The following is a 72089-nucleotide window of genomic DNA, read 5'->3' as shown; positions in this document are numbered from 1 at the left end:
CTCCATCATAATTTACTTTAAATAGTTAATGGCATTACGTATGTGTCACAATCTGTAAGCCCCTCAGTTTTAAATTAAGCAATCCCATGCAATGGGATTGTTTTTATGGTAGGTATATAGATGTTCGGCGTAGGGTCGTGTGCATTGCTTAAAAAATTACCTAAATATATCTTTTTTTAATTTAGATTTATTTTTTTTATTTTTTTATAATTTTTTTATAATTTTTTTATATTTTTATTTTTAAAATAAAATCAGGTTGGAGACTAGGAAGCATAAAAATCTGAATGGTTGAGATGAGCAAAAAATCATCCTGCCTTGTCCAATTGCCATTGCCATTGTCATTGCGATTCCTGTTCATATTACTTTACCTCATTTTTTACTAATAGTTTTAATTTAAAATTGTAAATTATATATAATAGTACAATATACATATATGATATTTTATTACATATGATTTTAATACATATGCTAAAATACATAAAATATTTAGAGAGAAATATAATAATCTCAAAAAAAAAAAAAAAAACAACAACAACAGCAACAAGGTCAAGTAAATCTACTACTTATATCTAGACTTATTCATGAGCCAAATAACCCGTCCAACCTGATAGGCTTGATCCAATTTGACACAGGCTTGAACAATATATATATATTATCTCATTCTAGGTTAATGTAACACCCCAAATCGATTAGTTGGATGATCGACCATGCCAAAATGCTACTTGAATAGACTTTAGACTTGGCGTACTTATTGCCTGAGTTTTAAATATTTTATCACTTCGTGTGATATTCACAACGCTTTAGACCAAAATGAATACTACTCTTATAAATATTTTCTCATTCATGTGCACAATATTAATTACATACACATCATAGTTGAAACAAGTCTTTCAAAATTTACAATTCATGAGCTAAGCTTATAGATCGCCTCAATATATACATGTTAAATCCCAAAAGTTGCTAGGCTCACACTAGAAACAACAGATTCTCGCTTAGTCCCTCCCCCAAAGTTCAAAATAGCTTTTGTTACCTGAAAAAAATAAATCAAGAAACATGGTAAGTTCAAGATGAACTCAGTGAGTACGCATGATGTTTAATCACCCATACATACAGCTTGCGTGGAATATAATTCACACATAAAGCCAACTAATATGTTAAATAGTTTACATATGAATATTAGCAACACGCATACAATACACTTCACTCAAATAGACAGTTCACCTTCACTCTCTGCGAACATATGTGTTACGGTAAGTTTAGGTGGATTTACCCACTACAAATTTATACTAAGCAACACGCATACAATACACTTTGCTCAAATAGACAGTTCGTTTTCACTCTCTGCGAACGTATGTGTTATGGTAAGTCTAGATGGATTTACCCAATGCAGAATTATATTGGGTGTAAAACCTTTATGAAAATATACTTGGTTACCATACACCAGACACATGCTTGTGAATTCACACTTGTGGCTTCATGTTTATGAACTCATACCTGCAAATCATGTCTATGGATTCATACCAGAGCTCGTATATACGTTCTCATACCTGAGCTCGTATATACCTGAGCATCTGTCTACCATCCTGGAGACGAACCTATTGAGCGTAACCACCCTCCCTGCTAGACACTGAATATCCTTGCTAGTTCTCAGGGGAGGTATATCCAAAATAGCTCAAATTTTTTCTGAGTTCGTTTCTATCCTTTTTTTCTAAAACCAGAAAGCTTAAGAATTTGCCTACTTTTACATCGAAAACACATTTCTTTGGGCTCAATTTCATGCTATGAGCTTGTAAAACGGAAAAAGCCTCTGACAAATCTTGAACATGCATTTTAGATTAGAGCTCTTTACCAACATGGCATTAACGTAAACCTTACTGTGCGCAATTTGCTTTCTGAAAATTTTGTTAAATAATCTCTAGTAAGTTGCACTTGCGTTTTTCAAACCAAAAGGTATAACCCGATAGCAAAAAAAAAAAAACATTCTTCTATGATAAAGGTTATTTTATCTTGATATTTTGGGGCTATAGATATTTGGTTATAACCTAAAAATCATCCATAAAACTAATAAATTTATGCCCCGAGGACGCATTCACCAACTTATCAATCGAGGGTAAAAGAAAATTGTCATTGGGGCAAGATTTGTTAAGGCTGGTGAAGTCAATACACATTTTCCATTTTCCACTAGCTTTCTTCACCATCATTACATTCGAAACGCAATCAGGATACGCCACCTCTCTGATGAACTTCGCTGAAAGCAGTTTCCCTACTTCTATTTTATGGCCTCTACAACTTGAAGAGTAAATTTTTTTTCTACTTAACTGGTTTAACCTCGGGAAACACATTTAACTTATGAACAACCATTTGAGGATCCACCTTAGGCATATTCGCAGTCGACCACGCAAAAACATTGGAATTCACTCTTAAACACTGAATCAAGTCTTCTTTTTCCTCTAACATCCAAACTATCCAAATCCAAAACTTGACCATCCACTCTTGTCTGTCGTGAAAACTGCCTATGCAGCACTTGCTCGTGTGTTTTCTTGACTGATAACATCTGACACTGTCTAGTTGTTCATTGATCAAATTTATAAAGCCTATCCTTGTTCTTGTAGGAAACTTAATCTTCATACATAATGGTGCAACCATCATCTAAGCCATTCTCATTATGGGACGCCCAAAAATGGTATTATAGTCCATTGGATGGTCTACCACAAAGAACTGTACATATTCTGTCGTGGTGTGCTCGTCTTCCCCCAATGTAATGGGTAAAGTAATGCATCCTTTTAACTCGATAGAATCGTTCGCAAAACTATATAATGGACTTCCCCTCTTTAAAGCTTACTCTTTCAACCCCATTTTCTGGTAAGCATCCCAAGTTAATAGCTCCACAACATTGCCATTATCAACCAATATTCTCTTCACCTCAAATTTGTTATAATTGCTACATAACCATTAGGTCATTTCCTTCTTCATCACACATCATGCCCTTATCTCCATCATTAAATTCCACCTTCTATTTTTCTTGTTGACACAACCCTTTTCGGCGAGCTGACTGACATTACGCTTCTAAAGTAAGCCTTTCTCTTTATGTTAGAGGTCGCCTAGTCTTCATCTGTAACAATTATCACATGTATTGTTCCTATAACATTTTGCTTGTCATTGTCCTCACCTCGCAAACTTTGAACTAACGGAGTAGTATCTTGAGTTATAAAATCTTTTAGCTCGTCATTCCTAATCGCTTCTTCAATATAATCCTTTAAAGAATGCAATCCTCGATCTTATGTCCCCCGTCGTTGTGAAAGTTACACTTATCCCTCGAGTTTGACCTCGATACATTACGTCGTATGGGTGGAGGACTTGGCAAGATGCCTAAACTTTTAACCTAGCAAAGGATATAGGAACGAGTAACATTTAATGGAGTATAAGTTTCAAATCTTCCATGAGGGGCACACCTTCTTGTGTGTTTAGGTTAAGATATTTGAAATGCTCTCGACGATTCATTTTGTGAATAACTCCTTTGTTGCCCCTCGCTTTGTACGTGTAAATTCTGAAAAAGTGGACCCTAACGATTATGAATCCCTTCCCGGTTTCTAAATTATCTGTCATCTCTTTGGAATGTACTACGGGTCGCTCTATTAATTTCCTCCACTTTAATAAACTTATGGGCCCTCTTATAAAAATCTGCCAAAATTTGTGGCTTATTATTAGTAAACGAGTATTGTACGTGATCATTTTGAATACCCATGATAAAAACATCAATAACCCACTAATCCTCTAAATTCTTGGTATTTAACGTTGCTGCAAGAAAACGTTTAACATAATCCTGTAAGGACTCTCCATCCTTTTGCTTTACTGACATTAAACCCATAGGAGTGCTCATTATTGTTCTATGAGCCTGGAATTTTCCCAAGAACATCTAACTCAATTGTGAAAAACTCTGGCCCAATGGGAGAGACATACATATCTTTTGCACTTTCGTTAAGGGTTGTTGAGATGGCCTTGCACTTCACGGCATTAGAGGCCCTTAGCACATTCATATAATCAATATACTATATGAGATGCGCTTGGGATCACTTCTTCCTTCGAACATTTCCTTTGGAACTTTGAACTTGGTTGGAAATCCCACAGTAGCTACCTCAGGAGCCAGTGGATTGTTAGAACAAAAAAACCAATCCATATCATGGGCGTCAGGATGTAAAGCCCGCAGATCTTTATGCAGAGCATCCATTTCATTCTGCAATGGCTTTGCATGTGCCCCTACATTCTCCTTCTAGGCGAGCATGACGTTGTCTTGAAGATCATAATTGTCAAACTGCATCTTCTTCTTCAATTCTTCATTTTGTCTTAACAATTCTTGCTGAAATGTTTACCACTATTCAAACCTAGTACTTTGTAAAGCCATTTGTTCCTTCACCAACCTTATTTGCTTCTACAGAAGACATAACTATTGTGGTGATGCTTCCTGACTAAAAGGAGCATTGAGATCGAAAGAGTTGGAGGTACATGCATGGGCCGAGTTACCCAAATTTTTTGGTTGATTAGCAAACCAACCAACAAAAAGATTCATCTCACTAGGTTGATTGCCAGCGCCAGAACCTTCTGCTTGTCTTGTCAAATATTTCATAGGGAAATTCTCATTGGGATGAGCCATTTTGGTTTTTTAGCAATTTGAAAATCGAAAGTTCGTCCACGCTTACCGCACTAAATTGTTGAGTGTTCTCTCTCTCCTCTTTAGATGGTAAAGTTATGTATTTATATATGATTATTGTTTATTGATGTGATATCCTAGATAGGTTCTATGCATGCTAACACATACCATACTCTAGGTTTAACACGTGTTTATACGATGGGGGTTCACCTATGTAGTGGCGTGTGAACCCACATCGCGCGATCTTATGTGCGATGCGAACCCTTAGTGTCATGCGAGCTCGATATATGAATCGTGTAAAATCCAATCTGAACTCAATCAGGTTATGGGTCTTTTATAATGAGTATTATAACAGTAGTAATTGATGGTGTGCAATTATTGATTTAGTATATTTTTGGGCCATTCCTAGCCTTGAAATAACAACAATATGAAATTCACTTAACAAGTCTAGTCCATTATTTTCTTCTTAGTAGTACTTGAATTGGTTTTTCCTTTTAAATTCCAAGTTCTATTGCTCTGCAGATCTTGGATTCACATGGAGAATATTTAATATTCACCGTAGAAAATTGGTTAAATTATGATTTCTTCCATGTACTAACCTGATTATGGAGATTTAGTTTATATTTTTAATTTTACATAATGTAATCATCCTATTATTATAATTAATGTTATAACTTAGTGCAAATAACTTACTTTGTTAAAAATTTCATTAGTTGGGTGATGCGAATATTTAAAAGAGAAATCCAAAATTATCTATCATTTAAAAAGTAAAATTATCATTATTTAAATAACTATTTTTACTAATTTATCATTATCTTGTGATTTTAACTATCTTTTCTTAAAAAAACCCAAAATTATATAAATAATTTTTTAATGGTATTAGTTATTTGGACTAAGATGTCATATTAAGATCAATTATCATTTTCTCTCTATTATGTTTAAATTTGAGATTTAATCTTTATATTTTAATTTACTATTTTATTTTAATATATCATTAGTTAATTTCAATGGTTAGTTATTTTGTTTAAAACAATTATGTGGATTTTCTTAAAGCATCATCTCAACAAACATACATACATAAAAATCCATGTTAACGTAATGAGTTCAAATTTTATATGTATAAACCTGATATAAAAATAAATAAAATTTTAATTGAAATGCTTGAAAAGATTTAAATATATCTCATTATGTCTATCTAAATTTTAATTGAAATGCTTGAAAAGATTTAAATAAATCTCATTAAGTCTATGCGTCTTTAATAAATTTACGCCACGTAATATATATATTTTATTTTAAAGGAAATCTTATAAGCTTTTATTAAAATTGTAATTATTTTTTCACCAAATTTTTTTAATTTTATATTAATTATATAAGAATTGAAATTGATAAAAATAAAAAATTATAATAATAAAATAGAAATAAATTAAATTAAATCAATTCATTATATATAATTAAATTAAAAATATAAATAATCTAATAAATCAAATTTTGACAAGATAGTTTTAAATTAATCTACAACATTAAATATTTTTTAATAATTCAAAAATTAAATCAATTGAAAAGATTTTTTCTGATATGATGAGTTTATTACATTCGAAATAAAAATAATATAATGAGTTTATTAAATTTAAAATAAAAATATGTATAATTTATAAAACATCAAAATTATGAAGGTTGCCTGATTTGAATTGATCTGGATCTGAGAAAATCCAAATCTAAAAAAATGAGTTCAATAAAAACATAAGCTCGAAAATAGTCTCGAACTCATCCAAATTTGAAATAATTCAAATCTAAAGACAACCCGATTCAGATCGACGAAGAATATATATATATATATATATATATATATATATATATATATTTACTCTTGATACTAAGTAAAACATACAACTCTTTTGAACAAAAACTGATCTCAATAATAAGTGTTTTAACTTTTAAATATTTACTAGTATTTTCTTCCACTTATGAAAGTTGACAAACTAGTGAGTTTGAGCGGGTTTGAATTTGATTCTCTTCAGATTTAAATTATTTCAGGTTTGACTTATCTCAGGATGGAATCAACTCAATTTAGATATTCTTTGGCAAAATTTTTCTTGAAATCAAAATTTTGTGTACTTAAAATTTTATATTCGAATTAGTTTAGGTCAAATAAGCTTAGATAGATTTAAATGATTTTGAAATTTTATAAGTTATAAACTCATTATACCCAAAAAGCAATCTTTTCCATTGATATGAATTTTTGTATTAATAAAAAAATTAATTTTAGTTTAATGTTGTAGATTTAATTTAAGAAATCTTATTAAAATTTAATATATTATATTATTTATATTTTTTCTATAAATTAATATATATGATCAATTGGCTTAAAATTTTTATTTCTTATCAATTTTAATTCTTTTACAATTAATATAAAATTGAAAAGATCATTTTTAATTTTAATTAATGTTTATAGGATATAAAATGAAAAATAAAAAAAGGTATACGAGGGACACGGAGGGGGCAAGCGCCTGGGGCAGAGGATTTATATTCCATATAAAAGATATAAAAAAAGGAGAGGCAGAAACACATTGTAAAAGTAGTGATATTTTAGTCATTATTCAATTGAATTGGTGTCTAATTTATTTATAATATCAACTCAGTTAAGGTATTAGTCAATAGTATAGATCTTTATCTACCTTAGTGTTTTAATTGAAATAGCTAGTAGTGTTAACTATTTGGAATAACTAATGATATTATAAAAAAAGGTAAATATATTTCAATGTTCAAAATAGTACCTAAGATTTTTTTCTGTTTAATTGGGTACCTAAGCTTGTCCTCAAGGTTCAATTTGGTACCTAAATTTTGCTTTTAGTTTAAAATTAGTACTTGAACTTGGCTTGATAGGTCAAATTGGTTCAAATAAGTCTTTCTTTTAGAATCAAATAAGTCATTTATTGTACATACTAATTTGGACTAAAAACCAAATTCATGTACTAATTCAAACTAAGAAATCAAGTTCAGATGCCTAATTTGACTAAAATAAATTTTAGGTACTAAATTAAACTTTAAAGTCAAGTTCAAGTACCTAATTGAACAAAAAAAATCTGAAGTACTAATTTAAACCTGATAGTCAAGTTCAAGTATCAAAATGTATATTATCAACTAATATGGTTGTTGTAGGGGTTTAGAGGTTAAGATTGAGTAATTAACATGGAGAAACCATGTTTGTTCTTTTAACCATTTCCACTATCCATTTATTTTTTCAGGGTGTGGAACAATGGGTGCTGGAGGCAGAATGTCGGTTCCAACGAGTCCAAAAAAACCCGAATTCAACTCACTGAAGCGAGTTCCATACTCAAAGCCACCCTTCACTCTGAGTGAAATCAAGAAAGCCATCCCACCACACTGTTTCCAGCGCTCCGTTTTACGCTCATTCTCATATCTCCTTTACGACTTTATATTGGCCTCTCTTTTCTACCATGTGGCCACCAATTACTTCCCTAACCTTCCTCAGCTTCTCTCCAACGTGGCTTGGCCTCTTTATTGGGCCATGCAAGGTTGCATTTTGACCGGCGTTTGGGTCATAGCCCATGAATGTGGCCACCATGCTTTCAGTGATTATCAATGGCTTGACGACACCGTGGGCCTTATCCTCCACTCTTCTCTCTTAGTTCCATATTTCTCTTGGAAATATAGCCACCGTCGTCACCATTCTAACACCGGTTCCCTCGAAAGGGATGAAGTGTTCGTTCCCAAGAAAAAATCTGGTTTAAGATGGTGGGCCAAACACTTCAACAATCCACCGGGTCGGTTTCTGTCAATCACCATTCAACTTACCCTTGGTTGGCCGCTTTACTTAGCTTTCAACGTTGCCGGCCGGCCTTACGACAGGTTCGCTTGCCACTATGACCCTTACGGCCCCATATTTTCCGACCGGGAACGACTCCAAATCTATATCTCTGACGCCGGCGTCCTCGCTGTTGCCTATGCGCTCTACCGTCTCGTGTTGGCCAAAGGGGTAGGTTGGGTTATTAGCGTTTATGGGGTGCCATTATTGGTGGTTAACGCCTTCTTAGTAATGATCACGTATTTGCAACACACTCACCCATCTTTGCCGCACTATGATTCCTCGGAGTGGGACTGGATGAGAGGAGCTTTATCAACTGTGGACAGAGATTATGGGATTTTAAACAAGGTTTTCCATAACATAACCGACACTCATGTGGCTCATCATTTGTTTTCGACAATGCCTCACTATCATGCAATGGTGGCCACCAAGGCGATAAAGCCAATATTGGGGGAATACTATCAGTTCGATGGGATGCCTGTCTATAAGGCGATATGGAGGGAGGCGAAGGAGTGTCTCTACGTTGAACCAGATGAGGGTGACAAGGATAAAGGTGTGTTTTGGTTTAGAAACAAGCTTTAAATATTTGCATTTTACCTTAGGCATGTTCTAGTCGTTGATGTTTTAAGGATATTTTAGCCGACATACTTGGTTTTCCTTTTTGGGACTTTTTAGCTTTGTATTTGCAGACAATAATCTTGTTCACTATTAAATAATGGTAGAAATAAATACACAGCATGGATTGGCAATAATTAATTTACTTTCAAGCTTGACACCTAATAAGTTTTTGAAGTTTGTTTTATAAAAAAAATGGTTTTTCAGTTTGAGTTATTGCCATAATATATGAATATTGATGTTGATTTTATACAACTGTTTATATATATAAATTTTGATTTTATTTAGATTATAATAAATTAATAACATAGCACCATTTTCAGTTTGCTTTTGTGTATATAAAATGTTACGTTTACTAAGAATAATTAGATTTATTTTCTTTTTAAAATGTGTACAATTTAATCCAAACTATAATAATATATAATTGAGTTAAAATTGAATATATATATAATTATATCAAATTAAAGTTGATGTAACATATTACACATTTAATTAAAATTCATATGTAAATTTTGAGGTTTATTCCAAACTAATTTTTATAATCAAGATTGTTAGGATCAATAATCACTAAGAGAGGGTTACTTGGTGTTTAAAAAATTAAAGCAAAAATGGCAAACAATAGACTCAAAAATTTATAGTGGTTCAACTCCAATGGTCTACCTCCACTATATTAACTTACCACAATTAATGATTTTTAAATTCACTAAATCTGAACCTTTCAAAGATAAAGTTTAACCTTTACAATCTATATTTTTCAAAAGTCAACTTAAGTTTTCTACCTAAAACCTTAAGTAAATCCTCATAAAATGGGAAATAAAGTTTGAAAGGATTATCACTCCTAGAAAGTTGATATATAAAAATTAAGCACTCACACACACAAAAAAGAAAAAAAAAGAATGAAAAAAATGATAACCTCACAAGTGTATACAAGAGAAAATGAGAATAACAATGAGAAAGGATTGGATTTTTGCTCTTGATCTTTGTAAGCTTGTTTCTTCACTTTTTTGAGTGTTTTAGTGATCCATTTATACCGATTAATAGTCGTTTGAGGTTGATGGAAATGAATTTGAGCTGTTGGAGTCTTTTAATTTTAACAATAAATGCTTCTACAGAGCTTTAGGTACCAGTACCCAAGTCATAAGGGTCCAATTCCTTCGGTCAAAATGTGACCATTGGGGCCACCTCAACTGGGAAGGGTGCGGTACCTCTTCATTTTGGTGCGATACCTCTTCGTGGAGGAGTTGTACCTACGTAATGGTGCGTCTTAATGGAACAGCCTGGATGTGGTCCCTTTCAAGAAGGGTACAGTACCTATGCATCCATTTTGCTCACAGTTTCTTAGGTAACGCACCTTTTTTCAAAAGGGTTTGGTACCCTTAAGTCACTTTGCTTATTGACTTTTGGGCATTGTACCTTTTTGGTCATTGTACCGCACCTGACGTAGTGCATCTTGAATATATTGATTTTCATTTTAAAAATAAATTGAAAATAATTTCTTAAAAAATCTATTTTTACCATTTATAGATAATTTGTTATTTCACAAAATTAGAAAATCAAACTTAACAATTTCTCACTTTTGATATAACAAAACTTTAAAAAAATTGCATTTGAGAGCTCCCTTAAATAAAAAATTATTTTCAAGTTGAAAACACTCTTTAACTACAAATTTACCAAATTTTAATTTAAAAAATTCTTTTGAAAGCTTTAAAAGAGACAAGTATTTATATTTAGAAAATTTGAAGGATTTGAAAATTAAGTTTGTCCAACATATTTTAATTTTGAAAATGAGTGTTCAATTTGAAAACCAAAGAGAGAGGCAAAGCATAACTCATAAGGCATTAAACAAGACATTGTGTATGGCATAAAAGAACAAGCAGAGAAAACTAAACATCATTCAAAGGATAGATGAGAAAATTATCCAAATTAAAGTCATAAGCAACAACCATAAAACACCATCCTTGTAACACCCCGGACCCGATCACCAAGTCAAGGCACCGGGATGCCATATTTATTGCCGAAACAGCTACAAATAATTACGGATCAATTTATCATTACAGCCAAATTGTTAGGATCATTATACATTTATAACAAAATTCAGACTTATATCCGATCTCTATACTAGCTTAAGAAAGCTCTTTTGATAGTTTGCAATCAATCAATGACTAAATTGTAAGGTTTCTAAAATTTTAGAACAACATCGCAATGTCGGGTTCCATGTTTAGCGTCGCTACTCTTTGACTTGGTCTCGTCGCGACGTGCACTCAACTTTTTATTTTATTATTATCTTTTATTATTCAATAGAGGCCTAGCGTAAACTTAACATAACACATAGAATATATGAAAACAATACAGTAAAGCACCGAAGTGCAATTCACAGTATTGCATCGAAGTGCACAGTCAAAATAAAGAGCGCGCTAAGTTTTTCCTTATGCTATCTATATCCTAATAGTTCTCATATTGTCTACATTGGGCAATTATGATAGAAATCACTTCATTTTCACCTTTTAGAACATAATTTAGATAATTTAAATTTATTTCAAATTAGTCCTTATTGTAACAACTCAATAAACAAAATTATCGACTTTCTTTAACACCGAAACATAATTCACTATCTTATAAGAAAATTCATATTCACTAATAAAATTTTACCATAGCTTCCCACATTTGCATATTTCACAAGTTAGTCTCTTTTTTTTCATAATTATTTCATTTCACTAAAACAATTCACATAATAAATATAATTTAATAATTATTTATATCATTCACTATTCTTTGTAATTCAATCTCACTTTCACTTTTCATATATATACTATTTCATCACACTTCCTTACACATTCTATTTATCCATATAATATTTCATAATTTAACTATAATTTTACATATTTTTCAATTTAATCCTTATCTTTCCACAAATTAAGAACCATTGTAATTTGAATAATAATAATAATAATAATAATAATAATAATAATAATAATAATAATAATAATAATAATGTATTTTTGCATTCTCTACTACATTATTCACTTATCACATATTTTCTTGTAAACTTTCATAACTTTTCAATTTAGTCTTTTTTGTCATAAAAGTTCAATATTCATTAATTATTCACTTTCATACCACTTAGAATTAAATTCAATATCATAAACACTTCCCTAAAATTCTCCATTAATACTTTATTACACATCAAATTTTAGTCACTTTGCTAATTAGTCTTCTTTGCATAAATTTCACTTTACTTACTTTACAATCTTTTCTATTTAGTCCCTACTAGCATATATTTTCATTAGTCACCATCCTCTTAATTAGTATTCACTTCACTTCTATATATCATTACACTTGAATATGTCATTTCAAAATCTTAATACACTTTGTCACTTTTGTATATTTTACAAATTTGTCCCTTTTAATATGAAATTTATTTATTTATTTTATTGCATAATCACTTCAATCAAATAATTTATTATAATATCTTATTTCACATGAAAATTTCACTTTTTATGCACTTCACTTCTCTTATTTCAATTTTAAAATTTACAAATTTTATAATTTAGTCGTTGTCATCATAAAAATTTCATATTTTCTCACAATTTCACTTTTACAATATTTTATACATATTTCATCATCTCATAACACATTTATTAAAATTTTATCATATTTTCCTTATTCACATATTAAATTGTTTCACACTTTATTTTACTAATTTACCATAAAACTTCACCAAATCTACATATTAATCCTTAAATAACAAGAGAATTCATGAGTACTTACCTTTTCCAAGCTTAAATCACTTGCTATTGCTTTTTCCTCATCACTTGATTCATTTTCTCAATCTTTTCTTCAACATCATATCAAAACATAAGACATTTCATACACTTTAACATCTTTTCTATACTTTTCTATCAAGATTAAACTTGAAAACAATATGAAACATTAACATTCATACCTTGTTCTCTTGGAATCAAACTTTAGCTTGCTTTCCTCTCTCTTCCAACTTCTCTTTTCTTGAATCAAAATTGATATTCTTACTCTCCATAGTCTCTTTTATCATTTTTCTCTCTTGGTGATTATGGAAATTCCTTTGATTTCTAGGTGAAAATAATGGATTTTGATGAAAGGACTAAATGGGAAAGAAAACAAAACTTTCTTTCATCTCTCTTTCATGGACGCTAGAAGCTTTGGTGAAAGATGTTATTCATCTTTCTTTCTTTGAATACTAATTTTAATTAAATAAAATATTAATAAATATCTTATAATAAAATAATAAAATATTCAACCAATCATGTTTCAACACTTTTCATCCTTAATTATTACACCATATAATTATCTAATTTGGGTAGTGCCCATTTTACCCTTCATGTTTCTTCAAAATTCCATCCTTAAATCCTTAATTTGGTAAAATTGTGATTTAGTCCCTTGTGTTTCTTCACTTATTTGATTTGGTCCCTTACACCAATTTCATGTCATAAGAAATTGGGTATTTTCACATTTGGTCCTTTAATTTTCTTATATTTATGCTTCAACCCCTTAAATTTTGAATAATTATACTTAAACCTTAACATTTTTACATCTTTACGATTTAGTTCTTACTTTCATTTAGTATACCACAACATACTTCTCAATTAAACTTTCTTTGATACTCCTTAAATTTCTCTATTATCACTTTCATTTCTTTATTTTACTTTACAAGAAAATCAATGGCACTCAATTCTCACTTAATATTACTTTTGTAGCATAACAATTTCAGAGGTGTTACAATTCTAGTTATAAAGCAACCGAAATAAGCAAAAAGCATGTCAAACAAAACACAAAAAAAAATCCATAACAAAAGTGTGATAGATAGTGAAAAAAGAAGTAAGAGTTTAAACAACCTAATCATTCATAGGAGGAGGAGGGAAACGAGTCATAAAGATTGTCGTGTTCTCCTCAAGAGTGGACATCTATCCTTCAAATGAAATAGCAAAAAAATCAAAGAGGGCATCCAAATGAGCACAAATGTTATTGGAAGTAGCCTAAAGAGACTCTAAAATCATGGATGTTCTAGGAGAAGTAGAAGCAACTTGGTGAGGGGTATCATTGTCGGTAGCCTCGTCATCCTCTTTTGCTTCTTAATCTTGTAGAGCAAGAACGTGTTGTCCTCATTGAAAAGTATTAACTTGGGAGCGTCGTATGATCCATTGACTATAAAAAAGAAAATAACCACAATTTTGATGAGATGCGATATTAGTATAATTTGACACAAGATGTCCTGGATTAATGTCAAAATTGATACCTAGCATATGAAAATTGATGGATAGGAGAGTACCATACTTGAGGGAAAAGGTGGCGTGCAAAGTTTCTTGATAACTCTTATCATAAGAACAAAAATTATGGGCATTAAGTTCAACCTATGTTTGGATTTGATGTAATGGATGATCCAATAATTTGTAAGACAGATTGTGGCATGTTTATGGGTGGGGTCGATTTGCCAAAAGTTTATTAACTAAATAAAATGGTCATGAAGCTCAAGGGAACCAATTAACACTATCCTCATAAGGTCGAATAGATTGAAGGAAATCACCATTGATCTTTTTAACATCAATATTAGGAGTATCTAAATGGGTGGAAATGGTTTCAATATCGATCTCCATCTCAATACCCATAAGATAAGACGTAATAGATAGGACTCTACAATATTGGGATCATGAACGAGTTTGGCAGTAGAAAGCATAGACAAGATGTCATGGTAAAGGTCATTATAATACAAGACCTTTGTCTATCCCTACTTGTCAAAAGTGTTAAGATAGAAAAAATTGAGGTCATTTTTCAAAATATTATAGTCGATCGGACAAGATGTAAGGACTTTTCTAGTGGCAAAGTAGTGATTATAATGAGAAAGTTCGATGTAGGTGAGAAAACTGTAATAGTTCATTTTTCAGTGGAACTAAAAATGGCAGTTTCGAAACTCTGTATTCTAATGATTGAGTCAGTAGATATTATTTAATAATATTTACGAATTTATTATAGTGTTTTATTGAATTTTGATCTGATAATTTTTGTTAATTGACCAATTAGTCAAGGTACAAGTGGTGCGTACGAAAGGTAATGGTTTTGAAAATTGAGGTATTGAAACCTCATTTCTATAAATCAAACTTCTAAATATTTTTACTAAATGTTTACAAAGTTATTGTATAAGTGAATTAGATTTTAGATAAGTAATTTTGTCGGTTTAGTGATTAATTAAAGAAAAGGACTAAATCGTAAAAACCATAAAAGTTAATCGTTATAGATTTTTATTTGATAAAAGGCATAAACGGTAAACATTTAAGGAATTTCATGGTAATTAAGCCTTAATGTATTTAGGTGGACGATTTAAGCATAAGACGACATTAATTTTATTAGAAAAATTATGATTAAAATATTAGTAATGGAAATAAACATGAAATAAAAACAAGAGGCAGTGAAAAGAAAGACAATGTGTCACCCTCTTCAAGCTTCCAAAATCGTTTCTTCCATTTTTAAGCTAAGAAAGTTTTGGCTAAGTGTTTTTCTCGCATGTGATTATTATCTAGTCCGTTTTTAATAAATTTTATGTTTTTGAGGCATTGTAGCTTAATCTAGTTAACCCGCACCTCTATTTTCAAAACTGTTAAAGATTTGAAATGTTGTCATTGATGAATCTCGATTTTTTTTATATTAAATGGTAGAATTTGAAGTGAGAAATGAAATAGGACTAATTTGTAAAGTGGAATTTGTTAATTTGATAAAATAATGAATTTAACATGAAATTCTTATAAAATTATTAATTATGGGCTGTAATTTAATGAGGTTAAATTTGACTAACATGTTTTGGGTTTAGTTGTGATAAATGTGTAAGTTTTAATTTTAGGGACTAAATTGAATAAAAGATAAAAGTTTAAGGTAATAATGTAGAATGCTATTAAAGGTCAAATGCACGTATTTAGATATTTTAAAGTGTTTAAAATGGATAATTGAGTGAAATTATTATATAGATCAAGAAACGGATCAATCGGTCAATAAATGTGGAAAAAGAAAAATTTGCCTAAAATTTCTTGGTGTCGTATTCGTTGCTTATTTTGATTAGGTAAGTTTCATATGAGATTTAATTTGTTAATGATTGTTTATTATTGTGTTATTTAATTGATTGATAGTTTAATTGTTATAATACAATAATTATTGGCATCTAAATAACTATAGTGCAAAGTCCAATATATGTGGCTAATACGAATGGTTAAATGATATGGAATGGTTATGAAATATTAATTGGTTTAAATTAGAATTATATGGTTATTTGATATGTGTACGAAAATATTCAAAAGAATGGAAAAGATTGGATACGTGATACAAGACCTGTGTGAACTCAGTGAATAGGTAGGATACAAATTACATGTCATTAGGATTTATCAGGAACTATGTGCCGGTGATTACAGTTATCAGGTACTTTTTAACGGAGTTATAGCTATCAGACACTATGTACCGATGTTACAATTATCAGGTACTATGTATCAGTGATGGATACCATACCAATGGCTAGAATCTAGCATTTGTTGCAGATTCTCAACAGCTTGTGTGAGCAACATCTAATGATGGTTAACGTCCTTATTGTTAGCTTCTGTGAGCATTATTATCTCGTGTATCTAATTTTTATTCACTATATTTCTTTGGACGGTGAAAATAAGCATGATATGAAATGAAATTGTTTCAATAATGTGAATACTGAATCTGAAATGGATACATGAGAATGGAATGACATAAATTTTGTACTTGCTGAACATTTTTTATATAGATTAAATGGTATCGATGGAAATGTTATTTGATTCGTGTGTGATAATCTCACATGTTGTTGTTAAATTGTGATAACATGGAACTGTATAGTATCTAATTCATCTAATTAAATGTGATTTGAGGCGAGTTATATTGTTTTAAGTTATGTATGATAAATAAAAAAATGATTTGAGTTATAATTAGTCAAATGTGTTTTGGATAGTATTAAAGATAAATGGTTATATTATAAACTGTGTCATATAATGTATTAACCTTTGGAAGTGTTAAGTGATGTACTTGTGGATGTTATAGGATGTCAAATAATATCCGTACTTGTTACATTAGGTTTTCAAAATATAATTGTAAATTTATTGAGGTAGGTTAAATGAATTTCATACGAGCTTACTAAGTATTCACAATACTTATCTTGTTTACTTTTCTGTCTTTAAATAGATTATTTTGCAGAATGCGTTAGTTGGATCAACTTGAAGCTCACACTATCCAGTCTCTGATTCGGTAATTTTTATTTATTCTAGATTCAGTTATGTGGCATGTATATATGGTTTTATTTTCATTTAAGTTATTTTGAATGTTCATGATATTGGTCTAATGATGTTGATGATGTTGGATGATTTGGTATTATTATGATAAATGAAGTGGCAAATGAATAGCCAACTTGAAATGTGATTTACTCAAGCTAATGGATATGCATATGTGAATGAGATTGAAACTTATGTATCGGTTTATTTTGATGTGGATATAAGTGTAATGTTTGGAAGGGATGACCTTATTTTGGTTGATTTGCAACACGAGTTGCATATATGTTTTGGTCAATATGGTTTATTTTACTTGATAGTTTTGACACTTAGAAAGGATGAATTTTGTTGATGAAATCTTGGCATTTGAAATGATGAACATGTGTGAATGTTAACTATGAATATTGAGGCATAAATGATGATGAATGGTAGGATATGAATTGAGGCGCCAATTGTGGCATTAGTTAGGCACTTAGGATGAATGATATAAGTATTGTTTTAATAGGTTGAGAAATGGTATATTGTATAGTTGTGGTATATTTGGATGTTTGGTGTGGTAACTTTCCTTGTAGAGTACCATTTAGGCAGACATGGTCTAACACATGATCATGTGCCAAGCACGGGCATATGACACGACTGTATGGTCTATATGTTTTGGGTAACAAATGATGCACACGGTAAGAGCCTCTCACACGGCCCGACAGCACGATTGTGAATATTTACAAAGTTTTACAATTAGGTCCAATACGACCACAGTTAGTTATACGACTTGTCGACACAACTGTGTGATTTTGCATACATGGTCTTAGTTTCCATAAACCGTTGGGATACACAACTTTTTGTTTTAATCCCACACAGTTTCAACCTTTCACACGGCCGTGTGACCCCTCTTTTTGCTTTTTACCTATTTTTTTTATAAAAGTTTCAAATTAGTCTTGACTTGTTTCCGAGTTGGTTTAAGAGATTCGTAAGCTCATTTGGGACTCGAATATGTTTATAAATAATATTTTTCTTGGATTATATCATGTTTATTATTGAATGAAATGTTTAAATTTGAATTTATTTGTGATATGCTTGGTTAATTGTGGTAGTATCCTATAGCTTGGGTCCAATGATCGAACCATGTGAGGGGTGTTACATTTAGTGGTATTAGAGCTACGATTTAGTTAATTCTAGGACTGAACGTAACGTGTGTTGAGTCTAGAAACACATGTCACGTTAATTCGGGATAGTGTAATGCAATATGATCCGATCTGACTCTTTTTTCTTATAGATTTTCTATGTCAGTCGAATCTAATTGTGTCGTATCAGATAAGGTAAATGCTAATGTTTCTACTTCCAATTAGGGAGCTAGTCATAATGTGTCATTCCACAAAGGTTAGATAATGAAACAAGAGTTGTTTTCTTTTAAAAGTTGACATAATAATTATTAGAGTTATGCGAGTTAATTTTGTGGCTCTACAACCCCTACCCTTGATGATGCCTTCAACGACACTCTCTTGTCCTCAAAATCCTGTAACTATTCACAGACTTCAAATTAATAAGATTCAGAAACATGGAACTGAATGATTCAAGGATAAAAATGATGATGCACCTATCAGAACAAAATATTATTAGAAAATACTCAATGAGTTTTGATGAAATAGTATGTTCTTCTGAAGACAGCCTGAAGCACTATGTCACTTTGGAAGATAAAGCTTATTGGAGATGAATAACTTTGGCAGTAGTTGTCTCTGAAGATCGAGTAAATTGTAATTTCTTCCAATCGGAATTCAAAAAGAAATACACAAGCAAATTGTACCTGGATAAGAAGTATAGAGAATTTCTAGAGCTAAAACAAAGAATTATGTCTATAGTAGAGAATGAATGAGAATTTATCGGACTCAGTAAATATACTAGAGATATTGTATTAGAAGATGTTGGAATGTATAGTTGTTTCGAATGAAATTTAAACGAAAACATACAGATGTCAGTGAGAGCTTTGAAATTGAAAGAGTTTGTAATTTTATCTAAACGATAACAAAAAATAGAAGATGTTAGTGAAAAGGAACATACAAAGTTGAGACTCTGAGATTCTAATAAATAGAGTACGATTATATCGTTTCTGATTTCTCCATTGAAGAAATCAAAAGATGTTTATAGTTTTCTCACTTCTTTGTTAAGTTTTTCGGAAAAGATAAGCCAAAATTGAGTAACTTGAGATCCTCGACTAAATCAATAGCCAGTGTTGGTAGAATAAACATATCGATTGTATTCACAGTGAAAAATTCATTGAAGTGAGTGTTGATTAAATAATGAGGCTAGTATTTATATGCTTCTTAGGAACACTGAAAATGAGATTGTCTGAACTGGATAGACCGAAATGAGAAACAAAGTATGAAATCTGTGACCACTCCTCAGAAAAGTAGACAAATGAGAATATAATGGTAGCGTGAGGGATAGTAAAGTGAAGATTAAATTTACGACTGTCAGATCATAAATTTAAATTATTTTCAGGACTTTTGTTATTCGAGTTCATAGGGAGGTTGTTGTTCTTGATGTCATTACAGATGTTTTTCCTTAAAATCTGATATTATTCCTAATATAGATTGGTTAACTTGATACGAAATGGTAGAATTTGTAAACATAAGTGGATTGTATTGTGAACAAGTGAGTAAATTGGTTAATGATCGGGATCACAAATCTAAATATTCCACCAATATCATGGTAATGTTATGTGCTCAAATATTGATTAGAGAAGGTCTTCCGTTTTAGATATCAGAATACAAAGAATGAAGATGAAACAAGTTTGTTGGTTAATAGATTCTTTAGTGTGTTTGCAGAAGATTTGGCAAAGTTGTCGCCTAAAAAGAAAATTTGAATTTGTTATTGAATTAGCACTGTAAATTACTTTAATATCTATTTCACCGTATGGAATGGCACTGGCAACATTGAAAAAATTGAAGATGTAGTTGTAAGAACCATTACATCGAGAGTTTATTCAATTGAATGTAAAATATGGATATTTGTTGTTGCACTAACGATATTTTAAGTTACTCAAAAAATGAATTTGAACATACTCAGTATCTTAAGATGATGTTATAGACTTTACGAGAAAAGTATAATATGCGAAAATATTTATCAGGTGTGAAATCGAACTTCTAGAGATAATATTCTTGAAACATGAAATGTCGGATAAAAGTATTCGTGTTAATCCAAACCAAAGGTTAATGGATTTGATTTGGAAATCTCCAAAAAATGTATAAAAGAGCACAATTTTTGAGAATGGGTAAGTGTTGTAGATGGTTAGAACTTATTGTGAATTCTTGTTTGACTTGGAGTTAAGATAATTCTATTCTCAACAGACTGGATAACTAAATCAGTATATCTTCAAAGAATTCAGGAATTTCACAAAGACAATTTGAAGTTTCCTAGTTAAATGAAGAGTTGTAATTCTGAGTTCAGTATTGATGACAATGAAAAAATACATCTTCGTAACTATTTGAGTATGCCAAAAGATTCAGAACAAAAATGAGATAACTTTCATGAATCTCATAATAGTACCTATTTGTATTATCAGGGCAGTATTAGAGTATACAATTTTATAAAATAGTTGTATTGGTATAATAAGAAGAGAAATTCAAGAATATATTACTAGAAGTCTGTTATGTTAGCACGTTAAAGCTGAGCATTGAGTTACTGTAACAGCCCGATTTAGACCCTAGTTGGAACAGTGATTTCAGAACCACAAATCTGAGGTCGTAAGATTATTTTAATATTACTTTATGTGTTTACAGCATATTATAATGCATGGGTGAAATTTTCGTGAATTAATTTTACAGATTGGTTGTCTAATTTGATAAAAAGGACTTAATAGCATAAAATGCAAAAGTTGCTTTCTATTTGTTAAAATACTAATTTGCTATGGCTTATTAATTGATAAGTCCTTAAAATGATATTTGGCCACTATATAGGCAAGTGCAAGGTAATGGACCACCATTAAAAGGTTTTGTTATTAAACTAAAAAGGTTAATTTGGTAATTGGCTTAGTAATATTAATTATAATAAAACAAAGCCACATTAGTGTTTATCTTTTCTTCATTATTTTCAACCTAAAATAAGTAAGAAAAGGAGAATATTGAAGCTAGAGAAGAGGACGGCTGCATGTAGTGGAAAAACCATGAAATTGTTTGTTTAGAAGCTAAAATTTTGAAGTGACAAGGTAACTCTTTTAAACTCTCTATTACCTATAGCTTTTTATTGATAAATTCTGGTTAAATTGTTGATTTAATTTTGACCGAATGTGTGAGGGAAGGAACAAATTGAAATTATGGTTTCATTTTGTTGCTGAAAGGTTGAACATTTGTTGTTGTTCAAATGGAATTTAAGGTTTTCCTTTATGTTATCCAAATATTGTGTATTAATGCCATCCATTTCAAAGTATCTTATTGCTGTCCATATTGAGATCTTAGTCCAATATGACTATGTGAACTTCTAAGATTGTCTGAAATTACGAAATGTTCCTTGCATCTACCACATTGCTTCCAAATTATTTGCTGCAAATTGCCGATTGAATTGTTCCCAAAATAGTTGCTACCCACTACTTATACCAACTGCCATTTGATCTAATTTCAATCACCAATTAGCCCCCAAACAGCTGATTAAACAATCTGCAATGTGTTTTAAATAAGCTACTTCATTGAACTACTTGATTGCTTTCCAATTCACTGCTAATCGAACAAGTATTTGTTGCCCATTGCACCGACCATTGCTTTAAAAAGGCTGTTGGATAGAAAAAAAAAATTCCTCCACCTGACCAGCCTTGATATAGTGGCTACTAATTACCATTCCTTCCTAACCTATTTCTTAATTATTTGTTGTTATTATCTATTTCAAGTTGATGTCGTAATTTCATTGAATTTGTTGCCATAAATGCTTAAACTTCTTGTTGGATATTTATTTTACTGGGAATAGATGAATTTTTTTTTGTAGATTAAAACGCATTAATTGTCATGAAAATGATAACTTAAATCTAATTTTAATAAATTCATTTTTTTTCTTTATATTGAAGTGAAGGTGTCTAACAAATAGTTGAAACTGAAGTTCATTGTGAATTGATGGGTTTTAAGCAATGAATGTTTAGAATTATGGTTTGTGATCGCTAATTTCTTATTTTATACTTTTGCTATATCACTTGCTTAGGTAATAAAAGACCAGTATAATGCTACAGAATTTATGTCGTAAGTGTTAGTTAATGAGTTAGTTATATGGTGATAAATAGCCGTAAGTTTATATCATTTAGGCGGTTTGTGGACTATTAATTAATGTTAATTAATATTGTCTAAATTGATGTCGATTAAGCTATTGAAAAGTGTAATTAGTAATTAATATGTACTGCATCAATAAGTTAACTGTTAATTATTACTAAGTTGGTTTTAGTGGATTAATTAGGTCATTGTAATGCGAGATTTGAATATCGCTTGAATTGATATTAAGTACTTAATTATACTGCCATATTTTTGTATATTAATGTTGTTTATTAAAGAGTATCTTAATGCCATCCAAATATATATATATATATATATATCTTTCGGACTTTAAGTTTAATGAACTAATATAAATTCCTACCGTATTCATGTTGTCCAAATTGGAATGAATTGGATAATGGTTGTGTTTGTGTTGACCATTTGTGAGGAATAAATATGTTTTTACTAATTGTAATTAAATGATTTGATATTTGAGTTAGTTAATATATTGATTTATTATTATGCTTTGATTGTGAAACAAATAGATCAATTATAAATGTTATATGATGAATGGAATTTTTGTGAATATATTTGTGTATGGCCGACTGTGTATTAAGCAAAGGAGCTATATTTCCAATTCGATCCGATCGAGATTCAATGTCCGAAAGTCCCGTATAAACCCTAGGAATAGATAGGATACATATGTCATGACATGTGATTTTTTATTTGTGTTTTCGTGTAAGACCACGTTTGGGACGTTAGCATCGATTTGTGTTTACGTGTAAGACCTTGTCTAGGACAGTGGCATTGATATATGATTACATGTAAGACCACGTCTGGGACGTTGGCATTGTACGAGTTTTTCAATTATTCGCGTATCCTTTATAATTCCGAACGGTTCAACGGGCAATGTGAAGTAAAGACCAAATGTGAAATCGAGTTAAAAGGTTCAGGTATGTATTCATACTATGATATGAAATTAAGGTAAACTGTATACTTGAATTGATGTACTTGTGATTATAAGTGATTCGGCCTAATGATATAGTTGTGATATTTAAGAGTGATATTTATATATGTTTATGAGTATCGGTGCATTTAGCTATATGATGTTAAATGCTAATTTATATTTGAAAACATATAAACTTGTGAGTGTGATATATGTATATTTCATTAAGGTTTGGATTGATTTGGTTAATTGACTTAGTGTTAATGTTCGTATGATTATTGTTTGCTTATGACTTACTAATTTGCAAAAGCTTATTGTGTGTATATTTGCTCTTCGTTTTATAGATTTTGGAAGTTGGTTACGAGCTCGGGGATCGTCAGAGAAGACTATCACACTATCGACTCATTTCGGTATTTTGTTAAGTTTGAATTCGATCTTATGGCATGTATAGCATAGCTTAAATGCTTGATTTTGGGTTATGTAATATTGAGCCATGCGAAAATGGCTTATTTCTTTTGGTTAATCTTAGTTTTTATCCCTTTCAATATAATGGATTTATTTGGTGCTTGAGTAATTAGATTCGGTCATGGTATATTTATGTGTGACTTGTTTAATATGTATTTCATACGTATGTGATATATATTCGGTGTATGCTTAGTGATAAGGTTCTAATATATGAATTAAGTATTATACATGTCATATAAGTGTGATGTGTTTCGGTAAAAGATATGTAATGAATATGATTCAGTTGTGGTTTATTATGGATTCATTTATAATGTATAATTTGATTTATGGACAGGCTTGAAAGTGGTAAATGATGCGTAGTTATATTCGGCTAGTGATGGGTAAAACAAATACATTTACTTATGATATGTTTAATTGTGGTTTGTTATTTAAATGTTGAATGATTAGTTTCGAAATGTGTTAAATATGTGGTAGCAAATTCGGCCTTAGTAAATGGTTCATTTTGATAAGCATGTGAGTTGGGTGTAATATTGTTTACCTATTTATGATCGAATATGATAAATTTTATTATTGAAAATGCATATGAATTGGTAAGGAACAAGATACTATTCGATTATTTGTAATGTTTGCTAATGTTTTATACATGGTTTTTAAGTAGGATAAATGATACGTTTTGTCCGGACTTAATGAGTGGATTTGCAAAAGTACATAGATTGTTATGCTTGATAACTAATTAATGAAATGGACGTCTATAAAGATAGATATATGTATGTGGTATATGTAAAATAAAATAGGTTTGATGATTAATTAGAAGTCTGAAAGCCATGAACTTTGGTCATAAGGTTCGGTTATTGAGATTTTATGATATATGTATTATGATCGATGTAAATTAATTGGGTCAAATAAGTGATTAAATTATTAATATTGATATGTTTAAATTTTTAAAGCATGACTTGTTTATATGCCTTAAGTAGTAAGCATGATTGGGTTTTAGTTGGTTAAGCGAACTATATGTATAATAATTTTATTTGAATGTATATTGATTTATAAGTTGTGTGATATTGATATTAAATATAAAATGCATGTGTATTGATGTGATTGAATTACGAAAAAAATGTAGTAAATGTCTGTTTTCATCTGTGCTATGTCCAGTAATGCCTTGTAACCTTAATCCAGCGACAGATATGGGTTAGGGGTGTTACATTTGATTGGTATCAGAGCTATGGTTTAGTCGGTTCTAGTACTACTATAGCGTATGTGAGTCTAGCTATACATGCCATGTTTAACCTGCGATAGTGTGATATCTCCTGACTTTGACGAAAATTGTTTTGATGAGACAGATATGCTTTCCAACCAAGCTAATTCTAATAGTACAGAATTAAATATGCAAATGTAGTAAATGTCTGTTCTAATATGTGCTATTTTCAGTAATACCTTGTAACCTTAATCCAGCGAAGGATATAGGTTAGGGGTGTTACAGTTACGTCGAGTTTGTTATAGCCTATGATGATTTTGGAATGGAAATTGGGTCAATTCATTGTGGACTTTGTATCAAGTTTATCTCCATCATCGAAAAAGAAAGACGCAATCTGGGTTATTATTGGCAGACTCACTATGTCTCCATATTTCATTTGAGTATTAAATGGTGTTATATAAAATTTTATACAATTGTAATTGCAACACTCAAATATACTGGAACTATTTGGTTATTAAATGGTGTTATATTAAATGGTGTTATATAAAATTTTATACAATTGTATATAAAATTTTATACAATTGTAATTGCAAAACTAGTTGAGACAAATTTGATTAGAGAGACATAAGGTAATTTCTGCATTATCTGAAACAATTTGGAAATCGCCTTAGATCGTTAGAAATTGTAAATTGATCTAAAAAGAAAGGACATCCAATCTCAGAATGATGACATTCTGTTCCTAAAAGTCTTGCCTAGAGAAAAAGATTCTATAGTTTAATGAAAATGTTAATTTGGGAAGTAAAAGACCTACGGAATAAACGTGTACCATTGGGAAAAGTTTTGTTGCATTGCCAAGCTATGTAGTAACTGGAAGAATTGATGAAATCTCAGTATTCAAATCTAATGGGGAAAGTTGTAACAACCCGTTTTTTAGTGGTACCAGAAATGACAGTTTTGAAACTCTATATTCCGGTGATCAAGTCACTAAATATGATTTAATAATATTTATCAGTTTATTAGTGTTTTATTGGATTTTGATCTGATAATTTTTGTTAATTGGTTATTAGTTGACCTGCCGACAAATGTAGTAGTTAATTCAGGTCAATTCCGCACTGAAGGAGATTATTTTCTAAGAAATTTATGATTTTGATCTACGTTTTTAGTATTAAGGCCTTAGGATAGAAAGTTGATAAAAATAAGTGTTTTTAACACATTTTATAGGTGTTGTGACCCAATATGCCACACGGGCCTTAGGTTGTGCTAATTGGTTTAATTGAGTGTGTAAGATGGAGATATAAAGGCCCAGTTGACGTGGAAGCAAAGGCCGAGTGATGCACAAGCTTCTCGGAATGTCAAAGTACCAAAAGAATGACATAATGTAGTAATTGAGTGTCAGGTCATGCCACGCAAGGGGTGTGGCGCAACACAAGGCCGACATACCGCTTAAGTATTTCGTGGTTATTTTTTATCCGCACAATCAGACTTATACGAAGATCTAGGACATGCCAAAGACCCAATTTCGGCTGTTAACACCTCTATGAATAAGACATTAGGGGTTGAATGTAATCAAGTCATCCTAGACGCCTTAAAAAATCCTCGTAGTTTAGAATTAGCTTTAGTTTATTTTTCTTTTTAGCTTTTTAAATAATTTTTCCCTTTCTTGAATCAGTTTTAATTCAAGTATTTGCTTATTTAAATAAATATTCAATTTATATTTTCCTTTGCATTTGTTTTATTTCGTTGTTCTAATCAAGAGATTTGCTACTCTACTTTCCATTCAATACTCAATCCACAATTATTCACATATATTTTCTTCTCCGAATTGATCGCGTTTCTTACATGGTTTATTCAATAAAAGTTGATGTTATGAATAACATGAGTGACTAAATCCCTTAGGGGAGATTAATGAGTGGACGGGGATGTGATTAATAAATGATTTGGGACTTTTTGAGATGGATTAGTTGGTATAAATTATGTGTTCCTAAATTGTTAGGCTTGACAACCCTAATAAGTTACCATAGGCTAAACGAGGTCGGGAGATAAGTCGAACAAAGTAAATCATAATTTGTCTTGGTTAAGAAAGTGAGGTCAAAAGATAATCGAGTATCAACCAATCGATTAAGTTAATTAGATATGGGAGGTAATACTTGTTTAATTGATGATTAATCCACTCTAAACCCCTAATCCGAAGTTAGTTGAAAACCATGAAGCTAGTTAATCTTCTTGATTGGTCTTCCGATTTAGTTCATTTGTTCATTTTTCCTTCTTTATTTACTTTTGTTATTTATTTATTTTTATTCCTCTAAATTTTTTTGTGATCCATCGTAATATATGAAATAATTACTACTACTTAGACTTATTATTGTAAAAAGTATTTTCATTATTTATTCCATCCTCTCTTGGGCACGATCCTTAGAATACTTTTAAGGTATTTCGTTGTACTATATATTACAATTTGACTCGTGCACTTGTGGACACAATCGTTCTTAATTATGATATTTTGGTGTTATATTTATTCTATAAACGATAGGCGGTCATTAGTTAAGGTACAAGTGGTGTGTACCAAAAGTTAGTGGTTTTAGAAATTGAGATATCAGGACCTCATTTCTATAAATTGAGGTCGTAAATATTGTTATCAAATATTTGTGGAGTTGTTGTATAAGTGAATTAGATTTTGGATAAGTAGTTTTGTCAATTTAGTGATTAATTAAGGAAAAAGGAACTAAATTGTAAAAACCATAAAAGGTAATCGCTATGGATTTTTTTCATAAAAGGCATAAATGGTAAACATTTAAAGGCTTTCATGGAAATTAAGCCTTAATGCATTAAGGTGGATGGTGTAAGCATATGATGACATTAATTTTAATAGAAAAAATATGATTAAAATATTGGTAATGAAAATAAACATGAAATAAAAACAAAAGGTAATGAAAAGAAAAAGAATGTGTCATCCTCTTCAAGCTCCCAAAATTGTTTCCTCTATTTTTAAGCTAAGAAAGCTTCAACTAAGTGTTCTTCTTGCATGTGAGTATTATCTATCCCCGTTTTTACTGAATTTTATGTTTTTGAGATCGCTATAACTTAATCTAGTTAACATGTACCTCCGTTTTCAAAACTATTAAAGTTTCGACATGTTTCCATTGATGAATCTTGCTTTTTTTATATTAAATGGTAGAATTTGAAGCTTAGAAATGAAATAGGACTAATTTGTAAAGTAGAATTTGTTAATTTTGAGTTTAGGGACTAAAATGATAAAATAATGAATTTACCAAAATTCTTTTAAAATTTCATTAATTATGGACTTTAATTGAATAAGGGTAAATTCGACTTACATGTTTTGGGCTTAATTGTGATAAATGTGTAAGTTTGATTTTAGGGACTAAATTGAATAAAAGGTAAAAATTTGGGGTAATAATGTAAAATGTGATTAAAGGGTCAAATACATGTATTTATATATTTTAAGGTATTTAAAATGGTTAATTGAGTTAAATTATTATATAGATCAAGAAATGAATGAACCGATCGATAAATGTGGAAAAAGAAAAATTGCCTAAAATCCTTAGTGTCTTATTCATTGTCGATTTTGATTAGGTAAGTTTCAGTATGAGATTTAATTTGTTAATGATTTTTATTATTGTGTTATTTAATTTTTTGATGGTTTAATTGTTATAATACAATAATTATTGGCATCGAAAGAACTATAGTGCAAAGTCCGATATATGTGATAATTAAAATATTTTTAAGCTTAGCCTTAGCCTTAGTGTATTCAAATCTTGAATCGATCCTTGAAATAAGTTTTCTCTTCCAAGCGGTAAGCTGGTTATAGCAATCGAGGATCCCTCAAACCGCCAACTCTTCCTCTCGTAGTCGATCCCGGTATCACCTTTAAATCGACCTTTGTCGAATTTCCAACCACGTGGCACGGACCTGTAATTTAAGACTTCGATAGCCTTGCGGTTTGAAAAGTCCAACTCGAATAAACGGCCTCAACCGTGTGGGTCGTTTAAATTTGATCACTATCTCCCTTGATGGAATCCAACTAACTTTTTCCGATTGAACACGCCAATTTGTTCGCGTGATTTAGAATACAACATCACCGACTTAACTTCCCAGCTGTACGCCAAATGATTCCAACCTAACACACGCATTTCAAATTGAAATCGAATCAACTTTAAGGGACAAATTTGTACTATCCCATATACCGAAGAGATAGTGAATACCGAATTGCAAAGTATTTAGTGTGGGTTCATATCTCACAATTACTTTGTCGAAGCGATAACCGAACTAAGGCTAAAAAGGGTTTAGTTAATCATGGAAAGAATAATGCTTGAAAATAAATGATTCAAATGGAATTGTGGAAAGTCGGAAGGGAAAGGGAAAGGGCCTTGGAAGGTAATTAAACCAAACAATTGAAAGTAAAGAAAAAAAGAGAGAATGAAACAGCAGAATAGAAAAGTGATGCTGAAAGGGAAATAAATTAAGGAATTTGATTGATTCCAAAAGCCAAGTGTGTGTTTAATTGGATGTAGCTAGTAGGTATTTATACACACTTCTAGTGCTAAAATTTAGCTAGATTTTTCCTAAATATTATCACTAAATAAACCAAAAATTTAAAAATCAAATTTAAACTAGAGATTAAATTCAAACTAATTACAAAATTTTAACAATATAAAAAATCTCCAATCTTTATCCAACTACTTTTAAAAAAACATCTTCAACCCTTCAATCTTTATCTAGTCATCTTTGAATCTTCAATCTTTCAATCAAGCCCCCCTCTTTACTTTTTGTTCCAATCTAGCCCCTCTTTGTAAGAGTTTGAATTCAGCACACCAACTTCATTTCTAATAAGAAAAACCCAAATTTAATATCATTTTATCCGATAATTAGCCAAAAATAAATATATTAAAAATACAAATTTATCTTGCTATCAAATTCCCCTACTTAGCCGATGCTTGTCCTTTAGCATGATATCTACTAAAATAACTCATGAATCCTTTTCAAAATCAAAACCCTCTTTCCTAGTCAAGCATACTTCAAACAATTAGGTGAATAAAAAATAAACAATTGTTAAACTCAATCAATAAGCATTTTATAAAATATCCAACAGTTTGTAAAATTCAACTATTTCACTAAATTTAGGCTTAATCAAACATGTGAAATGATAATACCTAATATATACTTTTATTTATATATTTATTTTATTTTATTTTATTTTTTTCAAACATAGTCAGGTCTTTTGACGCGAAATGAGATTACAACCCAAGCACCATATCCCGGCTACTCAATTTGGTCACATTTTTGAATCTTCACTCTTAACCAAGCTATTAGCAAATTTATTTATTTATTTAAACGAATACTTTCATTAGGCAAGTTCAAAAGAGTCAACAATTTTCATAAAACATTGACTAAGCCATAACATTTTCAATTCTACAAAATATTCATTGATCAAGCAAGCAATATTAATTCATGATTCACCCATTTATTTAAATAAACTAAACATAAGAATTAGATGTTTATTTCTGAAATGAATTAAGAAATTATTCTTAGCAAAACACATACAAAGAAGAAAATATGGAATGATCCCCCATACTTAGCCCACATCTCCCACAATGTGCAAAATGAATAATAAAAGTTAAGGCAAAGTGTACTCCCTGTATATATACTGCTTTGTAGTATGTTGAGGATGCTTGTGATGTTCGTTTCCATTGTTTTGAGGTAGTTTTAATGCAATGAATTCGTTCATCTACAGTAGAAGGTGATTTCTGATCTTGTTCTCTAATAGTCGGATCGCGTCTTCGTCATAAGACTTTATTGCTTTTAGCGATTCGTGTACCTGAAATATAACGAGAGAAAATGGATTAAACAATATTTTATTTAATTATTTAATTAAACTAGAATTCAAAATTAAATTAAATAAATAAAGATAAATATGGGTTGCCTTCTATAAAGTGCTTTTGTTTAATCTTGTTAGCTCGACGACCTGAGTGTTATTTGTTTGGTTCCTCGAGAATTAATTCGTCTACTATGTACACTTGAAAGTTCTCGTAGAAAGATCTCAACCTTTTCTCATTGTCCTTAAAGAATTTCCTGGATTCCTCCACTATTGGGGGATTGAGGCATTTTTGAGCTTTTCCGTTTGAGTTTGCCTTTTCTTCTATTGGAATCCTTAAATATACTGATAACGGTTTGAGTTCCAGTTCTGGAGCCTGCAAAATAGAAGGGAAGAGTTTAGTTTTAGAATGCAACACTTCAAAATATTTATCTCGATTTCTAGGAACTTGTGGAGTCTCCAGTAGAATAACAGTTTCACGAATAGGTTCTCTAAATGTCATTATCTCATCAATTTATCCATCGTATTGAGGTTTAAACTCTTGCAAAGTACACTTTGTAACATATCCTCTTCATGATACTCAAAATGAAATTTCATTAGTGGTTCAAAAATATCAACACTAGAAATATTCGACATTGTGTTAGGTAGGCCCATCGCCTCATAAACATTAAATTTTACCACCTCACAGTCGAATTCCATAGTGAGGGTTCCACTTCGAACATCAATCTTTGTGCATGCGGTACTTAGGAATGGTCTCCCAAGTAGAATATCAGAAGCATTTCTTGAGTGGTCGTCCTCCATATCGGTGATGTAAAAGTATACAAGAAAAATTAGTTCATTTACCTTAATGAGGACATCTTCCAACACCCCTTCTGGATATATGCATGATTTGTCTGCCAGTTGAATAATCACCCCTGTTTCTTTCAAAGGACCTGTGTTTAGCAATTTAAAAATAGATAAATGCATTACATTAATAGATGCTCCTAAATCACACATGGATATCTTTATGCCAATATTACCTATTTTGCAAGATATAGAAAACATACATTGGTCCTTACACTTATGCGGGATTTTCCTTTGTAACACTACAGAAATGTTTTCTCCCACATTCACCCATTCGTTCCCTTGGAGTTTCTTTTTGTTGGTGCACAGTTCTTTTAAAAATTTTGCATGGCGTGGAACCTGTTTAATTGCATCAAGTAAAGGAATATTGATTTCTACCTTCCGAAATGTCTCAAGGATTTCTTTTTCCTCTTGTTCCTTTATAACTTGAGCAAGCCTTCTAGGAAAAGGGGGAGGTACAACAAATGGTTTCTGTGGTGTCGACTCAGTGAAAGCTACTGGTTCTGCTTCTTGTTCAACATCGTGGTCACGATTCGTGCTAGGCATTGGTTCTGACAGTATTCCATCTTTTACGATCATAGAACTTGCATCTTGACGTGGGTTTGGGTTAGTTTGAGATGGTAGTTTTCCATGGTTCTCCAAACGACTAACAGTGAGTGCTAGTTTGCTTATTTGTTGATCTATTTCTTGGAGATGTGCTTCAGTCTTTTGTTGGAATTTTTCGGTACTAACAGTTAACCTCTTTATTACGGTTTCACGAGGTGATTTTGGAGGTTGATATTGTTGAGGTAGAGGATGTCTTGGTTGATATGGTTGATTTTATTGAGGGTTCAATCCATAGTTTAGATTTGGGTGGTCCCTCCACCTTGCATTGTACGTGCTTGAATATGGATCGCAATGCCTTTGAGGTGGCTCTGGGAAGTTCCCAATGGCATACTTGTGCACTTGTGTCCTCAAGTAAAATCGGGCACGAGTCGATAGGATGATTAGGCTTAGTACAAATCCCACATAACTGAATTGGTTTCATCTATTCTGTAAGCATATTTTTAACCATATTAGTAAGTTCATAAATTTTATTTACTATGAAAGGAGTACTTAGCTAATGAGCCCTTATCGTAGGTTCCATATGTGGTCGATACTGTTGAGAATTTGTAGTCATGGTCGAAATTAATTCCCTAGCTCTTTAAGGAGTCATGTTCACAAGAGCCCCTATACTAGCGACATCAATCATCTTCATTTCCATTTAGAGTAACCCATCGTAAAAGTACTGTAAGAGTGACTGTTCAGTCAGGCAATGTTGTGGGAAACTTGTGCACTACTTCTTGTATCACACCCAATATTCATAGAGTGATTTTGCTTCTTTTTGTTGTATTCTGACTATACTCCTCCTTAATTCAGCAACTTGAGCTGCTGGGAAAAACCTATCAAGAAATAATTAGGATATATTAGTCCAAAGTATTAACAGATCCTGGAGGTAAATAGAACAACCATTCTCTAGTAGAGTCGGCTAATGAAAAAGGAAAAGCTCGTAGTTTTATTTGATCCTCAGTTACTCCTTTTGGTTTCATGCTTAGACAAACCATGTGGAACTCTTTCAGATGAGTATGGGGTTCTCATTTTTCAAACCACGAAAAGTAGGCAATAAATGTATTAATACCAACTTTAACTCAAATGGTGTTTCACTCGCCGAATAAGTTATGCATAGCGGTTGTTGTTCATTTTGTAATGGCCCAAATTTAAGGTTATCGAAACAGTGGTTTTAGGAACACAAATCCGATGAGGAAAATTTATTTTTATTATATTTATATGGCCTACAATTTCACGGAAATATTTTATGAAAATTTCGTTCAAAACTTTTGACGTTTGGGCACTCAATTTAGTCAAAAGGACTAAATTATAAAAAGTGCAAAAGTTAAGTTCTATATGTTAGAGGTGTCCAATTGTTATGAAATTTTAAATTGGAGGTATTTATATGGTAATTAGACCATTGGTTAAGTTGGTGGAAAAAAATGGGCATGGTTAGGCATGTTTCCAAAGTTTTTCATTAAGGGCATTTTAGTCATTTAGTTATTAAAATGAATTAAAAACAAAATTAAAAGCCAATTTTTGATCACCTTCTTCATTAGGCCGAATTTAGTAAGGGGAGAAGCTATATTTAGGGTTTTCAAGCTTCAAAGCTCCATAGTAAGTGATCCCAAGCCCCGTTTTTAATGCTCTTTACGTTTTTGAGATCCCGGTAGCTTAATTTAGCTTATTCTAGCAATAATTTAACCTAGGGTTTATATTTGGAAAAATACTCATAGGTGAAAAGTGTTTATTTTGATGTTTTCTGATAGAATATGAAGCTAGAAATTATGTTAAACAACTTTTGCTAGCCGATTTTAAGCGAAAATGAGTAAGTTGACATAATCGGTAAAAATCCCTAATGTACATAAGTAAGTGTTAGAGTGAGAATTTGATGTTGTCATAGAAGAGAAAAATGTTCAGCATGTTATATAACATAAGAATATGAGATGAATTTTAATTTCCGAACTTTGGGACAAAAGCGTAATTATGTAAAAGCTTAGGGGCAAAATCATAATTTTGCCAAAGTTAGAGTCGAGGGCTGTTTTCATAAATGTGGGTATTAAATGAGTTAAATTTGCTATTTTAGATCAAGAAGAACGAAACCTGAGGTTAGACAAAGGAAAGAATAAAGTTGAAAGGTAAGTTGGTGAATTTGGCTATATTTTGTACCGAGGTAAGTTTACGGTAAATAAATACAATATTTCAATAATTATTATTAATATTGTTATTTTCCAGCAATTATGCATTTATTTTATGAATTTGTTTAATGTTGACTCAAGTATGAGATGACGGAGAATCGGTGTTAAGAAGCCCTGTTGAAACATAATGAATGTATCAGATACAAATGTCATGACATTTGGGTAAAGAGGTCCCATGTAAGACCATGTCTGCGACATGGCGTTGGCACCGAGATGAGAGGTGCCATGTAAGACTATGTCTGGGACATGGCGTTGGCACCAAGATGAGAGGTCCCATGTAAGACCATGTCTGAGACATGACGTTGCCACCGAGATGAGAGGTCCCTTGTAAGACCATGTCTGAGACATGGCATGGGAACCAATATGAGAACATCCCATGTAAAACCATGTCTGGGACATGGCTTTGGCATGTTATTATCAGAAAAGACCCAAGTATCCTTATTATTCCAACGTGGCTCTACGGGATAGTAAACGAATCATGTTAATGAAAGTTCATTTAAAAGCATAAATGGCAAGCTCAGATGAGATATAAGAGTTAAGAACTTACTATATTATCAATTGATTCTCAATGTTTCAGCAAGAGAAGATTAAGTTACGATCATGAGTTAACTAAGTAAACCAGCAAGAGAACGAGAATGAGATTAAATGAAGAGTAAACTAGTGATCTTGACATCTGAGTTTAATTATTTGTGTTAAATGTTGTTATTTATTTACTAGTAAACTTACTAAGCTTTATTATTACTTCTTTTATTTTTCTTTCTCTTATAGTATTGTAAAGCTACTTTCGGGAATTTAAAGACGTCGGAGATCGTCCACACTATCAACGACAACAACTCGGTATTTTATGATGAACCATGTTTAGGTTATGGCATGTATAGGGACTTAGTTATTTTGAATGTTTGTATTTATGATTTTGCTAAAGAATGATATGTAAGTATTTGATGATGAATGGTTGTTAAAATGGCTAAGTATGAAGGTGTTTGTTGTTACAAATGTTTAGGTGATAAATTATGCATAGAAATCATGAAAGAGTAAAATTTGCAAAGAAAAAGATTTCAAGCAGCAACAGTGATGTGAATTTGAAAAATCACCTAGGATAGTATAAAATGAAGTAGAAGGTGAATGATATATATAATTAAATCTTATTGAGTCTACTTTCATAGAAAAATAATGGTGTAGCAAAATGAATTTTATATTTTAAGATATGTGAATTTTAGTGAGACGGGGTCAGAATTGTTTTTGGAGTCCTCTGTTTTGAGTTTAGAAAATCAGTAAAATTTGTAAAAAAATGGTTATGAGTTTTAGTTTATATGTATAGATTTCTAATTTTAGTCTATTTTCTATAGAAATAAGTGAGAACACCATATGAAAATCCTACAATGAGAAAGCTTATTTTTAGTGACAAGAGGTCAGGATAGTCGAGTGGTGAAACAAGGGAGACTTTAACTAATAAACTGTACTAATTGGCTAAACCAAAAATTCTGGAAAATTTATTGTAAGAATACATATGAGTCTAGTTTTAGGGAAAATTTACAGATTTAAATTTTGATTTTTTTAGCTCGAGTTATAATTAAATTAGTAACTGCTACGCAGGTGGACAGCTTTGTTGTGAATAGTGAAATTAATATAAAAGTAAAATTTTATGCCCCGAATTTTTAAGTTAAGTAAAGTAATGCCTCGATCTCGAATCCGACAACGGTATCGGGTAAGGGGTGTTACACATTTGGTGCAACTGCAAGTTGGCGTATAGTTTGATCTAGCATTTCATTTGAATCTTCGAATGAGTAAATATCTTCGGTGTAAGATCCTTCTTCAAAGTCAGGTTGTGGTTGTTTATTGCGCTGAATAACTTCTCCCCGAAGTGTACAAGCCAAATTTTCTATCTCCGGCTCAATGCTAGAGTCTCCAATTCTGATCTAGTCATAAAGAAAATAAACAAAAAATAGGAATTTTCACCAGTCCCCAACAACGGCGCTAAAATTTGATGGGCATCAAAACCACCAAATATAAATTCCTACAAAAAAATAATAGTAATAGCAATATAGAGCAATAAGGTCGAATCCACAAGAACTGGATATCTAAATTTGCCTTTTTCAGTGACCAGAATCGCTATCGAGGTCACAGTCATGCCCTTGACTTGTGCATAGCAATGCTGACAAAAATAAAAATGGGGCGTTTAAATTGATTAAGATAATAAAATAAGGAAATACGAACTGTAATAAAATAAAATAAAAACAAATTTGAAATTGAAAAAAAAAATTTAAGAAAATAAAATAAATCGGTGTACTCCAATCTTGAATCCATCCTTGAAATAGGTTTTCCCTTCCAAGTGATAAGCTGATTATAGCAATCGAGGATCCCTCAAACAACCAACTCTTTCTCTCGTAGTCAATCCCGGTATCACATGTAAATCGACCGTTGTTGAATTTCCAACCACGTGGCACGTACCCGTAATTTAAGACTTCGACAACCTTACGATTTAAAAATCCCAACTCATATTAACGGCCTCAACTGTGTGGGTCGTTTAAATCCGATCACTATCTCTCTTGACGGGATCCAACTAGATTTTTCTAATTGAACATGCCAATTTGTTCGCACGATTTTGAATACAGCCTCACCGACTCAACTTCCCAATTGTACGCCAAACGATTCCAACCCAATGTGTGCTTTTCAAATTGAAATTGAATTAACTTTAATGGACGAATTTGTACTATCCCATATATCGGAGAGATAGGGAATAGCGAATTACAAAGTATTTATCTCACGATTACTTTGTTGAAGCGATAATCGGACTAAGGCTAAAAAGAATTTAGTTAATCATGGAAAGAATCATGCTTAAAAATAAATGGTTTAAATGGAATTGTGGAAAGTGGGAAGGGAAAAGACCATGGAAGGTAATTAAACGAAAAAGTTGAAAGTAAAGAAAAAAAGTAAAACAACAAAATAGAAAAATGATGTTGGAAGGGAAAGAAATTAAGGAATTCGATTGATTCCAAAAGCCAAGTAAGTGTTTAATTGGCTGTAGCCACTAGGTATTTATACACACTTCTAGTGCTAAAATTTAGCTAGATTTTCCCTAAATATTATCACTAAATAAATCAAAAATTTAAAAATCAAAGTTAAATTAGAGATTAAATTCAAACTAACTATAGAATTTTAACAATATAAAAAAATCCTCCAATCTTTATCCAGCCACTTTTTAAAAAAAAAACTTCAACCCTTCAATCTTTATCCAATCATCTTTGAATCTTCAATCTTTCAATCAAGCCTTCCTCTTTACTTTTTGTTCCAATTTAGCCCCTCTTTGTTAGAATTTGAATTCAGCATACCAACTTCATTCCTGATAAGAAAAACCCAAATTTAATAGCATTTTATCCGATAATTAGCCAAAAATAAATATATTAAAAATATGAATTTATCTTGCTATCAGTGGCTAATACGAATGGTTATATGATATTGAACAATTATGAAATATTAATTGTTTAAATTACAAGTATAATGCAATTTGATATGTGAACGAAAATGAATAAGTACATGGTTAATTGATATGTGTAAAAAATGTTTAAAAGAATGGAAAGGATTGAATACGAGATACAGGGTCCATGTGAACTCAGTGGATAGCTAGGAAAAGATTGAATACGAGATACAGGGTCCATGTGAACTCAGTGGATAGCTAGGATATAAATGACGTGTCATTAGGGTTTATCAAGCACTATGTGTCGGTGATTACAGTTATCAAGTACTTTGTACCGGTGTTACAGTTACCAGGCACACTATGCCGGTGTTATATTTATCAAGTACTATGTACCAATGGTGGATAATATACCAATGGCTAGAATATAATATTTTTTGCAAATTTTCTATAGCTTGTGTGAGCAGCATTGAGTAATGGTTAATATCCCTATTGTCATCTTGTGTGAGCATTATTATCCCGTGTATCCGAGTTATATTCGCTATAGTTCTCTAGGCGATAAAAATAAACATGATATGAAATGAAATTGTTTAAATAATGTCAATACCGAATCTGAAATGGATACATGAGAATGGAATGACATAAATGTTGTATTTGTTGAACATTTTTTATATAGATTAAATGGTTTCGATGGAAATGTTATTTGATTCTTGTGTGATAATCTCACATGTTGTTGCTAAATTGTGATAACATAGAACTGTATAATATCTAGTCCATTTAATTAAATGTGAATTGAGGTGAGTTATATTGTTTTAAGTTGCGTATGATAAATAAACAAAATGATTTGAGTTATAACTGGTCAAATGTATTAACCTTTGGAACTGTTAAGTGATGTACTTGTGGATGTTACAGGATGCTAATTAATATTTGTACCTGTTACATTAGGTTTTCAAAATATAATTGTAAACTTATTAAGGTAGGTTAAATAAATTTCATACAAGCTTACTAAGCATTCATAATGCTTATCTTGTTTACTTTTCTGTTTCTAAATAGACTATTTTGCAGAACGCGTCAGTTGGATCAACTCGAAGCTCACATTATCCAATCTCTGATTTGGTAATTTTTATTTATTCTAGATTCGGTTATGTGGCATGTATATATGGTTTTATCTGCATTTAAGTTATTTTGAATGTTCATGATATTGGTCTAATGATGTGCTGATATTGAATGATTTGATATTATTATGATAAATGAAGTGGCAAATGAATAACAAACTTGAAATGTGATTTACTCAAGCTAATGGATATGCATATGTGAATGAGATTGAAACTTATGTATCAGTTCATTTTGATGTGGATATAAGTGTAATGTTTGGAAGTGATGATCTTATTTTGGTTGATTTGCAACATGAGTTGCATATATGTTTTGGTCAATATGGTTTATTTTACTTGATAGTTTTGACACTTAGAAAGGATCAATTTTGCTGATGAAATCTTAGAATTTGAAATGATGAACATATGTGAATGTTAATAATGAATATTGAGGCATGAATGATGATGAATGGTAGAATATGAATTGTTGAACTGAGGTGTCAATTGTGGTATATTGATCAGACTCTTCGGATGAATGTTATAAGTATTGTTTTGGCATGCTTTTAGTGTATTTTAACAAGTTGAGAAACGATATATTGCATGATTGTGGTATATTTGCATGTTTGGTGTGGTAACTTGCCTTGTAGGGTACCATTTAGGCATACACGGTTTGACACACGTCGTGTGCCATACACGGGCATATGGCATGGTCGTGTGAATATTTACAAAGTTCTATAATTAGGTCCAACTTAACCACAGTTGTTAGAAGGCCTGTCGACACGGCCATGTGACTCTGCATATACGGCTTTAGTTCCCATACAAGGTTGGGCTATACAACTGTGTGGTTTAATCTCACACGGTCTCAACCTATCTCATGACCTAGTCACACAGCCATATGACATCTGTTTTTGCTTTTTACCTATCTTTTCATAAAAGTTTCAAATTAGTCCTGACTTGTTTCCGAGTTGGTTTAAGAGCTTCGTAAGCTCGTTTTAGACTCGAATATGTTTATAAACCATATTTTGCTTGGATTATATAATGTTTATAATTTAATGGAATGTTTAAAGCTGAATTTATTTGTGAATGTTTGGTTAACTGTGGTAGTATTCTATAGCTCAAGTCTGACGACCAGATCGGGGGAGGGGTGTTACTGAAACAATCTAGAAGGATGAATGAGAAGAATTAACAACAAGCTTAAAACATGATCCACTAGCTCTTGCACATTTAATGCTGGCTCTCTTGAACATGGTTTGGGAAGGCATGAAAGGATAAAGGTAAAAGGTAACTAAGTGGTATGGGAATAAAGAAACCTGCAGAAAAGAACACACAAGGTAATTTATATCCCTAATAGTAGTAGTTTTTTGTATGCAAGTGAAGTGCAATGAGTTTAGAAAATATGCAATAAAAAAATTTGGATTGTTCAAAAGATATACAAATACATATAAGAAAATATATAAATGTATAGATATAAATATTATATATACATAAATATAGAACGAAATCGAAAATAAATAGATATAGAAATAAAATAATAAAGTATTTATATGACGCATATAAAATCTCCCTAGTTTAATTTATTATTTTGGTCAATTTGCTTCTTAAGGTAGTAGCTTAATTGCACATTAAGAAATTACTCAATGTTTTGACCAAATCTCTAGTTTAGTTCACTTTAATTCAGGTCTCTGTATTATTCTTAATAACTATTAGAATTAAGTGACTCGAATCCTTATTTAAATAAAATCTTGTGGTAAAATAAAATAAAAGTAAAATTCCTATAGAATTATACTACTTTTATTTTATTTTAGAATAAGGTTTTTAAACCTTATTAAACTACATCTATTTGATATTGATTAGAATAAGATGTTTCACTCCTATTAGAATATGATTTTACAAGCCTATAAATAGACATAGTCTACTCCTCTTGTAATGATTCGAATTCGATATAGTAAATTTTCTTCTCATCTGCTCGTGGTTTTTTTCCAAAAGGGTTTCTACGTAAAATCTGTGTGTTCTTTTTTTTATTTCTATTTCTATTTTCTTTGCGATAAATTGTCATTACTGAAGTAATATTTCTACAAATTGGTATCAGAGCTTTCGGGTTATTCATCTCAATCTCGATAATGGTGTCTTTGAAGTATGAAATTTCACTGTTGGATCGCAACACCAGATTCGCGTTGTGGCAGATAAAGATGTAGGCAGTTCTTGTACAGATGGACTTAGAGGAAGCCTTGTTAGGGGTAGATAAGGTGCCTTCAACATTGACGGAAGAAGAGAAGAAGCACAAGGATTGAAAGGTGTTAACACAGTTACATCTGCATTTGTCTAACGAAATTTTGCAAGATGTGATGAAGGAGAAGACCGCCACTGAATTATGGAAGAGGTTGGAACAAATATGTATGTTGAAAACTCTAACTAGCAAGCTGCATATGAAGCAGCGTCTTTATACTCATCGTTTGGAGGAAGGTGCATCTATGCACGAACACTTAACAGTGTTCAAAGAAATTCTCTTAAACTTAAAGGTCATGGAGGTTCAGTATGATAAGGAAGATCTAGGGTTGATTCTACTTTGTTCGTTGCCCCCATCTTATTCAACCTTTAGAGATACAATTTTATATAGCCACGAGTCTCTGACAGTTGATGATGTTTATGATTCTTTAACTTCGTATGATAAGATGAAGCATCTTGTGATTAAAACTGACTCTCAGTGAGAGGGTCTTATTATTTGTGGAAGACAAGATTAGAATGCTGATGATGATCGTGGAAGGACACAAGAATGGAATCCTCGCAGTAAATCTAAGGGTAGATCGAAGTCTTCAAAAACAGGTAAAACTTGTAACTTCTGCAAGAAGAAAGGGTATATTAAATCTGAGTGCTACAAGCTACAGTAAAAGATCAAAAGGGAAGCTGCAAATCAAAATGGAAAACAACTAGAAAATTCTGGTAAAGCTGATCTTGTAGAAGACTACAACGATGGTGAACTTCTAGTCACTTCTGTCAACAATTCTAAAGCGAACGATGAGTGGATCCTTGATTCAAGTTGCACCTTCCACGTGAGTCCCAATCGAGATTGGTTTACAACTTACGACATAGTGTCTGAAGGTATTATTTTGATAGAAAATAATACTTCATATAGAATTACAGGGGTTGGAACAATTAGAGTTAAGATGTTTGATGGAGTTGTCAAAACACTTAGTGACGTATGACATGTTCCAGAATTAAAGAGAAATTTAATTTTGTTGAGTACTTTTGATTCAAAAGGGTACAAATACATAGTTGAAAGTAGGGTTTTGAAGATTTGCAAAGGTTCCCTCATTGTGATGAAAAGGCAGAGAAAGATTGCCAAGTTATATGTTTTGCAGGGTTCTACTGTTACTGGTGATGTAGCTATCTCATCCTCTTCCTTGTCAGATGATGATATTACTAAACTTTGGCATATGCGCCTAGGGCATATGAGTGAGAATGGCATGGTAGAATTGAGCAAAAGAGGACTTCTTGATGGGCAAGGAATTTGCAAACTGAAGTTCTGTGAGCACTGCATTTTTGGGAAGCAAAAGAGAGTTTGATTCACCAAAGGAATCCATAACACGAAGGGAACGTTGGAGTATATTCATTCTGACTTGTGGGGGTCATCCAGAGTACCTTCGATAGGTGGAGTTAATTATATGCTAACTTTTATTAATGATTTTTCCAGAAAAGTGTGGACGCTCTTCCTGAAGCAGAAAAATGATGTGTTTTTTGCATTTAAGTCTTGGAAAATCATGATTGAAAAACAGACGAGAAAGCAAATAAAATACCTTCGCACAAATAATGGCTTAGAGTTCTGTTCTAATGAATTTAATAAACTGTGCGAGTCAGAAGGGATTGTGAGACACTTGACAGTTCATCATACTCCACAGCAAAACGGCGTTGCAGAACGAATGAACAGAACGATCATGGAGAAGGTTCGATGTATGTTGTCAAATGCCAACTTACCAAAGTCATTTTGGGCTGAAACAGCCTCTACTGCATGTTTTTTGATCAACCAATCTCCATCCGTTGCCTTTGAGAAAAAGACTCCACAAGAAGTATGGTCTGGTAATCCTACTGACTATTCTGATTTAAAGATTTTTGGTTGTCCTATGTATGCTCATGTTGATAATGGAAAATTGGAACTGAGATCCATTAAATGTGTTTTTCTTGGTTATAAAGCTGGTGTAAAAAGGTATAAGTTATAGTGTCCTGAAAATAGAAAAGTTGTGATTAACAAAGATGTTATTTTTGATGAAACTGCTATGCTACCTAACTTATCTCTTAAAGACTCTTCCAATAAAGAAAATCAAAAGCAGGTGGAGCATCAGATTAATACAGAATCTATAACAGAGTCGACTACTAAAGCCAGTACAAAAATTCAAAATAGAGTTGCTCCTTCACCACAATACTCTATCGCCAAAAACAGAACTAGAAGATAAATTAAACCTCCAAAGAAGTATGCTGAGGCTGATCTAGTTACTTATGCTTTAAATATGGTTGAAGATATAGATGCAAACCAATAGCCATCTAATTATTCTGAGGCGGTTAGTTGTGAAGACTCAGAAAAGTTGATGTTTGCTATGCAAGAGGAGATGGAATCACTACACAAAATTAAAACATGGGATCTTGTGAAACTTCCTAAAGGTAAAAAGGTTGTTCATTGTAAATGAGTGTTTAAGAAGAAAGAAGGGACTCCAAGAGTTGAAGAACCCAGATATAAAGTAAGGATTGTTGCAAAGGGTTACAGTCAAATTCCAGGAGTGGACTTGACAGATGTGTTCTCTCCAGTTGTGAAGCATAGTTTGATTCGAGCTTTGCTTGGTATTGTGGCCATGCATGATTTGGAGCTTGAGCAGTTAGATGTAAAAACTGCATTTTTGCATGGAGAACTTGAGGAGGATATTTACATGCAACAACCAGAGGGTTTTACAGTCTCAGAAAAAGAGGACTATGTTTGCTTACTGAAAAAGTCCCTTTACGGTTTGAAATAGTCACCAAGACAGTGCTATAAGAGGTTTGATTCATTTATGACTTCACATGATTTTAAAAGAAGTAACTTTGACAGTTGTGTTTACTTTATGAAAAATAGTGATGGTTCTTTTATGTATCTACTCCTTTATGTTGATGACATGTTGATAGCAGCAAAAGATAAAGGAGAGATAAGAAAGGTCAAAGCCCAACTAAGTGAAGAATTTGAGATGAAAGATTTGGGACCAGCAAATAAGATACTTGGTATGGAGAATTTTAGAGATAGAAAAGCAAGTAAATTGTACCTAAGTCAAAAAGGGTACATTGAGAAAGTTCTTTGCAGATTCAATATGCAGAATGCTAAGCTAGTTAGTACTCCTTTAGCAACCCATTTCAGACTTTCATCGGCTTTGTCTCCATAATCAGATGATGAGATTGAGTACATGTCAAATGTTCCATACTCTAGTGCAGTGGGATCTCTCATGTATGCCATGGTTTGTTCACGTCCAGATTTATCATACGCAGTTAGTGCAGTTAGCAGATACATGGCGAATCCTAGTAAAGAACATTGGAAAGCAGTTCAGTGGGTTTTAAGATACTTACGAGGTACTACCGATGTTTGCTTACAGTTTGGAAGAACTATAGATGGAGTCATTGGGTATGTTGATGCTGATTTTGCTGGAGACCTCGATAGAAGAAGATCTTTCACAGGTTATGTCTTTACAATTGGAGGTTGTGCAATCAGTTGGAAAGTCACTATGCAAACTACAGTCGCTTTGTCTACCACTGAAGCTGAGTACATGGCGATTACTAAGGCTTGTAAAGAAGCTATTTGGTTGAAGGGACTCTTTAGTGAACTCAATGAAGACCTTCAAATCAATACAGTATTTTGTGACAGTCAGAGTGCCATCTTTCTTACAAAAGATCAAATGTTTCATGAGAGAACAAAACACATTGATGTTCGGTATCATTTTGTTCGTAATATTATTGCTCGTGGTGATATTGTTGTGAGTAAAATTAGTACTCATGAAAATCCTGTAGATATGATGACTAAGTCACTTCCTATAACTAAGTTTGAGCATTGTTTAGACTTGGTTGGTGTTCATTGTTGAAGATAAACTCTTAAAGGGTTTTATGGAAGAGGTGGAGAACTTGTTCGTTGAGAGTTCGCGATGAAGAACTTGTTCATTAAGAATTCGTGTCAAGGTGGAGATTGTTAGAATTAATTGACCCGAATCCTTATTTAAGTAAAATACTGTTGTAAAATAAAATAAAAGTAAAATCCTATAGAATTATACTTTTTTTATTTTATTTTATTTTAGAATAAGGTTTTTTAAACCTTATTAAACTCCATCTATTTGATATTGATTAGAATAAAGTGTTTCACTCCTATTAGAATATTGATTAGAATAAAGTGTTCTTTATTTCTATTTCTATTTCTATTTTCTTTGTGATATATTGTCATTACCGAAGTTATATTTCTACAATGACTTATACAATTAATTGCTAAATAATTCTATTTTCTAATGCTATTCGACTCGTAGTTGCCCAACTAAATCTTTTTGGATTGATTCGATTTACTCAATTCGACTTCGAAATCAATTTTTTCAACACCGCCAAAAATAGGTCGCTGCATGAATTTACTAAACATTTGATTTAATCTGTCCAATTCTTAAAGTAGAAGATTTAAAAATAAAAAAAAATTAATGCATTCAAATATCTAAATCTGAATATTTATTTCGATATTTTTTCAAAATAGACTCAAATAAATTGATTATTTATGAAAATGACCAAGGTACAAAATTTTGTACGAAAATGACCTATTTTCTACAGTGTATGTTGGTGTCAGCTATCTCACCGCCGGCACCACCTTCTATCATTCCCTAATGATTGCCTAATTTATAAAAAAAAATTTCTTTTTTGGTGCCGACGTTCTCGTTGTTGACACCGATGTGGTTTTTGAAAGGAATTGTTTGGAATGTAAAATTTAAGGAATTGGAATGTTTGGAATGAAATTTTTATTGATAACAAATCTGAAATAAAAAACCACCATTTCTAGCTTTAGTATTGATAAAAGAAAAGTGAACAATCAATAAAAGAAGTCAATGAATCACCTGCAATGGTTTTAAATTGCATTAATGGAATTTTTATTGATAAAACATCTCAAATAAAAGAACCACCGTTTCTAGCTTTAGTATTGATAAAAGAAAAGTGAACAAACAACAAAAAAAAAGCCAATGAATCACCTACAATGGTTTTAATTGCATTAATGGAATTTAATTAATCAAAAGAAACCGTTAAAGAAAAAAGATGTATATGGGTCTTCATGTCTCCCTCTTGACTCTTTAGAGTTGGCACGAAGCTGATAAAGGAAATTGCTGTTTTAGAATTGGAAAGACAGAATGGAATTTAATGGTTTCTTTTGATTAATTAAATAAGCGTTTAAATTGCATGGAAAAGCCCTATATACAACCCCTTGTTTAATGTAAGATTTAATTATAATAAAATTCTTACTCTTCAATTCCTTAAACTTTTAATTTTATATACAATTTTTTTTAAGAGAATAAAAATATATTTTATTTTAAGTAAAGTACACTGAAACCATAAAATTGAAGGTCAAATTTATCAATTTAATTTATTTTTCTTTCCGGGAATAATTATTTTACTATCTCCTTTTGTTTCTGATTTTTCATTTTGTTTGACCCTATTAGTCTCTTAATTATTTTACAATTAATTATTTTTATTATTAATTGTTATATTTCTCAAGTCTATATTGTTCTTACTCTCTTCTTCTCTTTCTCTTCTTTTCACTTTTTCTTAGCTTTTTCGAATCAAGTCACAATGTTGAATAAGTCGATGCCTGTCGCTTCAAGAACAAAACTGATGTTCTCAAGGCTAGTGTTCCACCACTGATAGCAACCAGAGCACGCCGACAAAAAAAAAATCAAAAAGCACACCAGTGCCGATAATGAGAACGTTGACACCAAAAACATAAAAAAAACCATTTTAAAAAAAAATTTGAACCAATGTCGTCAATGTGAATGTCGACACAAATCCATTTGTGTGACTAAAACTAGCACAGATCTCACAAGCCTTCATCTATTAAGTATGTCCTACAACAATTTGTTGAAGAAGAGAAGTTAGTTCAAAAATTCAATTTTCAAGAGAAGATAAATTTACCTTGATAACTCTTCTTGATACGTCTTGTCTAAATCAGGACTATTGTGAATAGGAGGCCATGATCGAAATCAATTCTCTAGCTTCATAGAGGAGTTTTGTCCACTATGGAACCACTTTTAGCAGCATCCATCATCTTTCATTCCATGGGTAAGAGTCTTCGTAAAAATATTGGATGAGCAATTGCTCTAAAATTTCATGTTGTGAACAACTAACATATAATTGCTTGAACCTCTCCCAATATCATGACGAGTCTTATGTCATTTTGCTTTATGTTGCAAATCTTCTTCCTAATAGAAGTAACACTTGAAGGAAGAAAAATTTACCTAAAAATAACCTTACCATGTATGTCTCTGTGGTTATAGATTCGAAAGGTAAATAAAATAGTCAACCATTTGCTCTATCGACAAATGAAAAAGGAAATACTCTTAGCTTGATTTATTATTTAGATACTCCTTAAGGTCTTATAGTAGAACATACCACATGTAATTCATTCAAGTGCGTATATGGATCATCATTTTTAAACCACGAAAAGTAGGCAACAAATGAATTAGCCTAGGTTTAATTCAAAATATGTCTCTAATGCAGGGTACTGGATGCAAACAAGTTGTTAATTCAGACTTGGGGTGGCTAACTCTCTTATGGTTCTCTCTTAATTAACTATTTTTTCTTCTAGTTCAGACGTGTTAGATGAATCAACTAAATCGAGTGTTGTGTCTAGGTTAGTAGATGAAGACGATTGGTTCGATTGCAATTTATTTTCCTTAGCTTTTGAGCAATTTTCTTAATCTCAGAATTGTATTGGAGTTCACTTGTATGAGAAGATTGAGGCAGGAAAAGAAATAAAATTATCCACACCAATCCCGAGCAACTTTAGTTGGTGTTGGAACCAACAAAAATAAAAGTCCAAATAAGAAAAATATAAAATTTGTATACAACAATGAGCAGGGTCAAATTAACAGAGATTAGTGATAATTCTATTTCTTTAGTAAAAACAAGTGAAATAAAAATAATTAGGGTTTTTTGAAATTTAAAACTTTCAAAGGGAAATCGCAAATAGAAATTTAAGTAACCAACTGAATGAAATCTAGTCAAAGACAAAATCTCAACTTTGATTCATGTGTTTGATCATCAATACAAAAATAATTTTGATATTCTTTAATAAATTAGTTATAGTTGCTAACATCGCACCTAGTAACCAATCTTTCCTTACCTTCTCAACAACTAAGAGGAAGCTCGTTGAAATTATTTCTCTTATTAATAGATAACCCTATAACGAAGTGTGTAGGATTAAATTTATCAATACAATTAAAAATTAAAGAGACCTAATTCTAGCCAACAAACACACATAAACATGGTTTATTTAGACTAGATCACATATCCAAACAATATGAATTGTATATCTAACTTATACCCAATAACGTTATTTGTCACAAGTATTAGAATAATTAAACAATTATGGATCTAAAAACACTAATTGATAAGGCAAATATTTCAAGCTATCAAATACAATAGCTATATTTAAGAAACTTGAATATTTGTAATTAAAACAAAATTGTGTAAATACCAAAAGATAAAGAAATAATAAAAGCGAATTAGATCTCATAAACTTGAATAATCAAAACTTCGGAATTCTTTTGACTAGAAATATAGTTTAGCAACTCTTGTAGAGAAGAAAATAGAAAAACAAAATAATATTGAGTGCAACCAACTCTAATCCTGATCCTAGAGCTATGTAATTATAGGTTAAAAGTCGCATAAGAGAAAAAAAAATAAAAAACCAAAGTGCCCTTAATGAAATAAAGTAATTTTTTGAGGTTTTGACACATTTTTGGCACAAACTTCAAGGTCATTTTTGGAATTTTCTCAATGTTTTTAGGCTTTGAGTATTGAAATAGTTGGATTAAATCTTTCAATTCCCTTCGAAATAATAAATTATGGGACCAAATAAGAGTATTGTAACTCAAGATATAATCACAAACTTTAAAGTAGGGTTAAATTGAGATTTTAAATAGATCCAAATCAACAAACTTGTCAAAAATAATATTAAAATTTCTTTTGCTCCAATTCTTCTAATGAACAATAAAAGAATTAAGCACTTAAATAACACAATTCAAAAAAATATATTAAAATAATTTCAACTTATACACTTATTGCACCTAAGTTGTAAATGGTAGGTTAAAATATGCTATTAATCCTTATACTTTGATAAAATTTAAGATTTAACCTCTATATTTAAAAGTTACCAATTAAGTCCTACTTTTCTAGTTTAAAATTTTAGTCTAATTATTAAGATTGTTATTTTGTCGAAATTGGTCAACTTGATATAATAATTAAATTGCTCTCATATAACGTGATATAAAAATGATAAAAATAAACATATTAAATAGTTGAACTAAATTTTGAAACAGAAGAAAATAAGGAAATTGGATTTTAAACTTTTAAATCACAGATCTCAAATTCCGTAAAAGTATAGAGAATAACAACTTTTAATTGTTGAGAGTGGAGAATAGTTTTCTATGACTAGTACAGAAAATAATTTAGCAGATTACTGATAGCCTTGACCATAACAACGGTATTAAATTCGTGTGCCAAGTATAGTAAGGGGAGGCGCTGGGAGTGAAAGTGGCAGTCTTCGCCTCCATAATTATTAAATTTTAGAGTCAGTCTTCTTTCTTTTTAGGACAGTGTTAGTCTCATTAAATGTAATAAAATAATTTTATTTTAAGTTTTTGGTTTGTTAATTTGAAGATTTAGTTTATGCACTGATGTTATATTTAATTCAAATAATTAACTTAAAATTTTGGTTAAATTAAAAACAAAAACAACCCGAACTTGATTGCTTTATGTAATTTAATGGTGAAATTATGATTATTAAAATAATTAATTTTAATGAAATTAAGTATAATATAAAAATAAAAACAATAATTTGCATTTAGGTAGCTACTCGTGTAATTAATATACAGCAATAAGTTTAGTTAGTTAATGGTTAGTCAAAGGAGCCAAAGTTGACAGTAATAAATTTCGTTAGTTATCTGTTCATCATTAAAACCTTGATTTGGCCTTAATCGTTTCCTTTTATCTATATATATATATATCCTTCTTCTCTAGTCTCCAGTGTTAAGTGTGCTTGTGACATAGCTTTCACAAGGTTCAACCTAGTCAATATGGGTGCTGGAGGTAGAACATCGGTTCCACCGAGTCCCAAAAAACCCGAATTCAACCCACTGAAGCGAGTTCCATGCTCAAAGCCACCCTTCACTCTGTGTCAAATAAAAAAAGCCATCCCACCTCACTGTTTCAAGCGCTTCGTTTTACGCTCATTCTCTTATCTTATTTACGACCTTGTATTGGCCTCTCTTTTCTACTATGTGGCCACCAATTACTTCCCTAGCCTTCCTCAACCTCTCCCGTATGTGGCTTGGCCTCTTTATTGGGCCATGCAAGGTTGTATTTTCACCGCCTTTTGGGCGCTTGCCCATGAATGTGGTCATCAAGCTTTCAGTGATTATCAATGGCTTGACGACACTATTGGCTTTATCCTCCACACTTTTCTCTTAACTCCATATTTCTCGTTGAAATATAGCCATCGCCGTCACCATTCCAACACTGGTTCCCTCGAAAGAGACGAAGTCTTCGTTCCAAAGAAAAAATCCGCTTTAAAATGGTGGGCTAAACACTTCAATAATCCACTAGGCCGGTTTTTGGAAATCTCCATTCAACTTACCCTCGGCTGGCCGCTTTACTTACTGTTCAACATCACTGGTCCACCTTACGATAGGTTAGCTTGCCACTATGACCCTTATGGCCCCATCTTTTCCGACCGCCAACGGCTCCAAATATACGTCTCCGACGCCGGCGTCCTCGCTGTCACCTATGCTCTTTACCTTCTCGTGTTGGCCAAAGGGGTAGGTTGGGTTATTAGCGTTTACGGGGTGCCATTATTGGTGGTTAATGCCTTCTTAGTAATGATCACGTATTTGCAACACACTCACCCATCTTTGCCGCACTATGAGTCTTCGGAGTGGGACTGGTTGAGGGGAGCTTTATCGACCGTGGACAGAGATTATGGGATTTTAAACAAGGTTTTCCATGACATAACCCGCATACACGTGGCTCACCATTTGTTTCCGACAATACCTCACTATCATGCAATGGAGGCTACCAAGGTGATAAAGCCGATTTTGGGGGAATACTACCAGTTCGATGGGACACCAGTTTATAAGGCGATATGGAGGGAGTTGAAGGAGTGTGTTTACGTTGAACCAGATGCGGGTGATAATGATAAAGGTGTTTTATGGTTTAGAAACAAGCTTTAAACATTTGCATTTTACCTTAGGAATGTGTTCGTTTTTGTTGTTTAGAGGATATTTTATGCATCCCGTCGTACGTAATAGTAGACCGATAAATTGGTGGTTGTTTCATGATATATGTTCGGCTTCCTGAATTTATGACTATATTTATCTTCAATATTTAAATTCGTATTTTACTATTTTACTAAACACTTACCAATATATATGTTTGTATTTGCAATTCCCAACTGTATTGTTGACTATTAAATGTTAAAGAAATAAACACAAACCAAGGCAATTTGAATTGAAAAGTAGTAATTTACCTTGATATTTTTATTTAATGGGATTTATTAATTAATCAAATTTTAAAATTAATTTACTTAAATTTATTTCTAAATGATGTGTTATCATTTAATTTTCTAATGGTATAAATTATATACAGTTGAATAACCATTATTTTAAAATGTAATATTTTTAACTTTATTTGATATGTTGTTTGTGCATAAATTACTATGCTAATAATCACAATCTATAACTTCATTAATATACAAAATAATATCGAACAACTTTTAAATGAATAACTTTGAATTTATTTAAATATAAACTTTCGAAATTGTAATATAAACATAAATCGTTCAACATTACGATTGTAGACCGCTTATTATTACAAACTGAAACAAATTAGAATATTAACCATCAATTTATAAATTTAAACCAGAAATATTTGTACTCATTAATTATTTGAATTTGATTAAAAATAAATTCAAATTTAACTCGATTATTGTCTAGTTAAGTTCAAATCATATAATGAGCAAAATTCAAATATAGTCAATCTTCTCTATAACAGTGCTATTTGTCTACTATAGAGAGGTGACTATTAGACACTCATGACATCATGTTGTTATATAGATATAATCATTGTGAACTTACCATAGTATTTATATCGTGAATTTCTATAAAATAAAAAACTGTGAATTATGTTAAAAAAGAAAGAAAGTGAGAATCAAATCAATAAATTTAAAAGACGTAAAATAGGTGCATGCATTATTTCTTGTATGCACATTTTATTTTACATTCTTTCACATAATTAATTATAAAGTTTATAACTCTAATGAGTTCAATTAATAAATATGAGTTATCAAATTAAATTAATTAATTTATCATCGTTACTAAATTCACGTAATCAATTAATAAGTTTATGATGTTTCAAATTTATAATAGAATATATAATTAGGGAACTTAATAGTCTAATAATTTGATATTTTAATTCCACTCATTGAAGATTATTTTCATTTAACGAAATATGATTAATAGAATTTTTCACTTGAAATTTAATCATTTTATTGAAATAATATTTTAATTAATATTGTTTTCATTTAATAAATGATAATTAATACACTTGCTTATATGAAATAGCTATACTTTTACTTAAAAATTTAGACAATATGCCATTATAGAGAACTAATTTAACGAAGAATGTACTCCATAACTATGAATGTTGTTGTTATAAGTGAAAAATTGTTATAAAATATTAAAATAAAACATAAAAATTAGTTTTACTAGAAACTTAGGTGATATAGCGAAATGTTATTGTAGTGGATAGTGTTATAAAAAGGGTTGATTGTATATTTGATGTAATACCCGAAAATTACTACAGTAAGAAAGTAAAATAATACTCCTGATATAGTAAAATAAGGAAATAAAGTGATAAAAAGGGTAATTTTGAGTTATGTCAACATTGGGAAGTATATTATGACATATTAATTCAAGAAAAGATTAAATCGCAAAAGTGAGAAAAGTTTTGTTGCCCAAGAGTAAATACTCAAAATTTAGGGGTTAAAGTGTAAATACGAAAAAGGTGAAGAATTTTGAGGGACTAAATTACAATTTTACCAAATTAAGTGATGACTCAAGGATGGAATTTCAAAAGATTATAAAAGGTAAAATGGTCAATTAGAGAGAGAGAATTCTAGAAGGTAATGATGATATTTATGATAATTTTAATTAATTAGATAAATGTTATTTAATTAATATTTTATTAAGATTTTTAATATTATTTTATTATTAAATGATTAATATAAAAGGGAGGAAAGATGATGAGAAATCATCAACCTCCCATGCATTCCAACATATGAGGAAAAAAAACAAGAAAGAAAGTTTTGCTTTCTTTACAATTTGGTCCTTCCACCAAAAATTTACCATTTTCACCTAGAAATCAAAAGAATTTCTATAGCCATCAAGAGAGAAGGATAACAAAGAGACTACGGGGAGCTAGAATATCAAGTTAGATTCAAGAAATAGAAGCTGAAGGAGAGAGAAAATCAAGTTAAAGATTGAAATCAATAGCACAAGGTAAGAACATCAAGATTTCAATATATTTTTAAGTTTGATATTATTGAAAAAGCATAGAAATGATGTTATAGTAGAGTTTTCTTATATAAAGTCTTATGTTCTTGATATATTAGGGAAGAGAAATAAGTGAAAGTGATGGGAAATATTATAGAGAAAGGGAATAATGGAGTTATAAACTTAGTAATCAATATCTTGCACTAAAACAGTTTTGGACAGCAGCAGTAGATTAACTTTGAAAAATCACCATAAATTGTGTAAATCGAATTACAGGACAAAAAAACATGGAATTAAAGATTAATGAGTCCAGTTTCTCATAGAAGAAACGGTGTAAGTAATGGAATTTTAAATCATGAGATATAATAAATTTTGTGAGAAAAGGTCAGAATGATTTCGGGTTCCCCTATTTTGACTTTGGAAAATCATAAAATATTGTAGAAAAATGATTAGAGACTTAAATTTATATGTTTAAAATTATTAATGAGTCTATTTTCAAAAGGAACAAACGGGAACATCATCCGAATCCTGTACAAGGAGATAATTAATTTTTAGTGAAGAAGTATCAAAACTGTCAGACAGCAGAATAGTGATGACTTTAAAGAATAAACTGTACTTATTGGCTAAACCAAAAATTCTGAAAATTTTATGGGAAGAATATATGTGAGTCTAGTTTCGGGGAAAATTAGCGGATCTTAATTCAGAGTTCCGTAGCTCAAGATATGAATAATTTAGTGACTATGAATCAAGTTGACAGCTTTGAATGAATATATAAATAAATGGTGAAATTATAGATAATGTTACATATAAGCATGTTTTATACATTAAGGATGTGGAATGGAGAGGAGGAGGAGGAAAATATATGATTATTCAACTAGCATAAGTTTTCATTAAAAATGGCCAATTTGCATGTTTTAGTTTCAAGGACTAAATTGAATAAAAGTAATATTTTAAGGGTAAATTGGTAAAAATGTCAAAAAGTGACCAAATTGCATGAAATGAATTGTTTTATTATTTAAATTAATAAATTGAATGAAATATTAATTTAGATCAAGATTGGGTGGAAATTGAGAAAATATAAAATTACCAAAATATCCTTGAATTTTGGTATTTTTGCAATTTAGTTTGGTAAGTTCGTGTAACTTGAATTATATTCTTAAATGCTTGAAATGTATGTTATTGATGTGAATATGATTTGAATGTTCATTGTATGAAAATTGATGAAACATTGATATATTTGATAAAAAGGGGAATAATGCATTGAATGGATGCATGAATGTTTATCACACTATCCATTAATTCTATCGGTAATTTTGAATATTTTGATTCTGGTTATAATGGCATGTTTGAGTTAAATTGGCCAACGTTAGCTCATTAATGGTTTGATTTCGATTGATTTTAAATATGAATGCTTGATGAAATGAAATGTCTGTAAATTAATTTGTAAACTCCGGTAATGCTCTATAACCCTATTCTGGAGATGGATACGAGTTAGGGGTGTTACATTTGAAAAGCTCACAAACTTGATCCAACTTTTTATTTATGATATAATTATTAATTTACTCTTTTACCTTAATTTTATATACACTTTAAAATCTTATAACCCTTTCCTCTCTCTCTCATCAACATTTCGGCCCCCTCAGTGCCATATGCATGGAATTCATGTTTTTTTTTTTACCTAGCTCTTCATTTCCACTACATTGTCAAAACTTTATAAGATTTGTATAACATTTACCAGAAACATTATTATTTTTCCTTGAAATTATTTCCACCGTTTAGTTAAATTATTTAAAATATTAAGTATTAACTATTTTTATAATTTTATTGTGAAGAATTTATATATATTTTGTTCAGTTTAATTAGAATTTTTTATTTAAACTGTCGGGAATTTTTGATTAATTAGTAAAATATTTAATTTATTATGTTAAATTAATATAAAAATTTAATTAGAGAAAATATCTAATTTGAACTTGAGTAAGAACTCAAACCCAAATAAACTAGCTTAATTGAGTTGTGCTTGAATTTAATCGAACACGAGACAAGGTTCAAGCTAAAAAAATCTAAGTCAAGCTTCTACGTACTTGCCATTATTTGGGTTGGCTCAAGCATAACCCTATTTATTACTACAAATATCATTGTTTAAAATTTCAAAAACATTTTAACAGTGCACATTATCAAATTTCCACGTCAAAATTTCACTACTAATATATGAAAATAATAATTTTCATTCATGAAATCGCATTGAATTAGTAATATATATAGATCTTAAATTCATATGTTAGCAAATACAATTCTATTTTCTTCATCTCTAAGCTAGAACCTCTTATATCATAAGAAAATATTACAATAATTAAGTGTTTCTAATGTGAGGTTGATTAAATGCCTAGGCAACTATCAGTCATTTTAAGTCAATGAGAACTGAAAGAACTTTTCTACAATCAAACAAAATTGTAATAAAAAAAGAACGAAAATGAACCGCTCAATGTTCATTTTCTGGACATCAACAGTGGAAAAAGAAAAAATAGCAACTCACTTGGTTTATCAGCCTTGCCTTGATAACAAAAATGGGCATTGTGTATTTCATTGCTCAATATCTTGCTTTTTGCATAACTAGAAGCATTTCCTATGGACAATTGACGGCCCAGATTCATCATACTCTGCTTTTGCGATCCACATCTGCATACAAAACAATCAAAATTTACTCAAATAGAGTATGAGAGTACAAAATATGTGTTCTTTTTTTTCTTTTCAAAAGTTTCATGTATTTAGAAAATTCTTGGAGGATTATTTCTTTATTCTCATGTTGGCGTATGCATTGGCATAAGTGTCAAACACAGCTGCCTTAAGAAAGATAAAAAGTCGAAGCGGCATAGTTTCTATACAGGTAGAGATGTTCATTTTAACAAAGAATGCAAAATTTGTGTAAAAATATTGGATTAATTGTATTAAATGTCTTCAAATTATGACCTAAATTACAGATTAATTACAGGTTTTAAAATGTTCTAATTGAGTCTCAACGTATTAATGCCATATTAATCAGGTTATCCTGTCAACCTAGTAATTAACTCCAAAATTTAACAAAAAATGACATCATTAAAATTTAGGAAGGCTGTTTCTTTTTCTCTTTTACTAGGTCAGATACAAACGGTAGGTATACATATCTTTTAATTTTGGTATATCAGATCTGAGCTAAAATTTCACATACAAATTGACAACTAAACTAAAGGAAGGATGTAATTAATATTATACTTTGAGTACTCAATTGAAACATTTTGAAGTTTGGAACTAAATTTGAATCTGAATCGTAGTTTGAGTACATCTGATATAATTAAACATAAAAGGTATATGAATCAAACTAAATTGTCCAAAGCATGTTTACGTAAAACACAAGATTCTAAAGAAGACTATAAAGGAATCTAAAGATGCCATGAGTTTTTCAAAGATAAAAAGAGATAATACCTGCTGGAAGGTGCTGAGGGATGCCAAAACGGAGCCTCCAATTCAAACGCTACACTTCCTCTCCGGTGGTGCAACCACTTTAATCTTCATACTGCTCGGAGATAATGCTGTGATTTCCTTGCTCATCCTATCGCCAATTCCAGGGAACATAGTGGTGCCGCCACTCAGGGCAATATTTCCATAGAGATCCTTTGGGATATCGACGTCGCACTTCATGATTGAGTTGTATGTGGTTTCATGAATGCCAGCAGCTTCCATTCCAATCATGGATGGCTGGAAGAGGACTTCAGGGCAGCGAAATCGCTCAGACCCGATGGTAATAACCTGTCCATCGGGTAGCTCATAGCTTTGCTCCACAGAAGAGCTGGTTTTCGCTATCTCCAGCTCTTGTTCAAAGTCAAGAGCAATGTAAGATAGCTTCTCCTTCACATCCCTCACAATTTCCCGCTCGGCGGTCGTAGTGAAGGAATAGCCGCGTTCCGTTAAGATTTTCATGAGGGCATCTGTGAGATCACGACCAGCTAGGTCGAGACGCAAGATGGCATGTGGGAGAGCATAGCCTTCATAGATAGGAACTGTGTGGCTCACACCATCTCTAGAGTCCAAAGAAATACCTAAACAAATGCATATTTGAGGCAAACAAAATAACTTTTAACAAGAGGAATAAAAAGTAGCTAGAGATTTTTCATTTGGGTACATCAAAACAGGAAATTCAAGAGCAAACAGTTAAACACCGATACGCATAATGTAAAGCGATATGTTTAACGGGCTTCCAAGGATCTTGATTTATTGTTCATCATTGAGGAGTTCAGCACATGTATTTTTTTAACAATATCTAGGCAAGAACATTTCATATTAGATTATGTACCAGAGAAAGGATTTTACGAAAATGTGATTCCATGTAATTATTTATTTTCAATAGGAGAATGATAAATTAACTTTTTCTTCTTTCAGGAGGACAAGGCTGAAAATCAGGAGAAAAAATTTTGATTTGTCATTATTCTATTAAATAAAAATAGAGATAATGTGGAATCACGATCTATACAATACTTTTCTACCTTTCAAATCAAAAATTTCTTTAAAATTTTAATATATTTATTATTTAATTATTATTTTGATACCCAACAAATTATTATTTCAATTTAAATTGAATTATCCATCAAATACCCGCATGCATTAATTATTCGAATTTCATAAATTCAAAAGAAAATGAAATAAAAATATAAAAGGTAAGCAATAATGAATTTGAATATTAAACTCTTAGTTTTTTCACAAAATTTATAAAATATTGTATTTTAAAAATTATTTAGAAAAATATGGTGATTTTAAATTATTTAAAATATATAATAGAATATGTGAGACCGAATGTATGTTAACCTCCTATGAAACCATCAAGAAATTGACATATGAAAAGTTTTGATAAAGTGTGACACATGTCACACGCATAATGAAATCGTCCTCTAACATGATGGTATCATTTTAAAGAGAAAAAATTACATATTATTATTTTTAAATAATTTTTAAAATACAACATTTTTACAAGAAATGACAGGGTTTCAATAATGAATATCCAAATTTGAGTTCATTATCTCTAAAAGTAAATTTAATAGGATACTCAAATATGAAAAAAAAAATCAAATATCCACGTATACTCAAATCCACACCCTCATTTTCAACCTATTTGCCAATTTTCAATATATCACCTATGATCATAAATATAACGTTGAACGGTAAAGAAGAAGATGGTGAAAGAGGTCTAACCTGTTGTACGGCCACTGGCATACAAGGAAAGAACAGCCTGGATAGCGACGTACATTGCAGGGGCGTTGAATGTTTCAAACATGATTTGGGTCATTTTCTCACGATTAGCCTTTGGGTTAAGAGGAGCTTCAGTGAGGAGAATTGGGTGTTCTTCAGGGGAAGTCGAAGCTCGTTATAAAAAGTATGATGCCAGATTTTCTCCATATCATCCCAATTGTTAACAATACCATGTTCAATTGGGTACTTCAATGTCAAAATACCTCTTTTTGAATGTCAAAATGCCTCTTTTTGATTGAGCTCGTCTCCGACATAAGCATCTTTTTGGCCCATACCGACCATCACACCGGTGTGCCGAGGGCGACCAACGATGCTGGGGAACACTGCTCTTGGAGCATCGTCCCCGGCAAATCCAGCCTGAAAAGTTTAACCATCAATCAGTATCGATCTAAAATAGGGTTGACAGAACCTGAATCGTTGCACGGATTTCACACCCATGATTACCTTCACCATTCCAGTCCCGTTGTCACAAACAAGAGGCTGAATATCTTCGGATTCTGCCATTTTCTACCGCCTGATTCAACCAAAACACAATACAAACTTCAGTGAACATATACAATACAAAAAATTATCTCATATCTGAATCTGTGACATCCCATCGCCATAAACAATTTGTAAGATCATGTGGTTATTAATTAATCTACCGAGACTAACCTAAATGACTGCATAATTAATCATAAAGAAGAATAACACTGTCATCATGAACTGAAAATGAACTTCAACTGAGAAATTCAACGCGCAAATATTCGATTCAACTGTAATTTCAGTTTTCTTGTTTTTTTGTTGTTGAATAATCAGAAAATTTAAGGATAAGAGTTCACACTTCATAACATGATAATGCAGATTCAGTAATTAAACGCAAAATTAGGTAAAACGCGAAGTCGAAAATAACATCATAATTAATCATAAACAAGTAGAACACTGGCATTGTTCCCTCCTCCATGAATTGAAAATGAACTTGAACTGAGAAATTCAATTTGCAAATGTGTGATTCAACTGTAATTTCAGTTTTCTTTTTCTTAAAGAAATAGAAAATCTAAGGATAAAATTTCAGATTTTGTAATATTATAATGCGGATCATCTATAATTGAACGCAAAATTATGCGGTGAAAGGAACCCGCGCTATTTGTTTTAAGGAAGGCGATTTGTAAGTTCACCTCAAATACGAAATCGTTAGATCTTGGCCGTCCGTTTCCATTGTCCACCCCCAATCTACGGACCTTATTTTTCGTCACAGTCGGGGTAGAAACAGCTGGGCCCCTTTGGGTTTATAAATTTGTGTTTGACGGATCGATTCCTTCCTAAAGAAATAAATCCGGATTAAATTAGATTTGATTATAAAAATTTTAAAATCTTTTATTTTAATTTTGATTGATATGAATATAAAATTGATTTAAATTAGATAATTTAAATTTGAAATTACATTAATCTGAAATAAAATGATTATAACTTTAAATTATCTAAATTCACTATTTAACTTGAAAAATTTCGAATTTTAAACTTGAATAATTTAAATTTAAAACAACTCCAACATAAAATGATTTTCAACTCAAAGTTGACTCGGCGATATGGATGAATCCTACTTTGTAATTCCAAGATTAAATAAAGTAACTAATTTTTTATTAAAATAGCAAATTAATCAACTTTGAATGAATTTATCTCTATTTCCATTACTATTTATTCATGTTTATTTAAAATTTTAAATTGCATTCAAATCTTTTATTTTATTTATAAGTAATTAAAATTTTCCTATTAAAACAGAAGCAAACTATGCACTAAGACCTTACCTAAAACCTACGAGTTGCAGTCATATAATAAGCTCTATGATCTATAAAGTAAAATGTTGTCCTGATTTGCAGAAATTGTTTGCCCAATAATTGGTAACATTTAGCTTTTGAATTTGACATTTTTTTTTTAAATTTGATCCATGTGATAATGTGACACAATATTAAAGTATTACATCATTACAAGGGATTAAAATTGGAAAAAAGTTATCAAGTTTCGGGACTAATATGAATCCAAAAAAATTCAAGGATTAAATTGAGAAAAATTTTCAAATGTAAGGGCTAAATGTTGTTTCATCCCTTTGATTAGCTTTGCTAAGTTCCTGAATTTGTCAAGCTTGACCTCCATGGATCCTCCAATCTCTTTCTTGCCAAAGGAAATAAACATATGCATTCAACGCCATCTCAATAATATTTACCAAGTAGTTTTTTCCTTATAGGTTCTAACAACCTAGGGAATAATTATTTTCGAAATTCTCAATAATATTGACCAAGTAGTTTTTTCCTTGTAAGTTCTGAATAACCTAGGGAATAATTGTTTTCAAAATTCTTGAGTGTCATTAAGAGAGAATATATTATGAACTTTAAGTAATAGTAGCAGGGAAAAATATGGTACCTTGTTGAGTGTTTTCCTCTATCTTCTTTAGATGGTAAGGTTACCTTCTTTGAAAGCTGCTTGACTTCTGCTTTATCAAACTTCATGAGTAGTTGAGCTACTATGGAGTAATATTTCTTCATGATTGGTTCTTTCACTTCATACTCCCCACTCATCTGGTTTGCTATGAGTTGAGTATCTGTGTGTATAATTAGTTCTCTCACTCCTCCACAATTGTAATCCTGAGATTAGTGCCTCGTACTTCGCACCGTTGTTGGAAGCTTGGAAGCCAAAAAAGATAGTCCATACAACCACTCATTTTTGTCGGGGTTGACTAGAAGAACACCTGCTTCTGATCCTATCTTTTTTTGGGGAGCCATCAACATAAACTACCCAACACTTTGGCTTCGTAATTAAATTTAGTTCCCCCTGTGATGAACTAACTACGACATCTTGTGTGGTGAACAAAAAATAAATTTTCTAGAGCTAACTTGTATTTATAATAAGATATCGCAGGAGGAAATAAGCATATATTAGGTGCAATTCCAATAATCATACGTGAATAACATTATTTCAAATTAAAAGTTACATGCGAGATCTGATGATTTATCAAAAGAGCACTCTACCATAAAATCAACTAGGATCTAACCTTTGATCGTCGTCCTTGGAGCATACTCTATATCAAATTCAGCTAATTCAATTCCACATTTTGTCATTCTTCCTAAAGTATCCACTATAGACAAAATATCTTTGATAGGTTGGTTTGTCATGACAATTACAGGATGAGCCTAAAAATAAGGACACAACTTGTGAGCTTCCACAATTAGAGCAAAAATTAGTTTTTCTATTTTTGAATACCATTGCTCACCATTCTACAACACTTTGTTAACATAATATACTAGGAACTAGCGAGTTCCTTCTGCCTTGATCAAAACCTCTGCTACTACTTATTTGAGGTTACCAAATAAAGGTAAAGAGTTTATCCCACACAAGGCGACACCAGGAGTGGTGGAGAGGTAAGATATAGCTTGGGCTTCTCAAAAGGAACTTGGCACTCCTCTAACCAAGTAAAAGAATAAACACTTGTTTGCAATTTTGGAAACGAACCTATTGAGCGCCACCACCCTTCCGATTAAACGTTGAATATCCTTAATAGTACTCAGGGGAGATATATCTAAAATTGCTCGAATCTTCTCCAGGTTCACTTCTATCCCTCTCTCTAAGACCAGGAGGCCTAGAAATTTACTCGTTCTTACTCCAAAGACACACTTCTCCGGGTTCAACTTCATGTTGTGAGCTTGCAGAATGGCGAAAGCATTCGAAAAATCTTAAACATGCCTCCTTAGGGTAGAACTCTTTACCAACATATCGTCAACATAAACTTTGACATTGTGCCCGATTTGCTTTTTGAAAATATTGTTAACCAACCTTTGGTAAGTCTCACCTGCCTTCTTCAAACCAAAGGGCATAATCTGATAGTAAAATAAGCCTTTCTCTGTAACAAAGGCTATATTATCTTGATCTTCTGGGGCCATGGATACTTGGTTGCAACCTGAAAATGCATCCATAAAACTCATGAATTTATCCCCCGAGGACACATCCACCAATCTATCAATCGATGGCAAAGAAAAATTGTCCTTAGACCAAGCTTTATTAAGGTTAGTGAAGCGAATACACATTACTTTCACTAGATTTCTTCACCATCACAACATTTGAGACCAAATCAAGGTACACTATTTCTCTGATAAATCCTGCTGACAGCAATTTCCCTACCTCTTGCCTTATTGCCTCTACGACCTACGGAGTGAACTTTCTTTTCTTCTGTTTAACTGGTTTGACCTCAGGGAATGCATTTAACCTGTTACAATTACTTGATGATCCACCTCAAGTATGTCTGCAGCTGACCACACAAAAACATTGGAGTTCACCTTTAAACACTGAATCCTTTTTTCATTTTTCTGCCAATGCCGAAATTTTTTTTACCACATTATCCTCATTATCATTGAACAGTTATAAAGTTTCCATAACCTCTACCACTTTTAGCTTCCTAATTCTTTCCTCACCTCTGACATCCAAATTGTCGAAATCCAAAACTTGACCAGCCATTCCTGTCTGTTGCGAGCACAGTCCTTGCGGCACCTGTACGCGTGTTTACTTAACTGACAACATGTGACATTGTCTGACTGTTCGCTGATCAGACTTCATAAAGCTTATCCTTATTTTTGTAGGAAATTTAATCTTCACACAGAAAGTTGCAATCATCATCTTAGCCATTATCATGTTGGGGCGCCCAAAGTTGGAATTATAAGCCATTGGATGGTCTACCACAAAAAATTGAACATATTTCATTATGGTGTGCTCACCATCCCCAAAGGTCATGGGTAAAGTAATGCACCCCTTTACATCGATAGGATGGTTCACAAAACCATACAATGGCCCCGTCCTTTTCAAAACTTGTTCCTTCAATCTTATTTTCTGGTAAGCCTCCCAAGTTAACACCTCCACAGCATTGCCACTATCAACCAATATTCTCTTCACTTTGAACCCTGCAATAGTTGCTGAGACAACCATTAGATAATTTCCTTCTTTGTCACAAATCAACTCCTCATCTTTATCGTTAAATTCCACCTTCTATTTTTCTTGCTGACGCGGCCTTTTTGGCGGGCTGCTTGACATTATGCTTCTAAAGTGAGCCTTTCTCTTTATGTTAGAGGTCACCCAGTCTTTATTTGTACCAATTATCACATGTAATGTTCCTCTAACTTTTTGTTTACCTTTCTCTTTGCCTCGCGAACTCTGACCTAGCTGGCTAGTGTTCTGAGCTACAAAGTCTTTTAGTTTGTCATTTCTAAACGCTTCTTCAATAACATCTTTTAGAGAAGAACAATATTTAGTATTATGTCCCCCATCATTGTGAAAAACATACCTGTCCCTCAAGTTCGATCTTACTACATTACACTGAATGCCACTCTTTTACACTTCCCTTAAAGGTCATTGAGAAGGCCTTGCAGTTCGCAACATCAGAGGCTCCTAACACCTTCATATAATCATTGTATTGCATGAGTTGTGCTCGAGGATCCCTTCTTCCTTCAAACATTTCTTTTGAAACTTTAAATTTGACTGGTAAGCTCCTAGTTGCCACTTTAGGAGCCAGTGGATTGTTAGAACAAAACAACCAATTCATATCCTGAGTATCAGGCTGCAAGGCCCATACATATTTACACAAAGCGTCCATCTTGCTCTGCCACGGTTTTACATGTGCCCCAACATCCTCTTCCTGGGTGAGCATGGCATTATCTTGAAAATCAAAATTATCAGACTACTTTTTCCTCTTCAGATCTTCATTTTGTCTTAATAATTATTGTTGAATCTTTTGTTGTTGCTCGAATCTACTACTTTGTAAAGCCATTTGCTCCCTCATCAACCTCAATTTCTCTTGAATGGCGAATAATTATTGTAAGGATGCCTCCTAATAAGAGGAAACGATAATCCCTAACTAGAAGGAACGTTCAGATCAAAAGAATTTGAGGCCCTTGCATGGGTCGAATTACCCAAATTTTCCAGTTGATTAGTAAATCAACCCTCAAATAGGTCCATTTTACTAGGTTGATTATTGGTGTTAGAACCTCCAGTTTGTCCTACCAAAAAATTTACGAGGGAATTCTTATTGGGATAAGCCATTTTGGTTTTTTGTAGATTGAAAATCTGAAGGTCGAAAGTCTGCCCACGCTCACTGTACCAAATTGTTGAGTGTTTTCCTCTATCTTTTTTAGATGGTAAGGTTTTATATTTATATGATATGGTTATTGTTCATTGATGTGATATCCTAGGTAGGTTTCATGCATGGGTTGTATCATACTCTAGACTTAACACATGTTTATACGATGGGGATTTGCCTTTGTAGTGACGTATGAACCTACATCACACGGTTTCATTTGTAATAACACTTAGCGTCATGCGAGCTCAATACGTGAGCCCAATGTGCGAGCTCAATATGCAAGCTAAATGTGCGAACCATGTAGAATCTGACCAGGACCTATTCGGGTTATGGGTCGGTAATAGTAAGTATCATAACATACCTCATTTCAATTTTTATTTTGCATAACATGCACTCTAGTGAATCTTGATATCCATAAAAGATGAGTCTACTTTTTGTTGGTAGGAAATCTTGAATGACAAGCCAAGTGATGAAAGAGCTAATGTCTAAGAATGGTGAGAGGACACTTTACAATTACTTTTCCAATTAACCTCTATTTTCTTGTGTCTTAAAATGCTCCTTACAACAATAATTTTGTTAGGATACTAAGTCATAAAGAAGTTGTGGCTAGACTTGTCCCAACAAAGTCAACCACAAGAGGTCCATAACAAAAGATGCTAAGTTTTTCATTATATAGCAAAAACATGTAGTTATCACATATTTAAATAAGATTTAAAAAATTTATCATTTTCAAGGAAAGAAGAGGTGCAACAAAATAGTTCTAAGGAAAAAAATTGTAATGACCTGGTTTTCAATGGTGTCAGAATAAAGTTATTTTGGGACCTCGTTTTCATAAATTGAGTCTGTAAATATTAAATAAAGATATTTATGAAGTTAAAATATAGGTGAATTGAATTTTTATAGTTAATTTAGTCAAAATTATGTTTAATTAGGGCTTAGGGACTAAATTGTAAAGTTTAATCACTATAGAATTTTAATTCGAAAATGACTTGAGGACTTAAATTAAAATTAACCAGAAGAATAAAACAACAATTAGACCATGCTTAATTATGAAGTAGTGGACAGTAGAGTTAACAACTAATTAATTAAACACATGTTAACTTATTTAACATAAATCATAATTAATTAACTAATTATATTTTAATCTAACTATAAAGACAAATTTTGTGGATGGAGAGAGGGATTTTCCATCTTTTCCAAATGGCCTAAATACTGGAACTTAGAGAAGGGACGCCATTAGTGTTTTTCAAGCTTTTAATTAACAAATTGGTTAGTGCAATCAAGTCATTTTCTTGTAATTTTGATAGATTTGAGGTCATGGAAGCTTGATTAAGCTAGTCCATGTACCAATTTGTAAAATTTTTAAAGTTTAGAAAGTTGTTATTATTGATAATTTAAATTTTTAGATGTTAAATTGATAGAAATTAAGTTTAGTTTAAGGAAATGACTAAATAGTAAACCTTAATTGATAGTTTTGTATATTAGGGGCCAAATTGAATAGAATGTAAAATTGATAGTAGGAGTAAGAAATACGAGGTCCCTAATGGGTTTTTGTGAAATCAGATTTCAATCCAAAGCTTTAAATTGAAAATTAAGTTAGTCCCGATTAGAGGTGATCATGGGCCGGGCCGGACCTAGAAAAAAATTTCAGCCCTCGTCTTAGGCCCAGGTCCGGCCCGACCCGAATTATGGGCCTAAAATTTTGTCCAAGCCTGGCCCGGGAAAAAATTCCTAAGCCCGAGCCCGGCCCGACCCATTTTTTAAATAAACATCAAAAGTTCATTTTAAAAATAAAATAGTATTTTAAAAATATTTTAAAACTAAAAACTAAAAAATATATATTTATTATATATTTGGGCCAGGCTGGGCTGGGCCCGGGCCAAAACAGTGATGCCCGAGGCCTGGCCCATTTTCTAAACGGGACTCGTTTTTTGTCCAAACCCATATTTTGGGCCTATATTTTTACCCGAACCCTCCCATATTTCGGGTGGGCCATCGGGCAGGGCCGGGCGCTCGGCCCATGATCACCTCTAGTCCCGATTTTATGGACTAAATTAAATAAATTACAAAATATGTATGACTTTGTAATTGAATATGATTTTGATGGAATTTAATATTATATTATTTCTGATTTATTACCTGTAGTTAAGAATGACGAAAGACCATCGAAAGGGAGAGGTAAGGCAAGAGCTAACAACTAGTGACGCGAGCTCTCGGCTTGTATCTCTATGACTCGAGACTAATCTAATTATTGTATATTCATGACATTTTTCATTATATAATGTTGAGGTGAGTTATTAATGGTTATTGAATTGAAATGCTATGGATGAAATTGAAAATCGAGATAGAGAGTAAATTGAATAAAATAGAAAGTTGTATGACTTAACTAATATAGGAAATTAGTATGAAACTGAGCTGAATTATGTTATATGATATGATGAAATGATGATTTGATGTTGAATTGAGAATGATGGGATGTGAATTGAACTATTTGATGAAATTGGAAATTGGTTATCTTGTTAATTGTACAGGTATATATTTCAGTTTAGTCGATGATACACTTATGTGTCAAGTATATGTTCTTCGGTACATCCAATGATGCACTTATGTGCCAAAATGATTTCTCCGATATATCTGATGATGTATTATATGTGCTAGTATCTGTCTTGAAATTTGAGCTAGGTCAATAGGATTATATAAACATGATTTGGCTAGGCTATATGGTAGATTGAAATGAAATGTGAATTGATTTGATATATTCGATAACATGTGAAAGGCCATGCGAATTGGCTAAAAATGAGCCATGGAGGCCGATTGGGTATTTACAAGCCAATAGACTCGAAAATGATTGAATTGATAAGATAAAATTGAATATGTAAATTGATGAATGTGTATATATATATGAGTACATGTTTATAAATAGTGATATGAAATGGTCAAATATGTTTGAAGTGAAATATGTAGAAAATGGTTAGATAGGGGTTAGGAAGTAAGATATGAAATAAGCAAATAAATTGATCATTTGGTTTATATTACAATTTGTTATACAAAATTAGTTGAAAAATAGGCTTGAATGGATTATTTGCATTTGAATAACATTTATGTTATATTGACTTGAATTATAAAAATATCGTTGGGCTTTATCGCTCATCGTTGGTATGTTTTTCCGTGTGCAAGTTATGTCCCAATCAAGATCCCAAGCACCAACTTCAACATTCAGTTAAGATCCCAGACTCAGTAATGTTTGTATAGATTTTATTTGTTGGTTATATGGCATGTACCTAGGTTGAGTTGGTTTTGATATTTTGTTATGTTTTGAGGATACTAAATTTGAAATTTCTGTATAATCGACTTAATTACATGGAAATAAAAATTGGATAAAGTTTATTATGTGGTTTAGTATGCATAAAAGATGTATTTGCAAATGCTACTTGTGAATAGGAAGTATGTTTGAAACCTTAAATGAATTAGGCTAGTTGATGAACTTATATGTAATTCGACATTAGTATGTAGTTGATTAAGGTAAATTAAATTATTTGAATGGAAGTATGGTATGTTTATGCAGATAAGTTAATTTGGAAATTTGCAAGTAGAAGTTCAATTAGGAATTGTAAAAATAGTATGTGACGTCCCAACGTTAAACGTATGTCGTCGCGATGAGAAATGACCTATAATGTCACAGCGTGATAAGAGACTCCGTCATCTAAACGAGGCCAAAACAGTATGTCAAAGCGCGGATAGGAATTCCCTCACGTTGCAACGTTAACCCTGTAATTTGAATTCTATACAATTCAGTCTTAAATTGATCCTGAGTTAGCATTAGAGCTTTTATAAGCTCGTATAAGACTCAAGAATGATTATTTATTGTATCACTTGCTTATATTACTCATATTTGTATGTCTAACAATATTAATTGTATTTAATTTGATCGTAGTTGCTCTGGCAACAAATGTAGTGTAACATCCTATACCCGACCCGACCACCGGGTTCAGGTACCAAGTGTCACAATTAACCTGAATTACTTAAAAACATTTCTATTTGGTTACTTACAAACTTAGTCAATATTAAATTATACATCCATTACTACTAAAGAACCCTTACTCAATTCCATAGATAATAACAAATTTTAAAATATAAATATAAATTATATTCTATGCCATATTAGGTAAGAATAATTATTACAAAAATTATTGAGACTTAAGATTTTACTATGGCTACACTTAATTAATCCTTGAGGCGTGGCCTCTAAGGGTGCCTCTCTATATGCATGAAACAACTACCACCATTCACTTCGTGGCAGAGAGTTACAAAGAACTTCACCAATTTTGTGAAGTACCAGTCCAAGCTAAAGGAAGGCTATAGAAGGGTGAGGACCTTATTAAGCAGACTTTCCTATTAATAAGATCACCATCCACGTTTAAGTCACTTGGAATCCTAGTGGATGCAACGTGTCAATAATTAGGACACTTGTAGAGTCTCGTAGGATGCGATTAATTGGTGGAAGCATGCGAGAATAAGTAATGATTAGAGATAATCCTAATTGGGATTTGGATGTTAGTTAGCTATAAACAAAATGGCGTGGTAATGGAAAGAAGATTTTTGATTCATCTTCTCAACCAAACTTTGTTATCATTGAAGAAACCATGAGAGTTCTTCACTGCTAGAAAGGGTATTAACAATAAAAGTTAGCAGAACTTTGGTGCTAGTTATCTGCTGGTAAATTCTTAAACCTTCTTTTAAGTTTTACCAGATAGATAGAGACTAACTTAAAAAGAAGATTGGTAGGATTCCCTTAACTACTGGGTAGGAAGGAAACTCATAACCAGAAACTGTTTGCATGTTTATAGATTCTTGTTGTATCTTAAGTTTTTGATTTTTTTTTATGATTAAAAAAGTAGTTTTACTGTTTAGCTAAAGAAACAGGAGAAGGTCCCAGTGCTAAAGGAAAAGAACTTGTAGAGTAGAGAAAACTCTAAGTAAAGTATTCTAATAAGTTCATTTGTACCTTGTGTTTGTTATCCGTGTTAAATCATTTACTCCTAAACTCTGTACAGCCAGGTGAGTGGCTTATTCATCTTTACTGGATGTTCATGTTTGAGAAGTCTCATTCAAAGAGTCAATGCATACATGTCTGTTTACAGTTAAATAAGCTAGGAAAACCTAGACATATATATACAATATGAGTACTCCTTCTTTGGTGCACAAGCTTCGTATCCAGATAGTTGTAAGGAGGTATCAGAAGGATATTGTATAAATGATAAAGAAGAAATAGGATAATATGATTTGCCTCTAAGATGACACTTGTTGCAAACTGTGATTTACGAAAACCCAATCTTGCGGGAGAACACTTAGATGTTCACATAAGGATGGGAGTTAGGAGGATATAGAGGTGATGTGGTTGCATGTGATATTATAGTGGGTAAACCATGAAAGTGGGGTATTCACATAGCAGATGTGCCTGTGATTGTCTTATTTGAGGGTAGAACAAGTGTTGTTCACCAATTGACTGAGTTGAATTGAGATATCATCCACTAGTTAATTTGTAATCAGAGTAATGCATCCTCCAAACATGGAGAACTAATCAAATTTCTTTTTCTTTCTTGTCTAAAAGTAATTATGTTGGGATTGTTTTCCTAGGAACTTACTAATTTTTATGAACTTACCCAGTTTCTTCTTCATTTTAAGTTCTTAGCTTAAGCATGGTGATTGAAGGGACACAATAAGATTTGCGGCTATTTATGAGCCATTTAAATTTTCAGGGTTAACATGTAATTGTTGGAGGTGTTAGGTCTTTTATTAGATACCACCACTTAGACTAAGGGAATACCGCCCTAATAGAGAAGATATACACCAAAATGGTTAACGTTCTCTTATAGAAAGGAAAAATAAATAGACATGATTTAGAAAGAGTCAACCTGTGATTCTCTATACCCAAATCCGGGGATTGGGTCAGGCATGGGGTGTAATGCCCTAAAACCCGGCCTAGAAGTTTAGACTGAATCTTAGAGGTTACATTGATAACTGAAATGATCGTAGGTAAAATTTAAGTTTAACCAGCTAGGAAACATATGGTATTTAAGTTACGAAAAACTCTCCATTGTAAAATCTCGATATTACAAAAATTTTAGTCCAAAAGTCGCGTACGAGCGTAAAACACAAAATCATACCAAAATATTCAAAATAAAACTTATAGTTCAAATCGTTTATTTATAAATGCAGAATTTATGAAAATACTTTTTAAGTTGATTCTAAATGTGGCTATCCGAGACCTCCGACATGCCGAGTCTAGCACCAGTATACCAAAGAACTTGAAAAAGGGAAATTGAGGGGGTGAGCTACACGAGCTTAGTGTGAGTTTGACACGCGACTAAAAACAGAATTACAAATATCAATTCGATAGCAAAACATACTTACAGATATGCACAGAATCAGAAAGTAAACGTGGAACCAATGTCCTAACAGAATGTAACAATTGAAGCACACCATGTCATACACAGACACTCAGTCACAAGTGTTATTCAATCAGGCAGAATACAGTCAAATAAACTTACACCCAGCCACTCATACAGATGCGTAAGAATGCAGTCAAGTAATAAAAACCCACCTACCCAACCAACACACCTCTCCGTCCCCTAATCACACCCCGAAAGAGCTTTATATGCTCATACAACCAAACACACCACATAGTACTTCGAAAGGCCCATCCAACCCTAACCACCATGTATGTGGACTAAGCCATTCAAATAATAATACGCAGTAAGGTTG

General features: G+C 31.8%; 2 protein-coding genes and 1 pseudogene across 2 annotated transcripts in view; 2 read left to right on the top strand and 1 right to left on the bottom strand.

Annotated features, from left to right (window-relative positions):
• The window catches only part of LOC105785453 (delta(12)-fatty-acid desaturase FAD2), a 12650-nt gene extending 3420 nt beyond the window's left edge, over positions 1–9230 (top strand). The window contains exon 2 of the mRNA XM_012611546.2: positions 7894–9230. Coding sequence (XP_012467000.1) covers positions 7905–9056 — 1152 coding nt within the window. The 5' untranslated portion in view covers positions 7894–7904 and the 3' untranslated portion in view covers positions 9057–9230. The remainder of the gene's footprint in view (positions 1–7893) is intronic.
• A 41194-nt stretch (positions 9231–50424) lies between these two features.
• Positions 50425–51790, top strand: LOC105785452 (delta(12)-fatty-acid desaturase FAD2). Its single transcript, XM_012611545.2, has one exon. It carries the CDS (start codon positions 50480–50482, stop codon positions 51629–51631), a length of 1152 nt encoding a protein of 383 aa, XP_012466999.1. The 5' UTR covers positions 50425–50479; the 3' UTR covers positions 51632–51790.
• Positions 51791–56464: 4674 nt separating this feature from the next.
• LOC105785450 (actin-like) lies at positions 56465–60210 on the bottom strand (annotated as a pseudogene).
• Positions 60211–72089: the final 11879 nt, after the last annotated feature.

The sequence above is a fragment of the Gossypium raimondii genome, chromosome 1 (genome assembly GCF_025698545.1).
Source record: "Gossypium raimondii isolate GPD5lz chromosome 1, ASM2569854v1, whole genome shotgun sequence".
NCBI lineage: Eukaryota > Viridiplantae > Streptophyta > Magnoliopsida > Malvales > Malvaceae > Gossypium > Gossypium raimondii.
Note: the sequence above shows the minus strand (reverse complement) of the source record. Positions and strands in the feature narration are given on the sequence as shown.

Coding starts and splice junctions, on each gene's coding strand:
- LOC105785452 (XM_012611545.2), top strand. CDS start 50,480: ATGGGTGCTGGAGGTAGAACATCGGTTCCACCGAGTCCCAAAAAACCC.